The 64,349-nt window shown below is 52.1% G+C and overlaps 6 protein-coding genes across 6 annotated transcripts; 3 read left to right on the forward strand and 3 right to left on the reverse strand.

Moving 5' to 3' along the window:
- The first annotated feature begins 10,457 nt into the window (after positions 1–10,457).
- LOC136787632 (olfactory receptor 14J1-like) lies at positions 10,458–15,190 on the forward strand. The gene is made up of 3 exons (XM_066984944.1): positions 10,458–10,547; positions 12,734–13,356; positions 15,007–15,190. Exons 1-3 carry the CDS (start codon positions 10,458–10,460, stop codon positions 15,188–15,190), a joined length of 897 nt encoding a protein of 298 aa, XP_066841045.1.
- Positions 15,191–22,995: 7,805 nt separating this feature from the next.
- LOC136787633 (olfactory receptor 14C36-like) lies at positions 22,996–23,928 on the reverse strand. The gene has a single exon (XM_066984945.1). The coding sequence runs from the start codon at positions 23,926–23,928 to the stop codon at positions 22,996–22,998; it is 933 nt and encodes a 310-aa protein (XP_066841046.1).
- A 7,073-nt stretch (positions 23,929–31,001) lies between these two features.
- LOC136787634 (olfactory receptor 14C36-like) lies at positions 31,002–32,055 on the forward strand. The gene has a single exon (XM_066984946.1). It carries the CDS (start codon positions 31,093–31,095, stop codon positions 32,053–32,055), a length of 963 nt encoding a protein of 320 aa, XP_066841047.1. The 5' UTR covers positions 31,002–31,092.
- Positions 32,056–39,326: 7,271 nt separating this feature from the next.
- Positions 39,327–40,001, reverse strand: LOC136787635 (olfactory receptor 14J1-like). Its single transcript, XM_066984947.1, has one exon. It carries the CDS (start codon positions 39,999–40,001, stop codon positions 39,327–39,329), a length of 675 nt encoding a protein of 224 aa, XP_066841048.1.
- A 9,189-nt stretch (positions 40,002–49,190) lies between these two features.
- Positions 49,191–49,895, forward strand: LOC136787636 (olfactory receptor 14C36-like). Its single transcript, XM_066984948.1, has one exon. It carries the CDS (start codon positions 49,191–49,193, stop codon positions 49,893–49,895), a length of 705 nt encoding a protein of 234 aa, XP_066841049.1.
- Positions 49,896–56,040: 6,145 nt separating this feature from the next.
- Positions 56,041–56,625, reverse strand: LOC136787637 (olfactory receptor 14J1-like). The gene has a single exon (XM_066984949.1). It carries the CDS (start codon positions 56,623–56,625, stop codon positions 56,041–56,043), a length of 585 nt encoding a protein of 194 aa, XP_066841050.1.
- Between the last annotated feature and the right edge of the window lie 7,724 nt (positions 56,626–64,349).

Genomic DNA, 64,349 nt, shown 5'->3' on the forward strand with positions numbered 1-64,349 from the left:
AGAAGGGTCGGGGACAGAAGGCTGCCAGGTTCCACCTCTTCTGTGCGTCCTTCTCATTCATGTTGTCAGTTTGTCTCGAGCTGTGTCCTGAATGTTATGGGGCTGTGCAGGTCAAAGTTAGAAGGGCCAAAGCGCTGGTAGAGCTCAATCTGTCTATTACTGTCAAAGACAATAAAAACCGTTTATATAAACACTTTAATAAAGGAGGATTAAGAAGACTCATCATCCTTTAATGGATGTGGGGGAAACCTGGTGACAAGAGATGAGGTAAAGGCTGAGGCACTTAATCTCTTCTTTGCCTCAGGCTTTGGCAGCAAGACCAGTTGTTCCCGTGGACTTTTCTTCTTCCTCATGGCCCGTGCTAATTTTCCTAAGTGAATTCTGTGGCACTTTTTTCTCTCCTGCTCTTTCCTACTACCAAAGAAAGCTCCATCAGGGTGGAAACCACTCCTGAAGGAGGCATCCCAACCCATCAGGCTCCTTGCGGCCTGTCAGCCAAGCACACAGAAGTCACCTCAGCAGCATCTCCCAAGGCCTGGGCCTGCTGCTGGCCTTGCAGCTTCTTGGCTAGACACAGCCAAGCCTTGGGCCTCCTGCTGTCCAGTCCTGGCCTCAAGCAGAAGGGACAGGACAAGCCCTCTGCGGGCCTTCTTTCTGTCTGGGTCCTCCTGGGGATGGAGGCAGAGGGGATCCCACAGGCAGCATGCCAAGCAGGGGCCTTCTGCTGGCCTAGCAGGGCCACTGGCAGATGTCAGCCCCAAAGTGCACATCCCAGGGAGAAGCCAAGGCTGACCTGCCACCTCCAGACACAAGGGACCTCACAGTCCCTTTGCGTGACACGTTCCTGCTGCTGCCCTATCAGCTGCAGAGACAGAAGTGACCTCCCAGTCACTGCCCCAGTCCCATTCCTCCTGCTGGGGCAGGAGATCTTGAGGCAGAGCTGAGCTCAGCAGAGCATTCCCACCCATCTCCTCCTTGTGGCCCACAAGTGGATCAGATCCATCGTCCCTCTGAATGCCATGTGACTGCACAGCGACCTCGCAGTTCCTGCCGTGCCCCAAGGGGCCAAGCACCCAAAGTTAAGCTTTAGGAGAGGGTCTGAAGGTGAGGAAGTTAATGCACAGGAACGAGGGCTTTGGTCAGTGTTTACGTTTGGGATTAGGGACCAGGGCTCACCTTTCTGGGTTAGAGTTTAAGCAAAGGTTTTGTGGGCAGGTTTGATGTTCTGCTTGGGGTGTCATGTCTGTGGTTAGGGGATGGGCAGGCTTTGTGGTTTAGGGTTTTGTTTAGGTTTTTGTTTGTTGTTTAACCCTAGAAGTCTAGGGTTAAATAGAGCAATTACAAGCTAGTGTTAAGGACAGCGATCAAGGTAAGCAAGAGAATAAATGTAAGGGAAAGAGGCTATGGGCTGAGTTTTGGCTTCAGTGTATACTTTGAGGTCAGGCATAAGAGTAGTGGATTTGTGTCAGGGTGTGGGGTAGCAGTTCGATTTATGAATTAAGGTTACTGCTTGAAACTGGGGAAGGGCCTCATATGACTGTTTTAAGTCACTGTTACAGCAGCATCAGCATAACCTGAACCCTCTTACCTCTAGAAATTCCTTAATTTCTTCTGGCCAAGCCCCTATTCCCTCACCCAAATCTCACATCTCTCCTGTCCATGCTTCTGCTGACCTCCCCATATCAGTTGTCTTCTAAGGGGCAGCTATCTGATGGCACTCGTGATCGCACAGTTCATGATCTCTGTCTCACCTCTGTTGGCTCCTCCATTCCTGAGACAGAAGTGGCGTTGTAGTCAGGAGGGCAAAGGCACAAAGGTCTGTAGGAGCACCCTGCACAAGGTGCCCAGCAGCTCTGCACCACCACCACAGTGAGCTTCCTGCTTACGTGTTTTGGTTCGGGAATGGCTTCTGTGGATCCAGGGTGATGTTTCCCAGGCCATCGTGCAGGCCTCAGATTCCCCCCATGGCATCTGGGAGGCAGTGGCCACCTCTGTGTAGAAAGCTGCAAGCAGCCCTGAGGGATGACTTCAGGCAAAAGTTGGACTCTCTGACATGACAACCAGAGGAGCTGCTCTGCAGAGCAAGGGGTCGTGCAGAGGGAGGGCTGTGCTGGGCAGTCGGGGAGGCAGACCCACCTCATGGTGTTTAGCATGCTGGGCTAAAATCTGCTGGGCAACAACTAAGCCATCAGTGTGTGATCATCATTCTTCTCATGTTAAATCCAAAACACAGCATCATACCAGCTACTAGGAGGAAAATTAACTCAATCCTAGCCAACTCCACGACACCCACAGACTAAGGGCATGATATCTCTGTGTGTATATCAAAAGAGAAAAGGTGGTGGTGATTAATTAGAAAGTACTGGAGCTGAGCACGATGCAGATGGTGTGGAATATGGGGTGGATATTGTCCTCGTTTTGGCTGGGATAGACTCAATTTTCTTCCTATTAGCTGGTATAGTGCAGTGTTTTGTACATAGGACACAGCTCCAGACAAAATAAGAGCATGCATGAGAAGGAAGAAGAGAAAAAGTGGAATCTGGCAGCCTTCTATCCCGTACCCTTCTGTGATTCTGTGCTGTAATTCCATTCAACCAGTTACTGCGGTATTGTCCAAACTGTCCTGCAAATTCCTGCTGCTGTTACCTTGTGAGAGATGGCATGATCAGGGTGAGCCATCTGCCTGCAGATATTAACAGCTGACAGAATGCAGCATCTGTCCAGGGGAACCTTGAGAAATGGCAGGATTTTGCCTACAGAAACCTCTTGACCTTTACAAGGAGAAGAGCCCAGTGCTGCACCAGAGGAAGAGGAACCCCACACATCAGGGCAGACTGGGACCCTGCTGAGTGAGCAGTGCCCAGGAGGAGGAGGGCCTGGGCACCACGAGGGATGCCATACGAGCAGTGGTGCTGCTCACCACGAACCAGGCCAGCTTCCTACAGAGCTGCCTTACGAGGAGCATGGCCACCAAGAAGATGTGGGTTATCAGACTCAGCTCAGATCCTCTGAGATACCACATGGACAAGGGTCTAGAGCCAGCAGGAAAAGACGTGCAGTTTTGAGAGTGCCTAGGTTAGCCTGTTGTGGAGAGGAGCAAGGGTTGTAGCAAGGCTGAGAGTCCCAACAGGACCCAGGGCTTTGTGTCCATGGCTCTGGCTGTTGTCTCTGCCACTGAGGCCTACGAGGAGACAGCTTATCGGTAAAGCACCAGGGCCTCATTGCCTCCTCGCCGCCACCCATGAACCAGGCAGGGCTCGTACCATTCTCCTGCACTTGGCCATGCACATCCCCATCTCCTCCTGCCCCACGAAGAGCCCTGAGCAGTGTGTGAAGGGAAAGGATCTCCCTCCCCAGGGGTCAAGGGTTAAGGCCTGATCGTTGTACTTGGTGAAACACACCCAGCTTTTCTACATATCAGTCTGCCTGGACATTGTCTTTTCTCTATTTGTCCTCCCTGCCTCCAATGCTCTGCTCTAACGAGCTCCAAGGGAGGCTGTGTCAGTGCTGGCCCTCAGGGGGACACTGCAGGAAACTTGCCTCTGACTTGGACTTGTTGAGAGATGTCTTCAATTGTCTCTCAGTGCCTGAGGTTCGTGGGCTCCTCACCAAAGCCCCCGAGGGGGGATTCCAATGCCTTGGGCTGGGCGTGTGGTGCTGAGCTGGGCCGGGCTCGTGGGACAGAGAGAGCTCGTGGCAAGAGGGCCCTGGTGCAGAGAGACAGCTGTGCCCAGGAGCAGCTCCTGTGCACAGCGCAGCAGGGCTGGGGGCTCTGACCGCAGGTGGCACGGGGACAGGAGAGAAGGAGAGAGGGCTTGGAGGCAGTTGGCAGTGGGAGGATGCTGAGAGCTGCCTGCAGGAGAAATCTGCACAGCCCTCGACAAGGGAAGTCTCTGGCTGCAGGGCAATGCAGCTGCAGTTGCCAGAGGGGTATTCTCCAGCTGGAACATCCAATGCCTGACAGCATCTCTCGGGATAGCTGTCTCTCTGTTTCTCCAGCAAAGTGTAGAGGATGCTGTAGAGAACGGCATTGACAAGAGGAAATTTCCAGAGGAACACTGAGGCTTGGTTTATATGAAGGGAAAGGTATTTTTTGGATTCTGTGCATTTAGATTTTTGTTGTCAAGGGGAATCTGAGTGAATCTGAGCACACAGCTTGTGGGATGGGTCTGTGAGCATGAACAGGGAGGAGACGTGGGGACACAGAACCAGCTCCCAGCAGGGACAAGGGCAGGCAGAAGGGACATGGTCAGGCGGTGAGTGGGAGCTGCTGCCAGAAATGCTGTGTGGGGGAGGGCTCAGGCACCTCCCTGCCAGCCCCTGCAGGGCAGGCGCCTTCCCTGGGACACCCCCTGCTCTCCTCTGCCACCAGCACAGCCTCTGCCCTCAAGCCCCCGCTGTCCCCAGCAGGAGCTGCCTCCTCTGCAGGCAGAGCTGCAGCACAGGAGGGTGTGCTGAGTGTCCGTCTGTCCCTCCCTGGCCTTGCCTCCCCTGGCAGCAGCACGCTGCCATTCCTCCTGGCTTCTCCACCTGGCCGTGCTGCTGCTGCTCTTGTTCCCAGGCTGCCTGGGGATGGGGGTTTCACGTGCCCATGGAGTGAGCCCTCGGGGTGCTTGGGGGAAGGGGAGTACGGGGACAGGGTGAGGGGTCTGGAGATGGGCACTTGGAGCCTGGCTTCTTCTTCCCTCAACAGTTTCCAGGTTCTTCTCAGGACAACCTCTGAAGGCGATTGTCCTGTATCTCATGAGATGCCAGCACAGCTGAGACCAGCACTGATGGACAGACTGGCTGTCGTCTCTGTGGGACGCTCTGCACTAAAGGGACAGTCTCTTTGCCTTTGAGGATCCACAAGTTTTACTTGGAGTGCATCAGAATGCCCAGGATTTATGCCTTAGAAACACTCCTCAGGTGTGGTGGGGCAGCTAAAACCAAAAACAGAAAACAAATAATTAAATAACTAAATCTCCACACCTCTGCTCTGCAGTTGGGTGAACTAGGAGCAAAACTGGGGAAATCTCTTTGATATGAGCAGTAAAGTGAATCTGAGACTACCCCATGTTGCTACCCTGTTCCTACCATGTTACTACCATGTTACTACCATGCTACTACCTCTGGCTGTAGTGCAGGACTGATTCTTGCATTGCCCACAGATGAGTCCCCTGTTCCCAGAGACACTCTCAGGCAGAGTCAATGAGAGAGACCTTCAAAATATCTGCCTGGAAATGGGCAATTCTGGGTGATTTTAAGTGAGAAAATGGAAAGAGTTTTCCTCTGATATGCCTGTGGTACATTATCACTGCCTTTGTCCTCCTTGTACAGGACCTCATGACCAGAATTAGCAGATGTCCAACAGCAGCTCCATCAGTGAGTTCCTCCTGCTGTCATTCGCAGACACGCGGGAGCTGCAGCTCCTGCACTTCGCGCTCTTCCTGGGCATCTACCTGGCTGCCCTCCTGGGCAACGGCCTCATCCTCACCGCCGTAGCCTGCGACCACCGCCTCCACACCCCCATGTACTTCTTCCTCCTCAACCTCGCCCTCCTCGACCTGGGCTGCATCTCCACCACTCTGCCCAAAGCCATGGCCAATGCCCTCTGGGACACCAGGGCCATCTCCTATCAAGGGTGTGCTGCACAGGTCTTTTTCTTTGTCTTCTTCATATCAGCAGAATATTATACTCTTACTATCATGTCCTACGACCGCTACGTTGGCATCTGCAAGCCCCTGCACTACGGGAGCCTCGTGGGCAGCAGAGCTTGTGCCCAGATGGCAGCAGCTGCCTGGGGCAGTGGCTTTCTCCATGCTGTCCTGCACACGGCCACTACATTTTCCCTGCCCCTCTGCCAAGGCAATGCTGTGGACCAGTTCTTCTATGAGATCCCCCAGATCCTAAAGCTCTCCTGCTCAGATGCCTACCTCAGGGAAGTTGGGCTTACTGCAATCACCTTCGGTTTAGGTGTCAGTTGTTTTTTTTTTTTGTTGTGCTGTCCTATGTGCAGATCTTCAGGGCAGTGCTGAGGATCCCCTCTGAGCAGGGCCGGCACAAAGCCTTTTCCACATGCCTCCCTCACCTGGCCGTGGTCTCTATGACTGTCAGCACTGTCCTGTTTGCCTACCTGAAGCCTTCCTCCATCGTCTCTTCCCCACCCAGGGACCTGGTGCTGTCTTTTCTGTACTCAGTGGTGCCTCCAGCAGTGAACCCCCTCATCTACAGCATGAGGAACCAGGAGATCAAAGATGCAGTGAGGAAAATTTCAAATTTCAAATACATGCTTCTTCATCATCAAGAATGACTTCATTGTTGAGATTATTATCATATAATTTTTGTCATTATACTTATTATCAAAATGTAATATTAGAAATAATCCTAACAGGACTACCTGGTTATTTGGGAAATTAGAGAATGATTTCCTTAAGTATATTTTTATTAATATTTCAGCAAAATTTTATATTGATAGAAATAATGTTATTCTTATCCTTCTGCATAACAAGTTTTAAAAATATTTTTAACCAGTCATAGAATCGCGGAATCACAGAATGGCCTGGGCTGGAAAGGACCTCAAAGATCATCTAGTTCCAACCCCCCTAACATGGGCAGTGACACCTCCCAGAAGATCATGGTTGCTCAGGACTTCATCTAACTTGGTCTTGAAGACCTGCAGGGATGGGGCATCCAATACCTCTGTGGAAAACCTGTTCCAGTGCCTCACTGTCCTGAGTGAAAGCTTTCCTGGTAACCTCTAATAGGAATTTCCCCTTTCTTTTAATTTAAAACCATTTCCCCTTGTCCTATCATTATCTACCTGAGTAAAGAGTCCTTCCCATCCCTTTTATAAGGCCCCTTTAAGGACTGAAAGTCTGCAATGACATCACCCCAGAGCCTTCTCTTCTCCAGGCTGAACAGCCCCAGCTCTCTCAGCCTTTCTTCATAGGAGAGGTGCTCCAGCCCCTTGATCATCTTTGTGGCCTCCCTTTGGACCCACTCTAACAGCCCACATCCTTCTTGTGCTGGGGGCTCCAGACCTGGATGCAGGACTCCAAGTGGGGCCTCACAAGGGCAGAGCAGAGGGGGACAATCACCTGCCTCATCCTGCTGCCCACCCCTCTCTTGATGCAGCCCAGGATGCACTTGGCCTTCTGGGCTACAAGCGCTCACTGCTGGCTCATGTTGAGCAATTCATCCAGCAGAACCCCCAAGTCCTTCTCTGCAGGGTTACTCTCAATGAGTTCTTCTCCCAGCCTATCCCCATGTCTGGGATTTCCCCGGCCCACGTGCAGCACCTTGTACTTGGACTTGTTGAACCTCCTTAAGTTAACATGGGCCCAAATTTCAAGCTTGTCCAGGACCCTTTGGATGGCATCCCTTCCTCTGTTGCATCAACTACACCACTCGGCTTGGTGTCATCTGCACACTTGCTGAGGGTGCACTCTACCCCACTGTCCCTGTCATTGATAAAGATATTAAACAGCACTGGTCCCAGGATAGACCCTGAGGGACACCACTCATCACCAGCCTCCACTTGGACATAGAGCCGTTGACCATCGCTCTCTGGGTGTGACCTTCAAGCCCACTCCTTATCCACTCAATGGTCCACACATCAAATGCGTATCCCTCCAATGTGGAGACGAGGATGTCATATGGGACCGTGTCAAAGGTCTTACAGAAGTCCAAGTAGATGACATCGGTCGGTCTTCCCTTGTCATGTGATGTGGTCACTCCATTGTAGAAAGCCACCAGATTGGTCTGGCACGATTTACCCTTTGGTGAAGCCATGCTGGCTGTCTCTGATCACCTCTTTGTCTTGCATGTGCCTGACATTGATTCCAGGAGGATCTTTTCCATGATCTTGCCAGGCACAGAAGTGAGGCTCACCGTTCTGTAGCTCCTTGGGTCCTCCTTTCTACCCTTAATCAAAAGGGGAGTGATGTTTCCCTTTTCCCAGTCACTAGGGACTTCACCCGACTACCAGGACTCTTCAAATATGATGGAGAGAGGGTTGGCAACTACATCAGCCAGTTCCTTCAGGACCTGGGGTGCAAGTCATCAAGCCTCATAGACTTGTACTTGTTGAGTTTCATCAGGTGTTCCCAAACCTGCTCTTCACTTACAGCGGGTGGGACTTTGACCCCCAGCCTCCATCTCTGGGTTCAGGGAAATGAAATACTTGGGAAGCCTGACTGGCAGGGAAGACTGAGGAGAAGAAGTTGCTGAGTCCCTCAGCCTTCTCCATGACTGTCATTACCAGTTCACCCTTCTCAACCATCAGAGGGGGTACACTCTCCTTGGCCTTTGTTTTCTGAACAAAGCATCTATAGAATCTCTCCCTGTTATTCTTTGCTTCACTTGATAAGCTCAGTTCCATCCATGCCTTGGTTTTCCTTATCCCATCCCTGCACATCCGAAACAAAACCACGCATGAAGGCCTGGAAAATGGAACCCTGGATCCATAGAAGCCATTCTGAAAACAAAACTTGTAGGTAGGAAGCACAGTTTTGTGGAGGTGCAGAGCTGATGGGCACATTGTGCAGGATGCTCCTAAAGACCTTTGTGCCCTTTTCCCTCCTGACTACAACGCCACATCCTTCTCAAGAATAGAGTAGCCAAAAGAGGTGAGACAGATACTCTGGGATCAAGAATGTCATCAGAATAACATATGACGACGTCAGGAGCAGCCTGGACAAGAGAGATGTGAGATTTTGGGGTGGGAAGAAGAGCTTGGACAGCAGAAACTGAGGATTTCGTAGAGCTAAGAGGGTTCATGTAATGTATATGCTGCGGTAACACTGACTTAAAACAGTCATGTATGGCCCTTACCTTACTTGAACCAGGAATTTTAATCTCTAAACCTAAATGCTACTACAACACTCTGACAGGAATCCATTTTCTCTCTTGCTAACCCTAATGCCTTCCCTTAACACTAAGATTAAAATGTTCTATTTAACCCTAGACATCTTGGCAGACCTAAAACACCCCTAAACCACAGATCTTGCCCATACCTTAACCACAGACCTGACACCACAAGCAGAACACCAAACACTCCCATTAAAACTTTGCTTCATCTCTAACACAGAAAGTGAAAAACAGGTACCGAGGGGGCTAGAGAGAAGTCAGCTCTGCCTCAGGATCTCCTGCCCCAGCAGGAGGAATGGGACTGGGGCAGTGACTGGGAGGTCACTTCTGTCTCTGCAGCTGATAGGGCAGCAGCAGGAACGTGTCACGCAAAGGGACTGTGAGGTGCCTTGTGTCTGGAGGTGGCAGGTCAGCCTTGGCTTCTCCCTGGGATGTGCACTTTGGGGCTGACATCTGCCAGTGGCCCTGCTAGGCCAGCAGAAGGCCCCTGCTTGGCATGCTGCCTGTGGGATCCCCTCTGCCTCCATGCCCAGGAGGACGCAGACAGAAAGAAGGCCCGCAGAGGGCTTGTCCTGTCCCTTCTGCTTGAGGCCACGACTGGACAGCAGGAGGCACAAGGCTTGGCTGTGTCTAGCCAAGAAGCTGCAAGGCCAGCAGCAGGCCCAGGCCTTGGGAGATGCTGCTGAGGTGACTTCTGTGTGCTTGGCTGACAGGCCGCAAGGAGCCTGATGGGTTGAGATGCCTGCTTCAGGAGTGGTTTCCACCCTGATGGAGCTTTCTTTGGTCGTAGGAAAGAGCAGGAGAGCTCTTTCTGTGCCACAAAGTGCACCTTGGAAGAGTGGCACTGGCCATGAGGAGGCCAGGGGATGTCCAGGGGAACAACTGGTCTTGCTGCTAAAGCCTGAGGCAAAGAAGACATTAAGTGCCTCAGCCTTTACCTCTTCTCTTGTCACCAGGTTTACCCCCACATCCATTAAAGGATGATGAGTCTTCTTAATCGTCCTTTATTAAAGTGTTTATATAAACGGTTTTTATTGTCTTTGACAGTAATAGACAGATTGAGCTCTACCAGCGCTTTGGCCCTTCAAACTTTGACCTGCACAGTCCCATAACATTCCGGACACAGCTCCAGACAAACTGACAGCATGCATGAGAAGGAAGCACAGAGGAGGTGGAACCTGGCAGCCTTCCATCCCCTGCCCTTCTGTGACTCTGTGCTGCAATTCCATTCAGCTGGTTACTCCTGTATTATCCAAACCTTCCTGCAGCTCCTCATGCCTCTGTCTTGTCAGAGAAAGCACAATCACATGAAGGTTGAGCTGTCTGCCTGCAGATGTTAACAGATGACAGAATGCAGCATCCATGTGGGAGAACCTTGAGAAACTGCAGGATGTTGCCTACGGAAACATCGTGGCATTTACAAGGAGAAGAGCCCAGTCCTGCACCAGAAGAACAATAACCCCACACATCAGGGCAGACTGGGACCCTGCTGAGTGAGCAGTGCCCAGGAGGAGGAGGGCCTGGGAACCACGAGGGATGCCATACGAGCAGTGGTGCTGCTCACCAGGAACCAGGCCTGCTCCCTACAGAGCTGCCTTACGAGGACCATGGCCACCAAGAAGATCGGAGTTATCAGACTCAGCTCAGATCCTGTGAGATACCACACGGACAAGGGTCTACAGCCAGCAAGAAAACAGGTACAGGTCTGGAAGTCACTAGGACAGCCTAGTGTGGAGAGCAGCAAGGGCTGTGACAAGGCTGAGAGTCCCAACAGGACCCAGGGCTTTGTGTCCATGGCTCTGGCTGTTGTCTCTGCCACTGAGGCCTAGGAGGAGACAGCTTATCGGTAAAGCACCAGGGCCTCATTGCCTCCTCGCCCCCACCCATGAACCAGGCAGGGCTCGTACCATTCTCCTGCACTTGCCCATGCACATCCCCATCTCCTCCTGCCCCAGAAAGAGCCCTGAGCAAGGTGTGACAGGAACAGGTCTCTCTTCCAGGGTTCCAGGGGTCAAGGCCTGACTCTTGTGCTTGATGAAATTCATCCAGTTTCCAAAAGGGACATCAGGGTCACCTTCACATTGCCTTTGTCTCCTTGTCCTCACTGCCTCCAATGCTCTGCTCTAACGAGCTCCAAGGGAGGTTGTGTCAGTGCTGGCCCTCAGGGGGACACTGCAGGAAACTTGCCTCTGACTTGGACTTGTTGAGAGATGTCTTCAATTGTCTCTCAGTGCCTGAGGTTCGTGGGCTCCTCAGCAAAGCCCCCCGAGGGGGATTCCAATGCCTTGGGCTGGGCGTCTGGTGCTGAGCTGGGCCGGGCTCGTGGGACAGAGAGAGCTCGTGGCAAGAGGGCCGTGGTGCAGAGAGACAGCTGTGCCCAGGAGCAGCTCCTGTGCACAGCGCAGCAGGGCTGGGGGCTCTGACCGCAGCTGGCATGGGGAGAGGAGAGAAGGAGAGAGGGCTTGGAGGCAGTTGGCAGTGGGAGGATGCTGAGAGCTGCCTGCAGGAGAAATCTGCACAGCCCTTGACAAGGTACGTCTCTGGCTGCAGGGCCATGCAGCTGCACGTCCTGGAAGGGTCTCCTACTGGGTCTTGTTTCTGGGAGGGCAGTGGGCAATGCAGTAGGCTTTGGGGGTCCTGCTGGATGGCACTGCGAGGTGAGGAAGTCTGGCAGAAGCCCCTTGGAGTGTCATAACCCAGCTGCCCATGGTCAACCAAGATTGGAGTGGCCAATCCTCCTCCAGATACTGCAGGGGATGCAGATGGGATAGTGGAACAGGCCGGCCTGCAGATATTCATGTCTGTCTGTGGGGTGTTCTTCTGGTCGGCAGGCTGGTCTCCAGCAGGATGCAGCTCTCTCATGGCATCCTTGTGTTATTCAGGTGCCCCAAGGAGAAGACACCTCCGTGCTAAGGCCATGTCCGTCCTGTTGGATGGCTGTCTGTGGGCACCTGGAGTGAGGCCTCTGCAGCCCTGGTGAAGAGGGAAAAGCTGAGATCCTGCTCACGGAAGACCAGGTGAGGATCCTGTCCAGCTGCACTTGGTCCGGGGCTTCTCTGCTCTCAGCTTTCGGTAGTTTCTTCTCAGGGGAAAACCGAATAGATGGTTCTTCCTAAACATTACAGGCGTAGCTACCAGAAAATGAAGGAAATATATGTCCCTTGTTCTACACAATCGTTGGATACTTTCCTTGAAGCAACACTGCAAATCTTCTGGTCTGACCAGTGGACTGAACTTGAGTTTCCCCCATGTTCCTGCCTCCCTCCTGCTGCACAGCAGGAAGGACTCCTCTGGAGCCCACAGCAGCCCCTGCTCCCAGTGCCACTCTCAGCCAGCACCAGCCGCAGCTCAAGCAGGAGAGCTGCAGAAAGATTCTCCTGCATAGAGAGAGGCTTGGGCTGGGGGTGCTCTGAGGCTTGCAGTAGGTTTTCCTCAGAGAAGTCTGTTTTAACTTTTTTCTGCCTTATCCTCTTCAACAGACAGCTGTGTCCAAAGTCAGGAAATGCCCAACAGCAGCTCTGTGAGCGAGTTCCTCCTGCTGGCATTCGCAGACACGCGCGAGCTGCAGCTCCTGCACTTCGGGCTCTTCCTGGGCATCTACCTGGCTGCCCTCCTGGGCAATGGCCTCATCCTCACCGCCGTAGCCTGCGACCACCGCCTCCACACCCCCATGGACTTCTTCCTCCTCAACCTCGCCCTCCTCGACCTGGGCTGCATCTCCACCACTCTGCCCAAAGCCATGGCCAATGCCCTCTGGGACACCAGGGCCATCTCCTATCAGGGGTGTGATGCTCAGGTCTTTTTCTTTGCCTTTTTGATTGGAGCAGAATTTTATGTTCTCACAGTCATGTCCTACGACCGCTACGTTGGCATCTGCAAGCCCCTGCACTACGGGAGCGTCGTGGGCAGCAGAGCTTGTGCCCAGATGGCAGCAGCTGCCTGGGGCAGTGGCTTTCTCCATGCTGTCCTGCACACGGCCACTACATTTTCCCTGCCCCTCTGCCAAGGCAATGCTGTGGACCAGTTCTTCTGTGAAATCCCCCAGATCCTCAAGCTCTCCTGCTCAGGTTCAGACTACCTAAAGGAAGTTGTACTTCTGGTTGTTAGTGCATGTTTAGCATTTGGCTGTTTTGTTTTCATTGTGGTGTCCTATGTGCAGATCCTCAGAGCCGTGCTGAGGATGCCCTCTGAGCAGGGCCTGCACAAAGACATTTCCACGTGCCTCCCTCACCTGGCCGTGGTCTCCCTGTTTGTCAGCACTGCCATGTTTGCCTACCTGAAGCCCCCCTCCATCTCCTCCCCATCCTTGGACCTGGTGGTGGCACTTTTATATGTGGTAGTACCTCCAGCAGTGAACCCCCTCATCTACAGCATGAGGAACCAGGAGCTGAAAGCCACAGTGAAGAAACTGACTCTAGTTGTATTATTTATTTTGACACGGTTTCCCGTAGGATCCTACTGGACAAAATGTCCACCATACAGCTCAATAAAAACATCATACGATGGGTGAGCAATTGGCTAACGGGCAGGGCCCAAAGGGTTATGGTAATTGGAGCTGCGTCAGGCTGGCGGGCGGTCACCAGTGGGGTCCCTCAAGGCTCCATTTTAGGGCCGGTACTTTTCAATATTTTTATAAAAGATCTGGATGTAGGAATAGAAGGTATTTTGAGCAAGTTTGCTGATGACACCAAACTTGGAGGAGTTGTGGACTCGAATGAGGGTGGAAAGGCCTTGCAGAGGGATCTGGATAGGTTGGAGAGCTGGGCGATCACCAACCGCATGAAGTTCAATAAGAGCAAGTGCCGGGTCCTGCACCTGGGACGGGGAAACCCTGGCTGCACATACAGACTGGGCGATGAGACGCTGGAGAGCAGCCTAGAAGAGAGGGATCTGGGGGTCGTGGTAGACAGCAAGTTGAATATGAGCCAGCAGTGTGCCCTGGCGGCCAGGAGGGCCAACCGTGTCCTGGGGTGCATCAAGCACGGCATCGCTAGTAGGTCAAGAGAAGTGATTGTCCCGCTCTACTCTGCGCTGGTGCGGCCTCACCTCGAGTACTGTGTGCAGTTCTGGGCACCACAGTATAAAAAGGACATGAAACTGTTGGAGAGTGTACAGAGGAGGGCTACGAAGATGGTGAAAGGCCTGGAGGGGAAGGCGTACGAGGAACGGCTGAGGTCACTGGGCCTGTTCAGCCTGGAGAAGAGGAGGCTGAGGGGAGACCTCATCACAGTCTACAACTTCCTCGTAAGGGGGTGTCGAGAGGCAGGAGACCTTTTCTCCATTAACACCAGTGACAGGACCCGCGGGAACGGGATTAAGCTGAGGCAGGGGAAATTTAGGCTTGACATCAGGAGGGGGTTCTTCACAGAGAGGGTGGTTGCACACTGGAACAGGCTTCCCAGGGAAGTGGTCACTGCACCGAGCCTGTCTGAATTTAAGAAGAGATTGGACTGTGCACTTAGTCACATGGTCTGAACTTTTGGGTAGACCTGTGCGGTATCAAGAGTTGGACTTGATGATCCTTAAGGGTCCCTTCCAACTCAGGATATTCTATGATTCTATGATTCTATGATTCTATGATTCTATTTACTTAGTAAGGAACTGTCTATCTCTCCTTTCTAGTTTAACTCAAGTTAATCTCAGGCAAGTTGTGACCCTTAGGTGTAGCATTTGTCCTGGTTTCAGTTAGGACAGAGTTAATTTTCCTCCTAGTAGCTGGTAGGGTGCTATATTTTGGATTAGGATGAGAACAGCACTGATAACATGCTGATGTTTTAATTGTTGCAGAGCAGTGTTTACACCAGGCCAAGGACTTTTCAGCTTCTCGCTCTGTCCTGCCAGCGAGCAGGCTGGGGGTGCAGCAGGAGCTGGGAGGGGACAGACCCAGGACAGCTGCCCCAAACTGGCCAAAGGGGTATTCCATACCATCTGACGTCATGTTGAACAATTTATATGGGGGTACTGGCCACGATAGGGTGGCCGGCTGCTTGGGGATAGGCTGGGCATCGGTCAGCGGGTGGTGAGCAATTGCATTGTGCATCACTTGTTTGTACACATTATTATTATTACTATTATTATTATAATTAATATGCATAGTCAGCACAAAGCCTTTTCCACGTGCCTCCCTCACCTGGCCGTGGTCTCCCTCTTTGTCAGCACTGCCATGTTTGCCTACCTAAAGCCCCCCTCCATCTCTTCCCCAACCCCGGACTTGGTGGTGGCAGTTCTGTACTCGGTGGTGCCTCCAGCACTGAACCCCCTCATCTACAGCATGAGGAACAAGGACCTCAAGGAGGCCATGAAGAAACTCTTTGGATACATGCTTTTTTTGAACCATTAATTTTCACTTGAGTTCCAGGTTTATTTCAGAAATAGGAAAATATTTTTTATTATTTGTCTTTATGAATATTTTCTCCAAGTTGTGGTTTTCATTTAAATAAAGTTATTCTTAACATTCTGCCTGTTATTTTTTCTAACTTACTTTGACCCAATAGTCTCATGTAAAACTGGGCTTCACATGTAGATAAATACAGTAAAGAAGCCAGGAGAAATTCATTGTTATCAGCTGCCGTCTCTTCCCATCTCCTGTGCAGCTGGGGGAGCAGCCCCAGCACGCAGGAGGGGCTCAGGGCCCAGAGCCCAGCTGCCACAGGGAGGAGCAGCCCCGCTGGCCCTCGCGGCTGCCCCTCACTGCCCGCTGGGCTCTGCCTCTCTGCTGCCTTCGGGTCGGGGCTGCTGCTTCCCTGGAGCCATGGCCATGGCCAGCAGCAGGACGTGGCCTTTCCACTGCTGCTCTCTTCTGGCTTCCTCACAGTTTTCTTGTGCTCTTGTATCTGTGTTAGTCTTGAGGTCTCATGTACCTTGGTGACAGTCCTGCTGTCTCTGCAGTGACATCCCTGTGGCTGTAGGCAACAGCAGGCACTGTGCAGCCCTCGGTCACAGCTGGCCTCCCTGCTAGCACCACAGTAACACGAGAGGCTGCTCAGGGCAAACCCAGAAGCCTGGGCACCTCTTCCAAATGTGCTATCAGGAATAGAGCCAAGGGGTTGCTCCCTGCTCTTCTGTTTTCTGGGCTTCTTCATGGAGCAAAGGACACAGGCTGAAAGTCCCAGGGTGGTCTGTGAAGGAACAAAGTGATGGACCAAGAGCTCAATTTGTGGTGGCACTTCCCCAAGCAGACAACAACTGGTCTTGGACTTATCAGCACGGGACTGTGCCTCCTGCAGTGGGTCTGATGGCCGATGCCAGCCTGGAGAGGAATCTGGAGCTGGCAGGAGATGTCAGGGGATCTCCAGGGACAAGGAGCTCAGTGGGTTGTGAATAGAAAACTTCATAAAATGAGTGACCATCCAAAGAACAGTCTGGTAAAGGAAAAGTCAAATCTGAGGGGACCATGTGCTAAGGGGGATGCACAAACCTCCTCCAGTGAGATGCCACTACTGCAGGGGAAGAGGGGAAAGTTGGAGAGCCACGTGGGACCTGCGGGCAAGAGTAGTGTGTGCAAAGCATTTGGGGATATTTGCAGGGGCAGCGTGAGCCTGGGAGACAGCAGTGAATGGAGCCTGCAGAGCGTGAGCCTGTCCCAGGTGGACTGACCAGAGCTCAAGTGCTCAATCTGGTGTGAGCAGGCAGAGGAGAGCTCTGCAGCCCCAGGGCACGCAGCAGCCCCAGCAAAGGAGTCTGGCGAGTGATTCCTTGCAGCCCTGGGGCAACAGCAGTGACCCCATGAGCTGGGTCTGCCTCCCAGCCTGCCCAGCACGGCCCTGCAGAGTGCCCCCGTGCCCTGGGCACCACAGCCCCCTCGCTCTGCAGAGCAGCACCGCCAGCTGGGGCTGGGGCTGGGGCTGGGAGGGCGCTTCCCCTGAGTGTCTTCCAGGCCAGCTTCAGGCACATGGCTTCGGAACGTGAGCGTGTTCTTTGCTGTGTGCAAGGAGCTGAGAGACCGCCAACAGGCACGGGGCTGGAACATTGCCTGCAAGGTCCCTCTTGCCCTAGCACCTCCCAGGACCGGCACGGAACTGGCTCCCGTGCATCAGAAGGTCTGGGAGCCCAGCAGCAGTGCCACGGGCTTGAAGGGTCACAACCAGATCACTTCTACGTGGGCAGGTCCTGGGCCAAAAAGGGGGTGTTTTGTAGGTGTGGTATGAGGAGCTCAGAGGTGCCTCAGAAATTCCTAATCTGTTTCAAAGTCAATGTCTCTAAAGCGGATTGTGAGTTGAGCTCTTTCTGAAGCAGCTGACAGGTCATCCCTTGAGTCCTGGCTGGGATCTGTGCCTTTAGGCTCACATCTGCCAGGGTCCATGATAGGCCAGCAGAAGGCACCTGCTTTGCACACAGTTTGTGAGATCCTCTCTTCCTAAGTATTGGGTAGGCCCCGTAGAGGAAGAGGTCTTGGACAGGGGTCGTCAAGTCAGAGGTGTCAGCTTTTGCCTAAAGTCATCCTTCAGGACTGCTTTCAGGTCTCTACAAAGAAGTGGCCACTGCCTCCAAGATGCCAGGGGCAAACTGAAGCATGCATGAGGGCCTGGGAGAAGTTACCCTGGATCCATAGGAGCCATTCTAGATCCAAAAGCTGGAGGCAGGAAGCACAATTTTAGGGTGGTGCAGAGCTGCTGGGCACATTGTGCAGGGTGCTCCTACAGCCTTTGTGTCCTTCTCCGTGCTGGCTTAGGAGCTGCTTCTTTCTCAGGAGCAGAGTAGCCAACCGAGGTGACACACATACTCTGAGTTCATGAAAGCCATCAGAAAGCTGCCCCTGAGAATATGACTGATATGGGGAAGTGAGGAGAAGGCTGGCCAGGAGAGATGTGAGATTTGGAGGAGGGAAGAGGAGCTTGGCCAGCAGAAGCTAATGATTTTGGAGAGGTAAGAATGCTCAGGTAATGTCGATCCAACCATAAAACTGACTTAAAGCAGTCATGTGAGACCCTTGCCCTATTTTAACCAGTAACATTAATACCTAAATCTAAATGCCACTGCACACCCTGACAGGAATCCACTGCTCTAAATTTTGACCACAATATCCCTTGAGGACAAAATAAGTCCATAATACCTTTTCCCTTACCTTTACTGTCTTGCTCACCCTGATCCCTGCCTTTAACACAAGCATTAAAACGCTCTATTTAACCCAAGCCTTCTTGCAGACCTGAACAAAATGCTAAAGCAAAGAGCTTGCACATACCCTAACCACAGACCTGACACCCCAAGCACAACACCAAACCCTCCCACTCAATATTTGCTTAAGCTCTCACCCAGAAATGTTCGCCGTAGTGCCTAATGCCATACATAAACAACTAACATCCAAACCCTGTCCTCCTGTGCATTGTTTAATCTCTAACCCAGAAATATGAGACCTAGTCCCTAATTCCATTCAAAAAAATCTAACACATAAAGCCCCTGTACCTGTGCATTAACCTCCTCACCTTCAGCCCCTCTCCAAACCCTTAACTTAAGGTGCTTGGCCCCTTGGGGCAGGGCAGGAACTGTGAGACTTCTCTGCAGCCACATGGCATTCAGAGATGGATGTGAGGGGCCATGGATCTGATCAGCTTGTGGGCCACAAGGAGGAGATGGGTGGGAATGCTCTGATGAGCTCAGCTCTGCCTCAGGATGTCCTGCCCCAGCAGGAGGAATGTGACCGTGGCAGTGACTGGGAGGTCACTTCTGTCTCTGCAGCTGATAGGGCAGCAGCAGGAACGTGTCACGCAAAGGGACTGTGAGGTCCCTTGTGTCTGGAGGTGGCAGGTCAGCCTTGGCTTCTCCCTGGGATGTGCACTTTGGGGCTGACATCTGCCAGTGGCCCTGCTAGGCCAGCAGAAGGCCCCTGCTTGGCATGCTGCCTGTGGGATCCCCTCTGCCTCCATCCCCAGGAGGACCCAGACAGAAAGAAGGCCCGCAGAGGGCTTGTCCTGTCCCTTCTGCTTGAGGCCAGGACTGGACAGCAGGAGGCCCAAGGCTTGGCTGTGTCTAGCCAAGAAGCTGCAAGGCCAGCAGCAGGCCCAGGCCTTGGGAGATGCTGCTGAGGTGACTTCTGTGTGCTTGGCTGACAGGCCGCAAGGAGCCTGATGGGTTGGGATGCCTCCTTCAGGAGTGGTTTCCACCCTGATGGAGCTTTCTTTGGTAGTACGAAAGAGCAAGAGAGAAAAAAGTGCCACAAGGTGCAGCTTGGAAGGGTGGCACTGGCCACAAGGAGGAGGAAATATCCCGCAAAGGGTCTTGCTGTGGTGCCAGAGGTCACTGAAAGAGTATCTGTGATCACACCATTGCTTAGTATTTTATAGAACAGCTGATGAGGGTTGAAGAGACATGGGTGAGATGATGGAAATGCCGGGATGAGAGCAAGGCGGTGGACAGAGATGGCTGTCTGCAGACTTCAAGGAAATAGGGCAAAGTGTGGGACAGCATAGGAAAGCCTGCAGAGGAGAAGGCAGAGGGTGCTGGCAGGAATGGGAGGCCCCAATACCCCTGACCTTTTTGTCCCTTTGGCTAGAGCTTCTGAGGAGACGAGATAGAGTCATTGCAATGGGGCCTCACTGCTTCCTTGATACCCTGTGCAGGGGTGGGGAGGTGTCCTAATGAAGTTCTTCTCGTGGCATCACACTGCCCACCACATCATACAGACCCCAAGAAGAGCCCTGAGCCAGACGAGGGGGTGCAGGATCTCCCCTCCCAGGGGCTGTGGTCAGGCCTTGGCCCTTCTGCTTCAACAAAACCAACCAAGACTTTTCTCAGCACAGCGCTTTGCCTGTCTGCAATCATGGCCTGCAATTATGTGCCCTAACAAGTCCCTGGGGAGGCTTTGTTAGGAACAGCCCTCAGTGGGGCCCATTAATACTCCAAGTCACTTCAACTTATCCTTCTGACTTTATTTTCTCAAGCAGTTGCATCATTCTCCTCTCAGTACCTGAGTTTCATTGACTCAGCACCAAAATACACCATGGAACTCATTAAAACAGAGAAAGTCCTAAGCAGCCATATCTCTCCCACAGTTTTCTTCAAGTCTTCAAGACTTGTGTAGCTAATTGGAGAGCTTTCATGGTGTAGTTAAGGAGGAAGATTTCAAAGAGCATCTAATAGAAATCTTTCCTCATTTTAAAGGCTGAATTTTGTTGTATTTCAGTTTAGAGCATCATTGTCCTATAGATACTGGTCTAGGGTTTCTCCTTTGGAGCCCTGCCTAGGGTAGGAAAAGCAGGGTTTTTCCTATGTAAAAAGAATGAATAGGAAACAATGCTGCAATTTTCAAACCAAAAAGAAACAAAGTTCAAGTTCCTCATTTTGTTGCCTCCAGTGATGTTTACCTTCCCAAAAGGATGACTGTACATGATATATTTTACACTGAGTAATAGGAAATTTAAAATAATTGTGTTAATATTAATCCACATCATACTAATCCAATGAGAAACGATGAGTTTCTTGCTAAGGAAACCATTAGACAGACTGCTGAGAGATGGGCGAGCTGGAACTCACTGAAACTCCAAGCAGCAACTGGGTTGGTGAGAGCGGTCTGAATGATCCAAGAGTAAGGGGAGGGCAAAGCAGGAGAACCATGGGAAGTGCATAGGTGCAGACAGGCAGCTGGAAAGGGGACATTCAGCAGGGTCTGTGTAATCAAGTCAGGTTTTGTACCTGTAAAATGAGGGAGCACATCATGATAGACAAAGCAATGACAATGCAAGTACAGGTGAACACCAGTATTTCTTCTCCAGTGCTGAATATAGATCATGGAAATTAGCATTTCTTCATGATAGAAATTCCACTTCATGTGAGACTTTTTATGGAAGGGATTGAATCATTTGAGCTGATGAGTAGTTGTTTTATTAGTTAAGTACTAAAAAAATTACTGGGCATTGAGGCAGAGCTTTGCTGTGTGACCATAAGCATAACCAGGGAAAACCTCCTGATGCCCCGTTGTGTTTTTGGCACTTCCCTGGACCAGCAGATGTCAGAAAAGACCTGCAGGAGACCGGAGCCCTTAGGGAAAATCAGGTGGAGCCAGGTGGAGTTCCCAGGGCACCTCCACTGCCAGCAGTGGTCTTTGTCCCTGTAACTGCAGCCCAGCCCAGCACAGGAAAGCCCTTCAAAGACAACACCCTAGTTCAGTGGGTTCCTGGGATTGACCTAGATTTGAAATGGCCTTTGGAAACCTGAGATACTTTCCATTATTCGTACTAGACACCTAAACATCCATTTACCTTCCTGGGTCATCTTTAGCAAACTCAGGCTGAAAAACTCAAGTATAGCGTGCTTCAAATGGCTGAGGCAGAACCCATCAGCTTGCCCCACTCTGGGGAATCATCCCCTTCCAACTAGGGATATGAAAGTGAAAAATGTGAAAGGACCTTTCAGGTCAATGCGCAGAGTAAGGGAAAGTCACGCATATTGTGCTGGAGTAGCAGAAGGCAAAAAACATTGCACTGTGCCTCAGAGTAATCAAGGAGACCTAATCCAGTTCATCTGTGAGATAAAGCAGAGTGAAGGACATTGAGTTGTGTCCTAACATGAAGAAGGATGTACATCACTGGTGAAGGAGCTGTCTTTTTGTGCCATCACCAATGCAAATTACACAAGAACTACATCAAATAAAGGTAAGCTGTCCCACCCTGGCCCTGTCACACCACGGGGCAGCAGAGGGACCTTTTTCACTTTCAGCCTCTTCTTCAGAGAGGCTTTGCCCTCTCCCTGAGCACCACGGGGCAGAGCCTGGCCCTGGATGCTCCGTGAGCGCCGTGCAGGTCCTGGCAGGCTGCGGTGAGGGGACGAATGCCCTGGGCCCCCTTCCTGCTCTGCCCAGACCAGCAAGGGCCCCGAGCAGCCTCGTGTCCCCTGCCCCTGCAGCTCTGGGCTCCCTTCCCCAGCCCTGGCTCTGCAGCACCAAGCCCTGCTGGGAGCCCTCCCCTGCATGCTGCCACCGCTCCCTGACGCTGCTGGTGCCCTCTGCCGGGCACTGCCCAGCCCAGCCCAGCCCCTGCCCACCTCTCCCCACCTCCCGGACCTCTCCCCAGCCCGGCAGCCCAGGCTGGGCTGGCCCCAGGCCAGTGCCCACCGCAGGCTGCTGCAGGGCTCTGGGCACGGCCAGCACAGCCCCAGCCCCTCGCAAGGCACCGCAGCTGCTGGCACAAAGGCGGCTCTGGGCCTCCCCAGCAGCCCCCGCGCTGGGGCCAGCCACGGCTCAGGAGATGGAGGGCCGTGAAGCTGCAGGAGCCCTGCTCTCCTGCCTGGGACATCCCCAGCACAGAGTGCCTGTGCCCCGCAGGGCCAGCCCCGCTGCCCAGGCCAGCACAAGAGGCCTGGCCCAGGCACAGAGCACCTCCAGATTCCTCTCCAGGATGCCATTTGCCATCAGACGCAGCACCACTTGCACACTGCCAGGCCAATGAAAAGCCAGTACTTTTTGCTGGGCCATAGGCAAGCAAGAAGGCAGCTCCCAGTGCAGCCCTTGGTCCTTCACTGATCACTCTGGGGTTCTGATCCATTGTGAGGCCCAGAAAAGCAAGAGGTCTGTTTAGGAAGCAGCTCCTTGGGTGTATTCCTGAAACCAGGTTTGCAAGAGGCGTGCACAGATATTGAAGAGATGCCAATGTAGGGATAACAGGACTGTCACCAACATACATGAGATCTCAGGGCTTACCCAAATACAAGAAGCACAATGTGGAAGGAAAAGAGAGCAGCAGTGAAAAGGCCACGTCCTGCTGCTGGCCATGGCCATGGCTCCAGGGAAGCAGCAGCCCCGACCCGAAGGCAGCATGGAGGCAGAGCCCAGCGGGCAGTGACGGGCAGCCGCGAGGGCCAGCGGGGCTGCTCCTCCCTGTGGCAGCTGGGCTCTGGGCCCTGAGCCCCTCCTGCGTGCTGGGGCTGCTCCCCCAGCTCCACAAAAGATGCGAAGGGATGGAAGCTGAGACCAATGAATTTCTGCTCAACTCTTTTTTGTCTTTATCTAAACGGGAAGCCCACTTCCATAAGTACATGAGATACTTGGTTCAAAAATAAAATAGAATGATACACACATAAGATAGTAAGTAGATCATTACTGAATGAATATCACAAGGTTCAGAAAATAGTATAAAAGTAAAGTAAGGCTGTTCTAACACTTATTCAGAAAACAAGAGAAAAAAAATGTGTTCTGTTATGACTTTGCGCCCATTATTAACGATGAAGAAGCACGTATCCAAAGAGTTTCCTCAATGCATCCTTGAGCTCCTTGTTTCTCATGCTGTAGATGAGGGGGTTCATGGCAGCAGGAACCACAGAGTACAGAACTGCCACAACCAGGTCCAGGGCTGGAGAGGAGATGGAGGGGGGCTTCAGGTAGGCAAACATGCCAGTACTGATAAATAGGGAGACTACGGCCAGGTGAGGGAGGCACGTGGAAAAGGCTTTGTGCCGGCCCTGCTCAGAGGGAATCTTCAGCACGGCCCTCAAGATCTGCACATAGGACACCACAATGAAAACAAAGCAACCAAATGCTAAACAGACACTAACTACAAGAAGCCCAACCTCCCTGAGGCAGGCATCTGAGCAGGAGAGCTTGAGGATTTGAGGAAGCTCACAGAAGAATTGATCAAGCTCATTACCTTGGCAGAGGGGCAGGGAAAATGTAGTGGCCGTGTGCAGGACAGCATTGAGAAAGCCACTGCCCCAGGCAGCTGCTGCCATCTGGGCACAAGCTCTGCTGCCCACGAGGCTCCCGTAGTGCAGGGGTTTGCAGATGGCAACGTAGCGGTCGTAGGACATGATGGTGAGAACATAAAATTCTGCTGCAGTCAAGAAGACAAACAGAAAGACCTGTGCAGCACATCCTTGATAGGAGATGGCCCTGGTGTCCCAGAGGGCATTGGCCATGGCTTTGGGGAGAGTGGTGGAGATGCAGCCCAGGTCGAGGAGGGCGAGGTTGAGGAGGAAGAAGTACATGGGGGTGTGGAGGCGGTGGTCGCAGGCTACGGCGGTGAGGATGAGGCCGTTGCCCAGGAGGGCAGCCAGGTAGATGCCCAGGAAGAGCCCGAAGTGCAGGAGCTGCAGCTCGCGCGTGTCTGCGAATGCCAGCAGGAGGAACTCGCTCACGGAGCTGCTGTTGGGCATTTCCTGCCCTTCAGCAAGGGCACTGCAAAGAAGAAAAAATACAGACTGTTAGGGGAATTTTCCCTGAGGAATACTCTTTTCTTTTCTCATTAAAGCCTTCACATCATCTTTCTTTCAGGGTTACCTTTGTGTCTCTCCCTGCTTGTAGCCCTGCTTTGTGCTTTCTGAGTGTCCTGTACTTAGCAGCCACCTCTGCCCATCAGCCCCCAACGCGCCACCTCTGCTCCACTGCGGTGGTAAATGTTGTTGCTGTGGCGGAAACCTCAGCCAGAGGTCACGTCCAGGAGGGATGCTCTGTCCATCCCCTGCTGCGCAGCTGCTGGCCGCTTGCAGCACTCAGGTGTGGGATGGCTGCACTCAGAGGTTGTGCCAAAAAATTACATCTTCTTGTCTGCAGGTCCTAAAGAACAGCACAGAAAAACCCTGGTGCAGTCTCTAAGTAGGGGATAAGGGAGAATATCCCCTCTAAGGGAGGGGATATTCTGAGGTTCATCAATAACCTGCTTAGGTCTCAGTTCAACGCAGTGGAAGCTCAGTCACCTGTGCAAATCCAACCACTCAACACAGAGCCTGCCCCAGAATCAGAGCAGGAAAAACAGGCACAGACTTCAGAAAGTGCCTTCTTTTTCCAGGCAGCCCCTGCCCTCCCCTTCCTCTGCCCAAGGTTGCCCTGCAGCAATTTCTCCTCTGCACCGCACAAGCCATGAGAGACATCCTGGCAGCTCCTGGCCAGGCAGAGATGTCCCGGACCCAGGAGCCCCTTCCAGGAACCTCCCCTGCACTGTCCTGCAGCCAGAGACTTACCATGGGCAGGGCTGTGAAGGTTTCTCCTGCACTGAGCTCTCCTCTGCCCGCACCCTGAAGGCTGCCTGGAATCCCTTTCTGCCTGGGTGCCTGCGGTCAGAGCCCCCAGCCCTGCTGCGCCGTGCACAGGAGCTGCTCCTGGGCACAGCTGTCTCTCTGCACCAGGGCCCTCTTGCCACGAGCTCTCTCTGTCCCACGAGCCCGGCCCAGCTCAGCACCACACGCCCAGCCCAAGGCATTGGAATCCCCCCTCGGGGGGCTTTGCTGACGAGCCCACGAACCTCAGGCACTGAGAGACAATTGAAGACATCTCTCCAGAAGTCCAAGTCAGAGGCAAGTTTCCTGCAGTGTCCCCCTGAGGGCCAGCCCTGACACAGCCTCCCTTGGAGCTCGTTAGAGCAGAGCATTGGAGGCAGTGAGGACAAGGAGACAAAGACAATGTCAAGGTGACCCTGATGTCACTTTTCCAAACTGGATGTGTTTCACCAAGCACAAGGGCCAGGCCTTGACCCCCAGCCCCTGGAAAGGGAGATCCTTTCCCTTCACACACTGCTCAGGGCTCTTCCTGGGGCAGGAGGAGATGGGGATGTGCATGGCCAAGTGCAGGAGAATGGTACGAGCCCTGCCTGGTTCATGGGTGGGGGCGAGGAGGCAATGAGGCCCTGGTGCTTTACCGATAAGCTGTCTCCCCGTAGGCCTCAGTGGCAGAGACAACAGCCAGAGCCATGGACACAAAGCCCTGGGTCCTGTTGGGACTTTCAGCTTTGTCAGAGGCCTCTGTCCTCTCCACACCAGGCTATCTGAGGGACTCCCAGACCTGCACCTCTTTCTCTGGTGGCTACAGACTTTTGTCCGTGTGGTGTCACACCGGATCTGAGCTGAGTCTGATAACTCAGATCTTCTTGGTGGCCATGCTCCTCGTAAGGCAGCTCTGTAGGAAGCTGGCCTGGTTCCTGGGGAGCAGCACCACTGCTCGTATGGCATCCCTCGTGGTGCCCAGGCCCTCCTCCTCCTGGGCACTGCTCACTCAGCAGGGTCCCAGTCTGCCCTGATGTGTGGGGTTCCTCTTCCTCTGGTGCAGGACTGGGCTCTTCTCCTAGTAGTAATGATCAAGATGTTCCTTTATGCAAAATCCTGCAGTTTCTCAAGGTTCCCCCACGCTGATGCTCCATTTTGTCAGCTTTTAATGTCTGCAGGCAGACATTAAGACAGTCACTTCCTGTGGCTGCGCTGTCTATGACAAGACAGCAGCATCAGGAGTTGCAGGAAAGCTTGGAAGGCTGTCAGGTTCCACTTCTTCTGTGCTTTCTTCTCACGCATGCTGGCAGTTTGTCTGCAGCTGTGTCCTAAATGTTATGAGGCTGTGCAGGTAAAAGTTAGAAGGGTCAAAACCCATCTGGAGCTCAATCCGTCTATTACTGTCAATAACAATAAAAACTGTTTATATCAATACTTTAACAAAGGAGAATTAAGGAGAATCATCATCCTTTATTGGATGTGGGGGAAACCCATTGACAAGAGATGAGCTGAAGGCAAAGGCACTTAATGCCTTCATTGCCTCAGGCTCTAACAGCAAGACCAGTTGTTCCCCTGGACATTTCTTCCTCTTCATGGCCAGTACCAACCTTCCAAGGTGCACCTTGTGACAGTTTTTCTCTCCTGCTCTTTCCTACTACCAAAGAAAGCTCCATCAGGGTGGAAACCGCTCCTGAAGCAGGCATCCCAACCCATCAGGCTCCTTGCGGCCTGTCAGCCAAGCAGACAGAAGTCACCTCAGCAGCATCTCCCAAGGCCTGGGCCTGCTGCTGGCCTTGCAGCTTCTTGGCTAGACACAGCCAAGCCTTGGGCCTCCTGCTGTCCAGTCCTGGACTCAAGCAGAAGGGACAGGACAACCCCTGTGCGGGCCTTCTTTGTGTCTGGGTCCTCCTGGGGATGGAGGCAGAGGGGATACCACAGGCAGCATGCCAAGCAGGGGCCTTCTGCTGGCCTAGCAGGGCCACTGGCAGATGTCAGCCCCAAAGTGCACATCCCAGGGAGAAGCCAAGGGTGACCTGCCACCTCCAGACACAAGGCACCTCACAGTCCCTTTGCGTGACACGTTCCTGCTGCTGCCCTATCAGCTGCAGAGACAGAAGTGACCTCCCAGTCACTGCCCCAGTCCCATTCCTCCTGCTGGGGCAGGAGATCCTGAGGCACAGCTGACCTCTCTCTAGCCCCCTCGGTACCTGTTTTTCACTTTCTGGGTTAGAGATTAAGCAAAGTTTTAGTGGGAATGTTTGGTGTTCTTCTTGTGGTGTCAGGTCTGTGGTTAAGTTACGGATAAGCTGTGTGGTTTACGGGTGTTTTAGGTCTGCCAAGATGTCTAGGGTTAAATAGAAGATTTTAATGTTAGTGTTAAGGGAAAGGATCAGGGTGAACAAGAGAGAAAATGGATTCCTTTCAGAGTGTTGTAGTAGTATTTAGGTTTAGGGATTAAAATTCCTGGTTCAAGTAAGGTAAGGGCCATACTTGACTGTTTTAAGTCAGTGTTACCTCAGCATCTACAACATTACATGAACCCTCTTACCTCTATGAAATCATTAATTTCTGCTGGCCAAGCTCTTCTTCCCACCCTGAAATCTCACATCTCTCTTGTCCAGGCTGCTCCTGACCTCCCCATATCTTATTGGGATCAGCTTTCTGATGACTCTTGATCCCAGAGTATCTGTCTCACCTCTGTTGGCTACTCTGTTCTTGAGAAGGATGTGGCATTGTTGTCAGGAGGGAAAAGGGCACAAAGGTCTTTAGGAGCATCCTCCACAATGTGCCCATCAGCTCTGCACCTCCACAAAACTGCGATTCATTCAAATAGATCCGTGTCCTTCTTATGCCAGGGGCCCCACAGCTAAACACAATACCTGACGTGTGGCCTCACCAGGACTGAGTAGAGAGGGACAATCACTTCCCTACTGCTGCTTACCACACCATTCCTGGTACAAGCCCGGATGCTGTTGGCCTGCTTGGCCACCTGAGCACCCTGCTGGCTCCTATTCAGCCGACTATCCACCAATACCCCCAAGTCCCTTTCCGATGGGCAGCATTCCACCCGCCACTCCCCAGCATGGAAGGGGGTTGTCGTGCCCCAAGTGCAGGACCCAGCACTTGGCCTTGTTGAACTTCATAGATTTGGCCTTGGCCCATGAGTCCAGCCTATCTAGGACCCTCTGCAGAGCCCACCTACCATCGAGCAGACCAACACTCGCTTCTAACTTGGTGTTGTCTGCAAACTTACTGAGGGTGCACTTAATCCCCTTGTCCAGATCACTGATGAAAATATTCAAGGGAACTGGCCCCAGAACTGAGCCCTGGGGGTCACCACTAGAGAACGGCCTCCAACTCCATTTAGCTCCATGTCCCACAACTCTTTGGGCCCAGCCACACAGACCCTTTTTAATCCAAGGAAGCTTATAAGTGTCCAAGCCTCGAGCAGCCATTTTCTCTGGGAGAACGCTGTAGGAAACAGTTTCAGAATCCTTACTGAGGTCTAGATAAACCACATCCACGGCCATTACATCATCCACTGAGTGCATCACTTTGTCATAGAAGGAGTTTAGATTTGTCAAGTAGGACCTGACTTTGATAAAGCCCTCCTGACTGCGCCTGATCACCTGGTTGTCTTCTAAGTGTTGCATGATGGTACTCAAGATAATCTGCTCCATGAACGTCCCCATCACTGGTCAGACTGACAGGCCTGTAGTTCCCCACATCCTCCTTCCAGCCATTTGGTAGGTGGGCATCATATTTCCTTGTCACCAGTTGACTGGGAACACCCCTGATAGCCAGGACTGCTGACAAATGATGGAAAGGGGCTTGGTGAGCACTTCTGCCAGCTCCCTCAGTACCAAGAGGGGGATCCCATCTAGCTCCATAGACTCGTGAACATCCCCCATGAGGGATGCCATACGAGCAGTGGTGCTGCTCCCCAGGAAGCAGGCCAGCTTCCTACAGAGCTGTCTTACGAGGAGCATGGCCACCAAGAAGATGTGGGTTATCAGACTCAGCTCAGATCCAGTGTGACACCACACGGACATGGGTCTAGAGCCAGCAGGAAAAGAGGTATAGGTGTGGCAATCCCTAGGACAGCCTGGTGTGGAGAGGATCAAGGACTGTAGCAAGGCTGAGAGTCCCAACAGGACCCAGGGCTTTGTGTCCATGGCTCTGGCTGTTGTCTCTGCCACTGAGGCCTAGGAGGAGACAGCTTATCGTGAAAGCACCAGGGCCTCATTGCCTCCTCGCCCCCACCCATGAACCAGGCAGGGCTCGTACCATTCTCCTGCACTTGGCCATGCACATCCCCATCTCCTCCTGCCCCAGGAAGAGCCCTGAGCAAGGTGTGAAGGGAAAGGATCTCCCTTCCAGAGTGCCAAGATTCAAGACTTGACCCTTGTGCTTTGGTGAAACACATCCAGTTTTCCTACACATCAGGGTCACCTTCACAGTGCCTTTGTCTCCTTGTCCTCACTGCCTCCAATGCTCTGCTCTAACGAGCTCCAAGGGAGGCTGTGTCAGTGCTGGCCCTCAGGGGGACACTGCAGGAAACTTGCCTCTGACTTGGACTTCTGGAGAGATGTCTTCAATTGTCTCTCAGTGCCTGAGGTTCGTGGGCTCCTCACCAAAGCCCCCGGAGAGGGGATTCCAATGCCTTGGGCTGGGCGTCTGGTGCTGAGCTGGGCCGGGCTCGTGGGACAGAGAGAGCTCGTGGCAAGAGGGCCTTGGTGCAGGGAGACAGCTCTGCCCAGGAGCAGCTCCTGTGCACAGCGCAGCAGGGCTGGGGGCTCTGACCGCAGCTGGCACGGGGACAGGAGAGAAGGAGAGAGGGCTTGGAGGCAGTGAGGAGCGCAGCAACAGAGGGCAGCGTGTGGCAGGACAGATCTGCAGGCTCTTGGCACTGTGAGTCTCTGGCAGCAGGGCCATGGAGGTGAGGTTGCCAGAGGGGTCTTCTACAGCTGGCACATCCGATGCCTGATAGCGTCTCTCTGGATAGCTGTCTCTCTGTTTCTCCAGCAACGTGTAGAAGATGCTGTAGAGAATGGCATTTATTAGAGGAAATTTCCAGAGGAATACTGAGGCTTGGTTTATGTGAAGGGAAAGGCTTATTTGGATTCTTTGCTTTCAGATTCCTGCAGTGGAGGGGAATCTGAATGAATCTGAGTACACAGCTTGTGGGATGGGTCTGTGAGCATGGACAGGGAGGAGATGTGGGGACACAGAAGCGGCTCCCAGCAGGGACATAGGAAGGCAACAGGCACATGGGCAGGTGGTGAGAGGGAGCTGCTGCCAGAAATGCTGTGCGAGGGAGGGCTCAGGCACCTCCCTGCCAGCCCCTGCAGGGCAGGCACCTTCCCTGGGACACCCCCTGCTCTCCTCTGCCACCAGCACAGCCTCTGCCCTCAAGCCCCCGCTGTCCCCAGCAGGAGCTGCCTCCTCTGCAGGCAGAGCTGCAGCACAGGAGGGTGTGCTGAGTGTCCGTCTGTCCCTCCCTGGCCTTGCCTCCCCTGGCAGCAGCACGCTGCCATTCCTCCTGGCTTCTCCACCTGGCCGTGCTGCTGCTGCTCTTGTTCCCAGGCTGCCTGGGGATGGGGGTTTCACGTGCCCATGGAGTGAGCCCTCAGGGTGCCTGGGGGAAGGGGAGTACGGGGACAGGGTGAGGGGTCTGGAGATGAGCACTTGGAGCCTGGATTCTTCTGCTCTCAGCAGCATCCATTCTTTTTCAGGTGCACTTCTGTGTGCAACTGTCTTGTAGATCAAAGAAGTGCCAGCAGAGGGCAGCTGATAGCAGGACTGATGGACTTAGGGTCTAAACACTCTAAAGGACTCTGGGCTGTAAGGGTACAGTCCCTTTGTCTCTGAGGATCTACAGGGTCTTACTTGGAGTGCAGGAGAGATGCCAGGACTTCTGACTTAAAAGCAGCCTTCAGGTGTCTTGGGGCAGCTAGAATAAAAAATACAAAAAAATATATAAAAATAAAAATCCCAACAGCACTCCTGAGCAGTTGGTTTGAATGTGAGCCAAACTGGGGCAAAAGTCTTCGATATTAGGAGTAAAGTAAAGCTGAGATGACACCAAATTCCTCTTTATGTCTGGCTGTAGCACAGGACTGACTCTTCCATTGCCCACAGCAAAGTCTCCTGCTCCCAGGGACACCCTAAGGTAGGACCAAGTAGAACTCAGGAAAGGGACCTGCCATATGCCTGCCTGGATGTGGAATCATTTGGGGAGATTTAAATGAGAAATGGTGGGAGTTTTCCTCTGCTAAGTAGGTTGTACGTTATTAATGTCTTTCTATTCTTTGAGCAGAACCCGATGCGACTTAACAGCAGATGTCCAACAGCAGCTCCATCACCGAGTTCTTCCTGCTGGCATTCGCAGACACGCGCGAGCTGCAGCTCCTGCACTTCGGGCTCTTCCTGGGCATCTACCTGGCTGCCCTCCTGGGCAACGGCCTCATCCTCACCGCCGTAGCCTGCGACCACCGCCTCCACACCCCCATGGACTTCTTCCTCCTCAACCTCGCCCTCCTCGACCTGGGCTGCATCTCCACCACTCTCCCCAAAGCCATGGCCAATGCCCTCTGGGACACCAGGGCCATCTCCTATCAAGGGTGTGCTGCACAGGTCTTCTTTTTTGTCTTCTTCATTGGAGCAGAGTATTCCCTTCTCACCATCATGGCTTACGACCGCTACGTTGCCATCTGCAAGCCCCTGCACTACGGGAGCCTCGTGGGCAGCAGAGCTTGTGCCCAGATGGCAGCAGCTGCCTGGGGCAGTGGCTTTCTCAATGCTGTCCTGCACACGGCCACTACATTTTCCCTGCCCCTCTGCCAAGGCAATGCTGTGGACCAGTTCTTCTGTGAAATCCCCCAGATCCTCAAACTCTCCTGCTCAGATGCCTACCTCAGAGAAGATGGGGCACTTGTGTTTAGTGTTTCTTTAGTATTTGTTTGTTTTGTTTTCATTGTGCTGTCCTATGTGCAGATCTTCAGGGCAGTGCTGAGGATGCCCTCTGAGCAGGGCTGGCACAAAACCTTTTCCACGTGCCTCCCTCACCTGGCCATGGTCTCCCTGTTTGTCAGCACTGCCATGGTTGCCTACCTGAAGCCCCCCTCCATCTCTTCCCCATCCCTGGACCTGGTGGTGGCAGTTCTGTACTCCGTGGTGCCTCCAGCAGTGAACCCCCTCATCTACAGCATGAGGAACAAGGAGCTCAATCATGTGCTCTGGAAATTAATGACTAGATGTGTTTCGGAAGCAATAAATTTCCATTCTACCTCTGCAGATGACTAATAATGTCAATGACTACAAGAACAACTAATATTATAGATATGATTATTTTTGTGTGTTTGTATATTTATGAGTGTTTTCGTTACAGAACTTTCTTTGTTTTAATACGGCTAAAGTTGCCCATTAAAATGGTATGATTCATCTGATTTCTTTTACAGTATGTACCTGTCGAGTATAGCTCAGAGATGCTGTATATCAGGAGCCAGGCCCTCTGTGAATTTAAATAAAAGAAAGGAGCCTGCACTGCCTTCCTTGTGTGACCTCCTTCCTGTGAGAGCTGCTCGGGCTCTGCAGGGGCAGTGCCATGTGCAGGGCTGCAGAGGAAAAGAGTCCCATCCCAGCAGCACGGGCAGGGAGCACCAGCGCTTGGGGCATGCCGAGCTGCTCTCTTGCCACTGCCCCCCTCTGGTGCTGAGCCCTGCTGGTGGGGTCAGGCCCGGCTGCTCCTGTAGCTTGGTGCCAGTGCTGCTGTGGGGCTGTGCTGGGACTGCAGGCAGGGACAGGCAGTGGGCACGGCAGTGGCACAGCCGGCCTGCGCTGCAGCACTTCCCTCCTAAGGGGGGATCTCCTCCAAGGTGGACTCACCACAGCTCAAGGGCTCAATCTGCTGTGAGCAGGCAGAGGAGAGTTCTGCAGCCCCAGGGCACGCAGCAGCCCCAGCCAAGGAGTCTGGCGAGTGATTTCACTGCAAGGTCCCTCCTGCCCTAGCACCTCCCAGAACTGGCACGGCACTGGCTCCTGTGTGTCAGAGAGGCTGGGAGCCCAGGAGCTGTGCCATGGGCTGGAAGGAGCACAACCAGATCACTTCTACCTGGGCAGATTCTGGGCCAAAAAGGGGGTGTTTTGTAGGTGTGGTATTACGAGATCAGTGTTGCCTCAGAAGCTCCAAGTCCAGGAGGAAGCTAATGGCTGTTAAGTGGCCTGTGAGGTGACTTTTTTCTGAAGAAGCTGACAGGTCATCCCTTGACTCCTGGCTGGCATCTGTGCCTTTAGGCTCACATCTGCTGGTCTCCATGATAGGACACTCTTGTTTAGTGTTTATTTCTCATTAGTTTGTTTTCTTTTCATTGTGTTGTCCTATGTGCAGATCTTCAGGGCCTTGCTGAGGATGCCCTCTGAGCAGGGCCGGCACAAAGCCTTTTCCACGTGCCTCCCTCACCTGGCTGTGGTCTCCCTGTCTGTCAGCACTGCCACAGTTGCTCACCTAAATCCTCCCTCTATTTCTTCCCCATCCCTGGACCTTATCATGTCATTTCTTTATTCGATGTTGCCTCCAGCACTGAACCCCCTCGCCTACAGCATGCGGAACAAAGAGCTCAGGCATGCTGTGTGGAAACTGATGACTGGATGTGTTCCAAAGGCAAGAAGTTTCCAGTCTCCTTCTGCATATGACTCATAATGTCATTAGTTACAGGAAAAACTATTTTTTTTTTGTATCTTTATTACAGGCTTTTCATATCTTTAATTATGATATTGTTGCCCATTAAAATGATATGGTGCATCTCAAGGCCAGCAGCAGGCCCAGGCCTTGGAAGATGCTGGTGAGTGTCTATGATGAGACTCTAACTTTGTGTTTCAAGGAACAGCTGGTGAGGGTTGATGAGACACACGTGAAATGATGGAAATGCTGGGATGAGAGTAAGGTGGTGGAAAGAGAAGGGTGTCTGCAGACTTCAAGGAAATAGGGCAAAGTGTGGGACAGCATAGGGAAGCCTGCAGAGGAGAAGGCAGAGGGTGCTGGCAGGAATGGAAGGCCCCAACAGCCCTGATATTTTTGTCCCCTTGGCTAGAGCTTCTGAGGAGACGAGATATAGTCATTGCAATGGGGCCTCACTGCTTCCTTGATACCCTGTGCAGGGGTGGGGAGGTGCCATAATGAAGTTCTTCTCATGGCATCACACTGCCCACCACATCATACAGACCCCAAGAAGAACCCTGAGCCAGACGGGGGGGTGCAGGATCTCCCCTCCCAGTGGCTGGGGTCAGGCCTTGGCCCTTCTGCTTCACCAAAACCAACCAAGACTTTTCTCAGCACAGCGCTTTGCCTGTCTGCAATCATGGCCTCCAATTATGTGCCCTAACAAGTCCCTGGGGAGGCTTTGTTAGGAACAGCCCTCAGTGGGGCCCATTAATACTCCAAGTCACTTCAACTTTTCCTTCTGACTTTACTTTCTCAAGCGGTTACATCATTCACCTCTCAGTACCTGAGCTTCTTAGACTGAGCACCAAAATACACCATGGAACTCATTAAAACAGAGAAAGTCCTAAGCAGCCATATCTCTGCCACAGTTTTCTTCAAGTCTTCAAGACTTGTGTAGCTAATTGGAGAGCTTTCATGGTGTAGTTAAGGAGGAAGATATCAAGAAACACCTGAAAAAATACACTTTTCTCATCTTAAAGGATTCGTTTAGTTGAATTTCAGTTTGGAGCATTATTCTCTAACTGATATTGATCCAGGATCCTGCATAGGGAGGAAAAGCAGACTCTTGAGGTCTGACACTGCATGGAGAACCTTGCTCCTCACCACCCCAGCCCTGACATTTCTCTCTTTGGCACTTGCATCACTTCTCCTTCCACCAGACTTTGGCACAGAGGTCTGCAGCTGGGTGTTAGAGCTCCTTTGCACCAGCTCCCTCCTGCTTGCCTTAGAGACCTGGATGCACACAGGCGCAGAAGGGTTTCTCCTTATTTCAAACCAAACAACAGGAAAACATGCAGCAATCTTCCAAAAGCAAAGCAAGCTCCTCATCCTGTATGCCTCCTGTGAGGTTTATGTTCCCAAAAGGATGACTGGACAAGAAGTCTTTTATACTGATAGACCGGAAATTATAACTGTTAAGATTTGAATTAATCCATATGATATTAATTCAATGATAAATGATGAAGAGCTTTCTAAGGACACAGTTAGACAGACTGCAGATAGATGGGCAAGCTTCAACTCCCTGAAACTCAAAGCAGCAACTGGGTTGGTGAGGGCGGTCTGAGTGATCCAGGAGGAAGGGGAGGGCAAGCCAGGAGAACCATGGGAAGTGCATAGGTCCAGACAGGCAGCTGGAAAGGGGACATTCAACATGGGCTGTTTAATCAAGACAGGTGGATGTACCTGGGAGATGAGGGAGCACATCATGATAGACAAAGCGATGACAATGCAAGTACAGGTGAACACCAGTTTTTCTTTTTCTGTGATGAATATAGGTCCTGAAAATGCCTATTTCTTCATGAGAGAAACTACACTGTGTGACATTTTACGGAAGAGATTGAATCAATTGAGGTAATGAGTAGTTGCTTTATGACTTAAGTCCTGAAGAAAATACTGGGTACTGAGGCAGAGCTTTGCTGTCTGACCATAAGCAACCAGTGCCAAGGTCTTCAGAGTAGTTTACTCACACTTGAAATATTTCCTTGAAATCCCATTTACTGGTTCTGCTTTCAATGAAATCATTAGGCCTGCAGAGGCTCTGGTGAAGTTAGAGTAATTCCCTGGAATGGAAGCTGTCTGAAAGGACCTGCAGGAGACCAGAGGCGGTCGGTGGATACCGTGGAGACAGGTGATGTTTCCCAGGGCACCTCCACTGCCAGCAGTAGTCTTTATCCTTGAAACTGCAGCCCAGCCCAGCACAGGAAACCCCTTCAAGGCAAATTCCTTCTTCAGCCATTTCTTGGGAGAGGCCTAAATTTGAAATGGCCATTGGGATCCCAAGAAACTCTCCCTCCTTCCTAGTAGGCACCTAAACATCCATTTACCGTCCTAGGTCATGTGTGGAAAAGTCAGCCTGAAAGACTCAAGAGCAGGACGCTTCAAATGGCTGAGGCAGAACCCATCAGCTTGCCCCACTTTGGGGAATCATCCCCTTCCAACTAGGGATATGAAAGTGAAAATGTGAAATGAACCGTCAGGTCAATGCGCAGATGAAGGGAAAGTCACACATATTGTGTTGGAGTAGCAGAAGGCAAAAAGCACTGCACTGTGCCTCAGAGTAACCAAGGAGACCTAATCCAGTTCATCTGTGAGATAAAGCAGAGTGAAGGACGTTGAGTTGTGTCCTAACATGAAGAAGGATGTACATCACTGGTGAAGGAGCTGTCTTTTTGTGCCATCACCAATGCAAATTACACAAGAACTACATCAAATAAAGGTAACCTGTCCCACCCTGGCCCTGTCACACCACGGGGCAGCAGAGGGATCTTTTTCAGTTTCAGCCTCTTCAGAGAGGCTTTGCCCTCTCCCTGAGCACCACGGGGCAGAGCCTGGCCCTGGACGCTGCGTGAGCACCGTGCAGGCCGTGGCAGGCTGCGGTGAGGGGACGAATGCCCTGGGCCCCCTTCCTGCTCTGCCCAGACCAGCAAGGGCCCCGAGCAGCCTCGTGTCCCCTGCCCCTGCAGCTCTGGGCTCCCTTCCCCAGCCCTGGCTCTGCAGCACCAAGCCCTGCTGGGAGCCCTCCCCTGCATGCTGCCACCGCTCCCTGACGCTGCTGGTGCCCTCTGCCGGGCACTGCCCAGCCCAGCCCAGCCCCTGCCCACCTCTCCCCACCTCCCGGACCTCTCCCCAGCCCAGATGCCCAGGCTGGGCTGGCCCCAGGCCAGTGCCCACCGCAGCCTGCTGCAGGGCTCTGGGCACGGCCAGCACAGCCCCAGCCCCTTGCAAGGCACCGCAGCTGCTGGCACAAAGGCGGCTCTGGGCCTCCCCAGCAGCCCCCGTGCTGCTGCCAGCCATGGCTCAGGAGATGGAGGGCATAGAGCTGGTGGTGCTGCTCTGCAGAGCCAGGGGTTTTGGTGTCCTTGGTCATCCAGGGATCTCCGCTCTGCCCATTCTGCTCAGGGTGGGCAGCAGACTGAACTCCGTGGGGATCTCTACTGCTTAGCCCCTTTCCATCTCCCCTTATGGCTCAGCAGCACAGGGCAGTGCTTTCGCAGGACCATGGGGTTTCTCTAATGGCATAAAGGGCAGGCGAGTGCTACACTAGGTCGCAATTTTGGGGTTTCAGAGAGGTTGTCCTTAACTACACTGGACTTTCATGTGCCTTTGCCAGCTGGCTCCTCTAAACCCTTCTGGAATTGCAGAGCCCTCTTTAACTCATGGGCTCCTCATTTTCACCTTTTCCTTTACCTTTCTCTACCAAATTAAACCACAGACGGTTCACTCAGGGGTCTGGCGAACAAGTCTTACGGGGAGCGGCTGAGGGAGCTGGGGTTGTTCAGCCTGGAGAAGAGGAGGCTCAGGGGCGACCTTATCGCTCTCTATAGGTACCTTAAAGGAGGCTGTAGCGAGGTAGGGGTTGGTCTATTCTCCCATGTGTCTGGTGATAGGAAGGGGGGATAGGCTAAAGTTGCACCAGGGGAGGTTTAGGTTGGATATTATAGAATCATAGAATCATAGAATATCCTGAGTTGGAAGGGACCCTTAAGGATCACCAAGTCCAGCTTCTGGCACCACACAGGTCTGCCCAAAAGTTTAGACCATGTGACTAAGTGCACAGTCCAATCGCTTCTTAAATTCAGATAGGCTTGGTGCAGTGACTACTTCACTGGGGAGCCTGTTCCAGTGGGCGACCACCCTTTCGGTGAAGAACCTCTTCCTTTTGTCCAGCCTAAACTTCCCCTGCCTCAGCTTGACACCATTCCCGCAGGTCCTGTCACTGGTGATAATGGAGAATAGGTCACCTGCCTCTCCACTCCCCCTCGTGAGGAAGTTGTAGACTGCGATGAGGTCTCCCCTCAGCCTCCTCTTCTCCAGGCTGAATAGGCCCAGTGACCTCAGCTGCTCCTCATATGTCTTCCCCTCCAGGCCTTTCACCATCTTCGTCACCCTCCTCTGGACACTCTCCAACAGTTTAATGTCCTTCTTGTACTGTGGTGCCCAGAACTGCACACAGTACTCGAAGTGAGGCCGCACCAGCGCAGAGCAGAGCAGGACAATCACCTCCCTCGACCGACTAGCAATGCCGTGTTTGATGCACCCCAGGATACGGCTGGCCCTCCTGGCTGCCAGGGCACACTGCTGGCTCATTCAACTTGCTGTCAACCACAACCACCAGATCCCTCTCTGCGGGGCTGCTCCCCAGTGTCTCATCGCTCAGTCTGTACGTATAGCCAGGGTTGCCCCATCCCAGGTGTAGGACCCAGCACTTGCCCTTGTTAAACTTCATGTGGTTGGTGATTGCTCAGCTCTCCAATCTGTCCAGGGAGAGATATTAGGAAGAACTTCTTTACCGAAAAGTTTGTTAGGCATTGGAATGGACTGCCCAGGGAAGTGGTTGAGTCACCATCCCTGGAGGTCTTTAAAAGACGTTTAGATGTTGTTCTTAGTGATATGGTTTAGTGAAGGACTTGTTAGTGTTACGTAAGAGGTTGGACTAGGTGATCTTGGAGGTCGCTTCCAACCTAGATGATTCTGTGATCCTGTGATTCTGTGATTCATTAGTTGAGGAACCGCTGCCAACCCAGACTCGCAAACTGTCCTTGGATATCAACTGACATATCCTGACAGTTCTGTACTCCACTCCAGAATGTTATTTGCCATCAACCCCAGCACCACTATGACAGTCCCATGCAGATATGTCAAAGGCCAGTTACTGTTTGCTGGGCTATGTGCAACCAAGAAGGGAGCTCCCAGTCCAGTCCTTGGTCCCACACTGGTCACTCTGGGACTCTGATTAATGGTGAAGCCCAGAAAAGCAAGAGACCTGTCAATGGAGCAGCCCCTTGGGTGTATTCCTGACACCAGGTTTGTGAAGAGGTGTGCAGAAATGTGACAGAGAGGTCTCTGTAGAGACAACAGGACTATCACTGAGGCCCTGCTGCTGGCCATGGCCATGGCTCCAGGAAGCAGCAGCCCCGACCCGAAGGCAGCAGAGAGGCAGAGCCCAGCGGGCAGTGAGGGGCAGCCCCGAGGGCCAGCGGGGCCGCTCCTCCCTGTGGCAGCTGGGCTCTGGGCCCTGAGCCCCTCCTGCATGCTGGGGCTGCTCCCCCAGCTGCACAGGAGATGGGAAGAGAGGGGACCTGAGACCACTGAATTTCTCATGGCTTCTTAATTGTCTTTATGTACACAAGATGCCCAGTTCTATAGATACATGAGAGGACTGGATCAACTTAAATAGAATAATCAAAGATGAGAGCATAAGAATAAAAATATTTAAATAAAAATAATATCATAACACTTGTGAGAAAACCATACTGAACACAAAGAACAACAAAATATTGTCATAATACTTTCTGAGTGTCCTTGTTGTCCTCTTAAGATAATTGGTCCCTTATCAGTGTTGGAGAAGCATGTATCAAAAGAGTTTCCTCAGGGCATCCTTGAGCTCCTGGTTCCTCACACTGTAGATAAGGGGGTTCACTGCTGGAGGCACCACCGAGTACAGAAATGACAACACCAGATCCAGGGATGGGAATGATTTGGAAGGGAGTTTCAGGTAGACAAACATAATGACACTGACAAACAGGGAGACCACGGCCAGGTGAGGGAGGCACGTGGAAAAGGCTTTGTGCCGGCCCTGCTCAGAGGGCATCCTCAGCACAGCCCTGAAGATCTGCACATAGGACACCACAATGAAAACAAAACACCCAAAGGCTAATGCGCCAATAACCACAAGAGGTCCAAATTCCCTGAGATAAGAAATGGAGCAGGAGAGCTTGAGGATCTGGGGGATTTCACAGAAGAACTGGTCCACAGCATTGCCTTGGCAGAGGGGCAGGGAAAATGTAGTGGCCGTGTGCAGGACAGCATTGAGAAAGCCACTGCCCCAGGCAGCTGCTGCCATCTGGGCACAAGCTCTGCTGCCCACGAGGTTCCCGTAGTGCAGGGGCTTGAAGATGGCAACGTAGCGGTCATAGGACATGACAGTGAGAAGGGAAAACTCTGCTCCAGCAGAGACAGTGAACAGAAAGACTTGAGCTGCACATCCCTGATAGGAGATGGCCCTGGTGTCCCAGAGGGCATTGGCCATGGCTTTGGGGAGGGTGGTGGAGATGCAGCCCAGGTCGAGGAGGGCGAGGTTGAGGAGGAAGAAGTACATGGGGGTGTGGAGGCAGTGGTTGCAGGCTACGGCGGTGAGGATGAGGCCGTTGCCCAGGAGGGCAGCCAGGTAGATGCCCAGGAAGAGCCCGAAGTGCAGGAGCTGCAGCTCCCGCGTGTCTGCGAATGCCAGCAGGAGGAACTCACTCAGACTCACAGAGCTGCTGTTCGGCATTTTCTGACTTTGGACACAGCTGCCTGTTGAAGACGATAAAGGGAGAACAAAGCTAGTACACACTTCTCTGAGGGAGATTTATTGCAAGCCTCACAGCAGCCACCATCCTGAGCCACTCTCTTTGCAGGAGAACCTTTTTGCAGGTCTCCTGCTTGAGCTGCGGCTGGTGCTGGCTGAGAGTGGCACTGGGAGCAGGGGCTGCTGTGGGCTCCAGAGGAGTCCTTCCTGCAGTGCAGCAGGAGGGAAGCAGGAACATGGGGGAAACTCAAGGTCAGTCCACTGGTCAGGTCAATGAAATTTGCAGTTCTGTTTCAAACAATGCATCCCAATGCAGAACATAGCTGCAGTTGACACTGCTGAACACTCCTGTTCCCAGCTGCCCTGTGTCACCCCTCTGTGAGCTGAAGGACCGTTCTGCTCAGGTGTTTCCCTGAGAAGAAACTGGAGACAGCTGAGAGCAGAGAAGCCCCAGTCCAAGTGCATTGGGATAGAATCCTCACCTTGTCTTGCATGAGCAGGATCTCAGCTCTTTCCTCCTATCCTGGGTTGCAGAGGCCTCACTCCGGCTGCCCACAGACAGCCATCCAGCAGCACGGACATGGCCTTAACACGGAGGTGTCTCCTCCTTAGGGCACCTGGATAACACAAGGATGCCACGAGAGAGCTGCATCCTGCTGGAGAGCAGCCTGCAGACCAGGAGGATGCCCCACAGACAGAGATGGATATCTTAAAGCTGGGATGTGCCACCATCCCAGCTGCACCCGTGCAGTGTCTGGAGGATGCTTGGCCACACCACTCTTGGCTGACCGGGGGCACCTGGCTTAGGGCACTCCGAGGGGCTTCTGCCAGACTTCCTCACCTCGCAGTGCCATCCAGCAGGACTCCCAAAGCCTACTGCATTGCCCACTGCCCTCCCAGCAACAAGACCCAGCAGGAGACCCTTCCAGGACGTGCAGCTGCATGGCCCTGCAGCCAGAGACGTACCTTGTCAAGGGCTGTGCAGATTTCTCCTGCAGGCAGCTCCCAGCATCCTCCCACTGCCAACTGCCTCCAAGCCCTCTCTCCTTCTCTCCTGTCCCCGTGCCAGCTGCGGTCAGAGCCCCCAGCCCTGCTGCGCTGTGCACAGGAGCTGCTCCTGGGCACAGCTGTCTCTCTGCACCAGGGCCCTCTTGCCACGAGCTCTCTCTGTCCCACGAGCCCGGCCCAGCTCAGCACCAGACGCCCAGCCCAAGGCATTGGAATCCCCCCTCGCGGGGCTTTGCTGAGGAGCCCACGAACCTCAGGCACTGAGAGACAACTGAAGCCATCTCTCAACAAGTCCAAGTCAGAGGCAAGTTTCCTGCAACGTCCCCCTGAGGGCCAGCACTGACACAGCCTCCCTTGGAGCTCGTTAGAGCAGAGCATTGGAGGCAATGAGGACAAGGAGACAAAGGCAGTGTGAAGGTGGCACTGGTGTGTAGGAAATCTGGATGTGTTTCACCAAGCAGAAGGGTCAGGCCTTGTCCCCTGGCACCCTGGAAGGGAGATCTGTTCATGTCACACCTTGCTCAGGGCTCTTCGTGGGGCAGGAGGAGATGGGGATGTGCATGGCCAAGTGCAGGAGAATGGTACGAGCCCTGCCTGGTTCATGGGTGGCGGCGAGGAGGCAATGAGGCCCTGGTGCTTTACCGATAAGCTGTCTCCACCTAGGCCTCAGTGGCAGAGACAACAGCCAGAGCCATGGACACAAAGCCCTGGGTCCTGTTGGGACTCTCAGCCTTGTCACAGCCCTTGTTGCTCTCCACACTAGGCTGTCCTAGGCACTCTCAAAGCTGCACATCTTTCCCTGATGGATGTAGGCATTTATCCCTGTGGTATCACAGCAGATCTGAGCTGAGTCTGATAACTCAGATTTTCTTGGTGGCCATGCTCCTCATAAGGCAGCTCTGTAGGAAGCTGGCCTGGTTCCTGGGGAGCAGCACCACTGCTCGTATGGCATCCCTCGTGGTGCCCAGGCCCTCCTCCTCCTGGGCACTGCTCACTCAGCAGGGTCCCAGTCTGCCCTGATGTGTGGGGTTCCTCTTCCTCCTGTGCGGGACTGGGCTCTTCTCCTTGTAAAGGTCAAGAGGTTTCTGTAGGCAAAATCCTGCCATTTCTCAAGGTTCCCCTGGACAGATGCTGCATTCTGTCAGCTGTTAATATCTGCAGGCAGATGGCTCACCCTGATCATGCCATCTCTCACAAGGTAACAGCAGCAGGAATTTGCAGGACAGTTTGGACAATACCGCAGTAACTGGTTGAATGGAATTACAGCACAGAATCACAGAAGGGTACGGGATAGAAGGCTGCCAGATTCCACTTTTTCTCTTCTTCCTTCTCATGCATGCTCTTATATTGTCTGGAGCTGTGTCCTATGTACAAAACACTGCACTATACCAGCTAATAGGAAGAAAATTGAGTCTATCCCAGCCAAAACGAGGACAATATCCACCCCATATTCCACACCATCTGCATCGTGCTCAGCTCCAGTACTTTCTAATTAATCACCACCACCTTTTCTCTTTTGATATACACACAGAGATATCATGCCCTTCGTCTGGGGGTGTCCTGCTGTTGGCTAGGATGGAGTTAATTTTCCTCCTAGTAGCTGGTACGATGCTGTGTTTTGCATTTAGCATGAGAAGAATGATGATCACACACTGATGGCTTAGTTATTGCCCAGCAGTGGAGGGCTGGGGGTGCCTGAGGAGCTGGGGGGGACAGAAGCAGGACAGCTGACCCCAAGTGGCCAAAGGGATGTTCCATACCGCAGCCGTCATGCTGAACCATCACTATGGGGTGGCTGGCCAGGGTAGGGGGTACCAATGCTGCGGGACAGGCAATCACCTTCATGGTCATCGTCATCATTGTTCGTATTATTTGTCTTCCCTTTATGGCCTATTAAACTGTCTTTATCTCAACCCATGACTTTTTTTTTTTAGTTTATTTTATTTTTTTCCCCCTGCTCATTCTCTCCTGCATCCGCTGGGGGTGTAGCAGGGTGTGTGTGTGAGGGAATGGCTGTGTGGTGCTGAGCTGCCTGCCGGGTTAAACCACGCTCTTTTTGGTGTCCGACATGGAGCACAAAGTTTGAGCCAATGACAGATCTCACCACAGCATGTTAAATAAAAAAAAAAAAAAAATAATAATAATAAAATAATAGGAAGCTATTACAATCATTAGATGATTTTAATAGTTGCTGATAAAAAAGTTTATTTATTATTATTTTTTTAACCTCAGGTCTGTTGTGCTCAATTTCAGAACTGTGTTGTATAGCACATGACTTCCTGTATGTCTCCCCTGTCATGCTGTTTATCTTTTCTGATGGCTGCTTCAGGTTTATTCTTTTGTTGTGTCGTGTAACACTGGCTTGTGATATGATAAAATTCCTGGTCATGAAACTAATCTGGTACTTGTACTCAGCATTGCCATTACCTCCATACCTTGGGAGCCATCTCTCAGAAACTATTAAGAATCACACTCTTGACCTTTTCTCCTCAGGAAACCAAGGCATGGGGGAGACAAGGGGAGGACACTTTTCCCCACTGCTTCACTCTCCCTTTCTCCTTCACCTCCCCCTTCTCCTCCAGGCTAATTACACTAGCTCTTCAAAGCTTTGAATATCCTTGGGATGGTCAAACCTGCATGTTCCTATTGTTACATCTCCTGGCTGTGTTTCAGCTTTTGTTTCTGTTTAAGCAACTACTTAATGCATGCCATCCAGAGATCTGTCCAGAGGCAGGAGAGTGAGGAGTGGCAGGGAGTGTGGGAGGATCTGGGCAGGCACCTAGAGCAGGGGACACCTCCAGTGCTTTGGAACTTCACCTCTGAGCAAGTGCAGAAGTGCAGAATCCTAAAAAAAATGTGAAAACTGTGTGTCATCACCCTGGTAATTGCAAATAGACACAAATCACTGCAGTGTGCTGGGCCTTGCCCCATGCTTAACAAGCCACAGTCAACACCTCCCCAACCCCTGTGACTTTTCCTGCAGGCACACGCCAGCCCCTGTGGCAGGCCCAGCAGCCACTCCAACCCTTGTGAAGGGCCCAGCAGCCACTCCAAAACCTGCAGCTGGCCCTGCAGGCGCTCCAGCTCCTGAGATGGGCGTAAATTTAAACCAACCCCTGTGACAGGCCCTAGAGCCGCTCCCAAAACTGCAATAGGCCCTGCAGCCACTCCAACTGCTCTGAAAGGCCCTGCAGCCAGAACAACTCCTGTGATGGGTCCTGCATCCGCTCCAGCCCCTGCGATGGGCTCCATGGCTGGGCCAGAGAACCAGCCTATGCCAGTATCGGTTGCCTCTTTATGAAAGAGAAAACAATGGGTGTGGAAGTCAGTTTTTCTTTAGAAAGGAAAGAAACTCCTACCAAGACAAGAAATAAGGAAGAAGATTAGGCAGGTTTCTCCAAAGCTGGACCATCTTGGAAACAGGAGGACGAAGAAGAAGAGATCATCTAAACATCAGAAACCACGTGATCCCTTTCCCAGGGTAAGCTATGAGATAAGGGAAAAGATTTCAGCCATCATCTTGATGAGCACATTGTCACCTGGCTGCCCCAGTGCTGGGAGAACAGGGCCAATAGCCTGGAATTAGAGGGCAGGGAAGCCAAGCAGCTGGGATCCCCCCCTAAGGAAGGGGTGAATGACAAAGCCATTGGAAAAGGGCACAAGGAATTTAATCCTGTCAGGCGTCAAGGAAAGGTCTCTCTTCAAGAAAGATCTTGTATGTCAACCAGGAAAGTGGATCAACATGGAGAGGGGTATCCGGTACCTGAGGGAATTAGCCGTGCTGAAGGTGATTGATAGTGACCTAGACAACAAACAGCTGTCCAAAGTTCCAGATGAAGTCGAGTGCCCATGACCCATGTGGCAGAAGTTTGTACAGAGCGCACCATCACCGTATGCCAGCTCATTGGCAGTTATGACCTGGAAAGGCCAAGAGGAACCCACATGGATGAATCGGATGTAGTTGGATGTAGCCAACTACAGCATTACAATGAAAGTCTCTCTTCTTCCCTATGGGCCTGCATCTCGTCTAGAGAGAAACTTTCTCACGAGATGCCAGAACTACAAGAGGATACATCTTCCTCCCCACCTGCACGATCCAATAGCTCGGCTATCAGGTGTAAGCATCCCTTTGCTCAAGAAAGTTGATATAGTGCGTGCATACTACGTGCCACCCTGTGGTTTTAACTGTGTGACCATGGAAAGGCCATGAGAAAACGGGATGCAAAAATCTACCCTACCTCCACCCTAGAGGCATGGATACATGAAGCGCAAGGAAAAGCATTCGCAAAAAAGTGGTTCTTCTGAGAAAATTGCTGCTCCAGCTTCTAGCAGCCAGTCCTCCAAACAGAGTAATGAATACTATGAGCAGGACTAGAGAGGCCCAGCCTCCACCCAGGGGGAGGAAGGGGACAATCGGGTGTATTGGACTCTGAGGAGTATTGGCCTGGCACATAAAACCCAAGAGTTAACTGTACTGGAGGCTGAAGTGAGCCTAACTGGGAAGGAGTGGCAAAAGAAACCCATTGGGACTGGCCTGGAGGCTCTGTGCAACCTTAACATAGACTACTTCAGGAGGGGGTACTTCAAAGATCCACAACGGTATTGGTGGGCTTTTGGCATGACTCCCTTGGAGATGGAGGACATCAAACAGTTGTCTACCTTGCCCACTCTCTCACAAGACCCTTCTGCTGTGCAGGTGCTGATGGCCAATGGGCAGCAGGTGCCAATCGCTACCACAACAGCGCACCTGAGGCAGTATTGCACTCACAGAGACTCCCTGATTCCCATGCATGAGCTGGTTCATTGACTGCAGAGCCAAGGGGTGATCAGCAACACTTGCTCACCCTTTAGTAGTCCCATATGGACAGTGCAAAATTCTAATGGTGAGTGGAAGAGAACGGTGGGCTTCTGTGGCCTGAATGAAGTCACACCACCGCTGAGTGCTGCTGTGCTGGGCATGCTAGAACTTCATTCAGTAGTCAAAGTAGTAGTCTGCAGTCAAAGGCAGCCAAGCGTTATGCCACAATTAATACTGCTAATGCATTTTTCTCCATCCCTTTGGCAGCAGTGTGAAGGCCACACTTTGCTTTCAGTTGGAGGGGCGTCCTGTCCACTTGGAATCGACTGCGCCAGGGGTAGAAACACAGCCCTACCATTTGCCATGGGCTGATCCAGACTGCCCTGGAACACAGGGAAGCTCCTGAACACCTCCTGTACATTGATGTTGTCATCACATGGGGCAACACATCTCAAGAAGTATTTGAGAAAGGGAAGAAAATACTCCTAATCCTTCTGAAATCTTGTATTGCCCTAAAACAAAGTAAGGTCAGGGGACCTGCAGAGGAGAACATAATGCAGGCTGGTCAGGTTCAGGGGGACCCCTGCTTGGGGAAAGGTTGGGCATCAGTCAGTGGGTGATGACCAATTGCATTGTGCATCACTTGCTTTATACATATAATAATAAAAAAATAAAAATTATTACTATTTATTAGTAGTATTGTTAAAGTTATTACTATCTCTTCAATTTCTGTCCATTTAAACTACCTTTATTTCAACCCATTATCTTTTGGAGGTGGTTGTCAACTAACATCTGTGTGGTGCTAAGGTGGCTGACGGGTTAAAGCACAATGTGTTTGACAACCACAGTCCAACAGCACAAATCACACTTGTAAAAATCAGTCTCTGACTTCTACAAAGAGGAGCAGTCGGCGATGACTTTGGTCTGCTTCAGACACCACAGCCCAGCAGAGACCCTGCTGCCTTCGGGAGCTGTCAGCCCTGAGGCCTTGGGGATACCTCGAGGGAGCCCAATGGCACAGAGCAAGCGATGCCATGGTCGGGTGCTGTGCTGCTGAGCTAGGCCGGGCTCGTGGGACAGAGAGAGCTCGTGGCAAGAGGGCCCTGGTGCAGGGAGACAGCTGTGCCCAGGAGCAGCTCCTGTGCACAGCGCAGCAGGGCTGGGGGCTCTGACCGCAGCTGGCACGGGGAAAGGAGAGAAGGAGAGAGGGCTTGGAGGCAGTGAGGAGCGCAGCAACAGAGGGCAGCGTGTGGCAGGACAGATCTGCAGGCTCTTGGCACCGTCAGTCTCTGGCTGCAGGCCCATGCAGGTGGGGTTGCCAGAGGGGTCTTCTACAGCTGGCACATCCGATGCCTGATAGCATCTGTCGGGATAGTTGTCTCTCTGTTTCTCCAGCAAGGAGTAGAAAATGCTTTAGAGAATGGCATTTATGATTGCAATTTTCAAAAGAAAGACCAAGTCAGGGGCTACCAGAAAGGCAGGACTTTGCCTGTAGCCTGTGCTTGAAGAATCCTGCAGTGGAGGGGAGGCAGGTTTCATGGTAATGAGTGGTCAGGATTTTGCAGGAGACTGAGACTCCTGGAGCATTGCAGTGAGGGACCAATATGTCATCAACGAACTTCATAAAGTCCCTTCCCACACCTCAGCCCACAGACTGCACCAACATCATCATTGTGGTCCTCTCAGGCTTTATCCTAGCTAATCTTTAGGAGCTACAAAAGCCCTGATACCCCCCCTGCCTTTGGAAGGTGTCTGCAGGCTTGAGGTGAGCACAGATCGTTTGCAATGAGCAGGAGCTGCCTCCTCTGCAGGCAGAGCTGCAGCACAGGAGGGTGTGCTGAGTGTCCGTCTGTCCCTCCCTGGCCTTGCCTCCCCTGGCAGCAGCACGCTGCCATTCCTCCTGGCTTCTCCACCTGGCCGTGCTGCTGCTGCTCTTGTTCCCAGGCTGCCTGGGGATGGGGGTTTCACCTGCCAATGGAGTGAGCCCTCGGGCTGCTTGGGGGAAGGGGAGTACGGGGACAGGGTGAGGGGTCTGGAGATGGGCACTTGGAGCCAGGATTCCTCTGCTCCCAGCAGTGTCCAGGTTCTGTAGGCACTGGAACAGCTACCCCAGGGAAGTGTTCACAGTGCTGAGGCTGACAGACTTCAACAAATATTTGGGCAACACCCTCAGGTGTATGGACTGATTTTTGGGTGTTCTTGTACAGATTAGGGTGGGATCTGATGATCCTTGTGGAACCCTTCCAAGTCAGGATATTCTACAGCTTCTAGAGGATTCTACAACTCTAGGAACATAGGAGGAGAATTGTCCTGGAGCTCAAAGACCTGCCAACACAGGGCATCTGAGACCAGGACTGGTGGACTGACTGCCTCTCCTCTCTGAAGGGCACTCTGCTCTAACAAGGCAGTATCTGTGACTCTGAGGACCTACAGGGTTTCACTTGGAGTGCAGCAGAATGCCCAGGATTTATGCCTTAGAAACACTTCTCAGGTGTGGTGGGGCAGCTGAATAAAGAGGACAAATCAAACAAACAAAGAAACAAATAAATAAATAAATCTCTCTTCGATGAACTAGGAGCAAAACTGGGGAAATCTCTTCTATATCAGGAGTGAAGTGAATCTGAGACTACGCCATGTTCCTACCATGTTGTTACCTTGAGCTGTAGTGCACGACTGAGTCTTCCATTGCCCACAGAAGAGTACTCTTCTTGCAGAGAAACTCAGAAGCAGTTGGAAGTCATTAAAGGGAACTTTAAAATAACTGCCCGCAATTGGACAATCCTCTTGATGTTTTTTAATGAGAAAATTAAATTTTCCTCAGGTAAATCTGTTGTACATTATTACTGTTCTTTCTCTTTGTGCAGGACCACATCCCAAAAAAGCAGATGTCCAACAGCAGCTCTGTGAGCGAGTTCCTCCTGCTGGCATTCGCAGACACACGGGAGCTGCAGCTCCTGCACTTCGGGCTCTTCCTGGGCATCTACCTGGCTGCCCTCCTGGGCAACGGCCTCATCCTCACTGCCGTAGCCTGCGACCACCGCCTCCACACCCCCATGTACTTCTTCCTCCTCAGCCTCGCCCTCCTTGACCTGGGCTGCATCTCCACCACTCTCCCCAAAGCCATGGCCAATGCCCTCTGGGACACCAGGGCCATCTCCTATCAAGGATGTGCTGTCCAAGTCCTCTTTTTAGTATTCTTGCTTGGAGCAGAGTATTCCCTTCTCACCATCATGGCCTACGACTGCTACGTTGCCATCTGCAAGCCCCTGCACTACGGGAGCCTCGTGGGCAGCAGAGCTTGTGCCCAGATGGCAGCAGCTGCCTGGGGCAGTGGCTTTCTCAATGCTGTCCTGCACATGGCCACTACATTTTCCCTGCCCCTCTGCCAAGGCAATGCTGTGGACCAGTTCTTCTGTGAGATCCTCCAGATCCTCAAGCTCTCCTGCTCAGATGCCTACCTCAGGGAAGTTGGGCTTAATGCAATCACCTTCGGTTTAGGTATTGGCTGTTTTGTTTTCATTGTGCTGTCCTATGTGCAGATCTTCAGGGCAGTGCTGAGGATGCCCTCTTCTCAGGGCTGGCACAAAGCCTTTTCCACGTGCCTCCCTCACCTGGCCGTGGTCTCCCTGTTTGTCAGCACTGTCCTGTTTGCCTACCTGAAGCCCCCCTCCATCTCCTCCCCATCCCTGGACCTGGTGTTGTCATTTCTGTACTCAGTGGTGCCTCCAGCAGTGAACCCCCTCATCTACAGCATCAGGAACAGGGAACTAAGGAATTCAGTGAAGACGGTTCTAGAATACACAATTCTTCAATATATTTACATATAATAATATGCATAAAATCAAAATTCTTATGTTTCCTCAAAAAAACATAAGACAATTTTTTGTTAATATTTGTCTGTGTTATTATATTCTGAAAATATTGTTTCTGATTTAAATAATATATTTTTTATTTTCCTATTTGTTAATCATTTTCCCAGAGATGCCAGTTTCCTGTATAGATATACCCAGTAAGGAAGTCATCAGAAGCTCATTGCACTGAGTTGCTGTCTCTTCCCATCTCCTTTGGAGCTGGGGGAGCAGCCCCAGCACGCAGGAGGGGCTCAGGGCCCAGAGCCCAGCTGCCACAGGGAGGAGCAGCCCCGCTGGCCCTCGCGGCTGCCCCTCACTGCCCGCTGGGCTCTGCCTCTCTGCTGCCTTCGGGTCGGGGCTGCTTCTTCCCTGGAGCCATGGCCATGGCCAGCAGCAGGACGTGGCCTTTTCACTGCTGCTCTCTTTTGCCTTCCAGTGTGTTCCTCCTGTGCTCTTGTATCTGTGTTAGTCCTGAGGTCTCATGTACCTTGGTGACAGTCCTGCTGTCTCTGCAGTGACATCCCTGTGGCTGTAGGCAGCAGCAGGCACTGTGCAGCCCTCGGTCACAGCTGGCCTCCCTGCTAGCACCACAGTAACACGAGAGGCTGCTCAGGGCAAACCCAGAAGCCTGGGCACCTCTTCCAAATGTGCTATCAGGAATAGAGCCAAGGGGTTGCTCCCTGCTCTTCTGTTTTCTGGGCTTCTTCATGAAGGACACAGGCTGAAAGTCCCAGGGTGGTCTGTGACGCACCAAGGGCTGGACCAAGAGCTCAATTTGTGGTGGCACTTCCCCAAGCAGACAACAACAGGTCTTGGACTCATCTGCATGGGACTGTGCCCCCTGCAGTGGGGCTGATGCCAGATTCCAGCCTGGAGAGGAATCTGGAGCTGGCATCAGATGTCAGGGGATCTCCAGGGACAATGTGCTCGGTGGGTAGTGATTAGGACCTCTTAAAATGAGTGACCATCCAAGGAAGAGTCTTTTAGGGGGAAAAGTGAATCTGAGGTGTCCAGGGGCTAAGGAGAGCTCTGCAACGCCAGGGGAGGATGTGAAGAGGCAGCAGGTGAAGGCCCATAAGACTGCAGAGTAATTGAGGAGACCTTATTTAAAGCCCTGAAGAAGACGCAATACTTCTTCATCTCTGCAGCCAGCCCCCGAGAAATTGCCTGCCCCCCGAGAAATTGCCCCCCTCTCTTGGAAAGATGACCCCTTTATTTATTGCTGAGCACCACGTTACTGAGTTGCACCTGGAAGGCAGGGCTAGGCAGTGGGGATGGCAGGAGGAAGACTTGTGTGAAGACTATGAAAAACATGGAAATTCAGGGCTTTAGCAGATCCTTAAAGTCCTGCCTGGGTCCCCAAATGGAAAGCGATGTATGTCTGTGGGTGGAGGAGGAGGAGGCGAGTTCCAGGACAGGGGCAGGGCTGAAGGGCCCTGCGCGAAGCTGGGCTGATGGAGAAGTGTCCACCTTGCGTGTGTGTCTCAGCCTGGGAGAAGGGGCCTGCCCGCGGTGCGGGATGGCTGGGCTGTGCTCAGCCATGCCCCAGGAGCTGACCTTGCTCTCTTCCTCCCCGCCACTCCCCACACGGGGCAGGCCCTCGGGAAACACCCCTGAGCCTGGAGATGCACCAACCTGCTGCGGCGAGGTGCCACTACTGCAGGGGAAGAGGGGAGGGTTGGAGAGACACGTGGGGCCTGTGGGCAAGAGTGGTGTGGCCTGGGGAAGTGAGGGCCTGGGAAAAGTTACCCTGGATCCATAGGAGCCATTCTGGAAAGAAAACTTGTAGGCAGGAACAGCGCATTTCTGGAGGTACAGAGCTGCTGGGCACATTGTGCAGGGTGCTCTGATGGACTTTTGTGTCCTTTTCCATCGTGTCTTCAGTGCCACTTTTCTCAGAAATAGAGTAGCCAGCAGAGGTGTGATGGATATGCTGAGATCATGAAAGCCATCATCAACATGCCCCTAAGAAGATGACTGTTAAGGGGAGGTCGGGAGAAACCCAGGACAGGAGAGATGTGAGATTTGGAGGACGGAACAGGGGCTTAGCCAGCAGAAATTAAGGATTTTGTAGAGGTAAGAAGGTTCAGGTTTTTGTTGATGCTGTTGTAACTGTGACTTAAAATAGTCACACGAAGCCCTTCACCGGCTTCAACCAGTAAACTTAATTCCTAAATTTAAATGCTACTCCACACCCTGACAGGAATCCACTACTCTTATGCCTGACCTCAAAGTATGCACTGAAGCCAAAACTCAGCCCATAGCCTCTTTCCCTTACCCTTACTTTCTTGCTTACCTTGATCCCTACCCTTAAAACAAGATTTAAATGCTCTATTTAAGCCTAGATTCTTGGAAGAACTAAACAAAATCCTAAATCACAAGGCTTCGCCATACCCTAACCACACACCTGACACACCAAGCACAACACCAAACCCTCCCACTAAATCTTTTTTTAAGCTCTAACCCAGAAATATGAGACCTAGTCCCTAATCCCATTCATGAAAATCTAACACATAAAGCCCTGTTCCTGTGCATTAACCTCCTCACCTTCAGCCCCTCTCCTAACCCTTAAGGTGCTTGGCCCCCTGGGGTAAGGCAGGAATTGTGAGACTTCTCTGCAGTCCCATGGCATTCAGAGATGGATGTGAGGGGCCATGGATCTGATCAGCTTGTGGGCCACAAGGAGGACATGCGTGGGAATGCTCTGCTGAGCTCAGCTCTACCTCAGGATCTCCTGCCCCAGCAGGAGGAATGTGACTGGGGCAGTGACTGGGAGGTCACTTCTGTCTCTGCAGCTGATAGGGCAGCAGCAGGAACGTGTCACGCAAAGGGACTGTGAGGTCCCTTGTGTCTGGAGTTGGCAGGTCAGCCTTGGCTTCTCCCTGGGATGTGCACTTTGGGGCTGACATCTGCCAGTGGCCCTGCTAGGCCAGCAGAAGGCCCCTGCTTGGCATGCTGCCTGTGGGATCCCCTCTGCCTCCATCCCCAGGAGGACCCAGACACAAAGAAGGCCCGCACAGGGGCTGTCCTGTCCCTTCTGCTTGAGTCTAGGACTGGACTCAGGAGGCACAGGGCTTGGCTGTGTCTAGCCAAGAAGCTGCAAGGCCAGCAGCAGGCCCAGGCCTTGGAAGATGCTGGTGAGGTGACTTCTGTGTGCTTGGCTGACAGGCCGCAAGGAGCCTGATGGGTTGGGATGCCTGCTTCAGGAGTGGTTTCCACCGTGATGGATCTTTCTTTGGTAGTAGGAAACTTTAACTTTTCCTTCAGACTTTACGTTCTCAAGCAATTGCATCATTCTCCTCTCAGTATCCATGTTTCACTGACTCAGCACCAAAGTACACCACAGAACTCATTAAAACAGAGAAAGTCCTAAGCAGCCATAACTCTCCCACAGTTTTCTTCATGTCTTCAAAACTTGTAGAGCTAATTGGAGAGCTCTCATGGTATAGTTAAGGAGGAAGATTTCAAAGAGCATCTAATAGAAATCTTTCCTCATTTTAAAGGCTGAATTTTGTTGCATTTCAGTTTGGAGCATCATTTTCCTATAGATATTGGTCTAGGGTTGCTCCTTTGGAGACCTGCTTAGGTAGGAAGAGGAAGGTTTTTCCTATTTAAAAAGAAACAGCATGAAATCATGCTGCAGTTTTAAAAAAAAAAAAAAAAGTTAAAGTTCCTTATTTTTTGGCCTCCAGTTATGTTTACCTTCCCAAAAGGATGACTGTTCAAGATGTATTTTACAGTGATTAATAAGAAATTTAAAATCATAGTGTTAATATTAATCCATATCATACTAATTCAATGAGAAATTCTCATGATTCTCAGATGAGTTTCTGGCTAACGAAACCATTAGACAGACTGCTGAGAGATGGGCGAGCTGGAACTCACTGAAACTCAAAGCAGCAACTGGGTTCGTGAGGGCGGTCTGAATGATCCAAGAGTAAGGGGAGGGCAAAGCAGGAGAACCATGGGAAGTGCATAGGTCCAGACAGGCAGCTGGAAAGGGGACATTCAGCAAGGTCTGTGTAATCAAGTCAGGTTTTGTGCCTGGAAGATGAGGGAGAACACCATTATAGACAAAGGAATGACAAAGCAAGTACAGGTGAACACCAGGATTTCTTCTCCTGTGATGAATATACATTCTGAAAATTCACTTTTCTTCATGATCTTCTTTGTGAGACATTTAATGGAAGGGGTTGAATCATTTGAGCTGATGAGTAGTTGCTTTATTAGTTAAGTACTAAAAAAATTACAGGGTATTGAGGCAGAGCTTTGCTGTCTGACCATAAGCATAACCAGGGAAAACCTCCTGTGGCCCAGTTGTGTTTGAGGCACTTCCCTGGACCGGCAGATGTCAGAAAAGACCTGCACGAGACTGGAGACCTTTGGGAAAATCCGGTGGAGCCAGGTGGAGTTCCTAGAGCACCTCCACTGCCAGCAGTGGTCTTGTCCCTGTAACTGCAGCCCAGCTCAGCACAGGAAACCCCTTCAAAGACAAATCCCTTCTTCTGTGGGTTCCTGGGACTGACCTAGATTTGAAATGGCCATTGGAAACCCATGATATTCTTACTCCTACTTAACCCATGATACCCCTTATTCCTACGAGACACTTGAACACCCGTTTACCTTCCTGGGTCATCTTTAGCAAATTCAGGCTGAGAAATTCAAATATAGCACGCTTCAAATGGCTGAACCAGAACCCATCAACCTGCCCCAGTTTGGGAAATCATCCCCTTCCAACTAGGGTTTTGAAAGTGAAAAATGTGAAATGACCCGTCAGGTCAATGCGCAGAGTAAGGGGAAGTCATAGGTATTGTGCTGGAGTGTCAGAAGGCAAAAAGCACTGCACTGTGCCTCAGAGTAATCAAGGAGACCTAATCCAGTTCATCTGTGAGATAAAGCAGAGTGAAGGACATTGAGTTGTGTCCCAACATGAAGAAGGATGTACATCACTGGTGAAGGAGCTGTCTTTTTGTGCCATCACCAATGCAAATTACACAAGAACTACATCAAATAAAGGTAAGCTGTCCCACCTTGGCCCTGTCACACCACGGGGCAGCGGAGGGACCTTTCTCACTTTCAGCCTCTTCTTCAGAGAGGCTTTGCCCTCTCCCTGCGCACCACGGGGCACAGCCTGGCCCTGGACGCTGTGTGAGCACCGTGCAGGTTGTTGCAGGCTGCGGTGAAGGGACGAATGCCCTGGGCCCCCTTCCTGCTCTGCCCAGGCCAGCAAGGGCCCCGAGCAGCCTCCTGTCCCCTGCCCCTGCAGCTCGGGGCTCCCTTCCCCAGCCCTGGCTCTGCAGCACCAAGCCCTGCTGGGAGCCCTCCCCTGCATGCTGCCACCGCTCCCTGACGCTGCTGGTGCCCTCTGCCGGGCACTGCCCAGCCCAGCCCAGCCCCTGCCCACCTCTCCCCACCCCCCGGACCTTGCCTGGTCACCCAGTCTTGGTCCTTTCCGCTTGTTCACTGAAGGCCTCTGAGACCTTTGTGCTGTGGCCTCGCTGTGTGTCCTGGCATTGCAGAGCTCCCATCAGCCCGTGCATCCTTTGGCTTGGCTTTACTGTGAAGACCCACTTGCTGCCCACCCAACACAAGGCACACGGCATCCCAGGAGAACCCTTAGGATATCCTGGTGGCTCCCAATACCTCCCTGATGCCGCCAGCCCTGTCACGTTTCAATCCCAGGAAGCTGCTTCTTGACCAGTCAGGGCCTCCAGGGGCACTGGGAATCCGCCAGTGACGACTCAGTCCAGCCCTGACTCCCTCACCCCCCACCCTGTGCCCTCCTGCCCCTGTGCCCAGGTGGCACCCAAGCACAAAAGTGAGGCCTTGAGCCTGGCATTCCCTGAGCGTCTTCTGCACTCCAGTTTGGGAAGAAGAGCCCTGAGCAATGAGCAACTTCACTTTTATTAACAAGATGCCACAACATAGGCCAGATGTCATTTAGGAATAAACACATTCAGAGAAAGCCTCTGGGTCACACAGAGGGTTGGTCATCTGGAAAAGAAGAATGAAAGCAAATATTTATCTGCAAACAGAATTTTAAAGAATACGTACCTAAAGATCGAGAATTGCCTGAGATTAACTTGAGTAAAACTAGCAAAGGGAGATAGCCAATTTATTGCTAAATAAATATTACCACTAGGACCAGTTTCTTCAGTGTGGCTTTCAGGTCCTGGTTCCTCATGCTGTAGATGAGGGGATTCACTGCTGGAGGTACTACTACATATAAAACTGCCAGCAGTAGGTCCAAGGATGGTGAGGAGATGGAGGGGGGCTTCAGGTAGGCAAACGTGGCAGTGCTGACCATCAGGGAGACCACAGACAGGTGAGGGAGGCAAGTGGAAAAGGCTTTGTGCCGGCCCTGCTCAGAGGGCATCCTCAGCACAGCCCTGAAGATCTGCACATAGGACAGCACAATGAAAACAAAACAACCAAAGACTAAAGAAACACTAAACACAAGTGCCCCAACTTCCTTGAGGTAGGCATCTGAGCAGGAGAGCTTGAGGATCTGGGGGATTTCACAGAAGAACTGGTCCACAACATTGCCTTGGCAGAGGGGCAGGGAAAATGTAGTGGCCGTGTGCAGGACAGCATTGAGAAAGCCACTGCCCCAGGCAGCTGCTGCCTTCTGGGCACAAGCTCTGCTGCCCACGAGGCTCCCGTAGTGCAGGGGCTTGCAGATGCCAACGTAGCGGTCGTAGGACATGACGGTGAGTACATAAAGTTCTGCTGATATAAAGAAGAGAAAGAAAAAGACCTGAGCAGCACATCCTTGATAGGAGGTGGCCCTGGTGTCCCAGAGGACATTGGCCATGGCTTTGGGGAGAGTGGTGGAGATGCAGCCCAGGTTGAGGAGGGCGAGGTTGAGGAGGAAGAAGTACATGGGGGTGTGGAGGCAGTGGTCGCAGGCTACGGCGGTGAGGATGAGGCCGTTGCCCAGGAGGGCAGCCAGGTAGATGCCCAGGAAGAGCCCGAAGTGCAGGAGCTGCAGCTCCCGCGTGTCTGCGAATGTCTGCAGGAGGAACTCACTGATGGAGCTGCTGTTGGACATCTGCTAACTCTGGTCATGAGGTCCTGTACAAGGAGGACAAAGGCAGTGATAATGTACCACAGGCATATCAGAGGAAAACTCTTTCCATTTTCTCACTTAAATTCACCAAAAATTGCCCTATTCCAGGCACATATTTTGAAGGTCTCTTTCATTGATTTTGCCTTAGAGTGTCTCTGGGAGCAGGGGACTCATCTGTGGGCAATGGAAGAATCAGTCCTGCACTGCAGCCAGAGGTAGTAGCATCGTAGTAACATGGTAGTAACATGTTAGGAACATGGTAGGAACATGGGGTAGTCTCAGATTCACTTTACTGCTGATATCAAAGAGACTTCCCCAGTTTTGCTCCTAGTTCACCCAACTGCAGAGCAGAGGTGTGGAGATTTAGTTATTTAATTATTTGTTTTGTATTTTTGGTTTTAGCTGCCCCACCACACCTGAGGAGTGATTCTAAGGCAAAAATCCTGGGCGTTCTGATGCACTCCAAGTAAAACCTTGTGGATCCTCAGAGGCAAAGAGACTGTTCCTTTAGTGCAGAGCGTCCCACACAAACACCCAGTCTGTCCATCAGTGCTGGTCTGAGCTGTGCTGGCAGCAGCAGCACATTTGAGCATTTGAGCTGCAGGACAATTGCCTTCAGAGGTTGACCTGAGAAGTACCAGGACACTGCTGAGGGCAGAAGAAGCCAGGCTCAAAGTGCCCATCTCCAGACCCCTCACCCTCTCCCATAATCCCCTTTCCCCAAGCACCCTGAGGGCTCACTCCATGGGCAGGTGAAACCCCCATCCCCAGGCAGCCTGGGAACAAGAGCAGCAGCAGCACGGCCAGGTGGAGAAGCCAGGAGGAATGGCAGCGTCTACTTCATATTGGAGAAACAGAGATATCCATCCTGTCAGATGCTATCCGCCATGAGCTGTGTTGGCTTCAGAAAAACTCTTTGGAAATCCCATTTACATGTTCCTGCTGCCAGAGACTCACAGTGCCAAGAGCCTGCAGATCTGTCCTGCCACACGCTGCCCTCTGTTGCTGCGCTCCTCACTGCCTCCAAGCCCTGTCTCCTACACTTCTTTCCCTGTGCCAGCTGCGGTCAGAGCCCCCAGCCCTGCTGCGCTGTGCACAGGAGCTGCTCCTGGGCAGAGCTGTCTCCCTGTAGCGCTGCCCGCTTCCACGAGCTCCCCTTGGGCCCAGGAGCCCGGCCCAGCTCAGCAGCACAGCACCCGACCATGGCATCGCTTGCTCTGTGCCATTGGGCTCCCTCGAGGTGTAACCAAGGCCTCAGGGCTGACAGCTCCCAAAGGCAGCAGGGTCTCTGCTGGGCTGTGGTGCTTGGAGCAGACTGACTTCATCACCAACTGCTCCTCATTGAAAGTGGGAAAGACTGGTTTTAGTAGTGTGATTTGTACTATTAAAGCTATTTTCTTCCCTTTCTCAAATACTTCTTGAGCTGTGTTGCCCCATGTGAGGGCGACATCAATGTACTGGAGATGTTCAGAAGCTTCCGCCTCTTCCAGGGCAGTCTGGATCAGCCCATGGCAAATGGTAGGGCTGTGTTTCTACCCCTGGCACAATCCATTCCAGGTGGACAGGACGCCCCTCCAACTGAAAGCAAAGTGTGGCCTTCACACTGCTGCCAAAGGGATGGAGAAAAATGCATTAGCAGTATTAATTGCGGCATAGCACTTGGCTGCCTTTGACTGCAGTTTGTACTGAATGAAGTTCTAGCATGCCCAGCACAGCAGCACTCAGCGGTGGTGTGACTTCATTCAGGCACAGAAGCCCACCGTTCTCTTCCACTCACCATTAGAATTTTGCACTGTCCGTATGGGACTACTAAAGGGTGAGCAAGTGTTGCTGATCACCCCTTGGCTCTGCAGTCAATGAACCAGCTCATGCATGGGAATCAGGGAGTCTCTGTGAGTGCAATACTGCCTCAGGTGCGCTGTTGTGGTAGCGATTGGCACCTGCTGCCCATTGGCCATCAGCACCTGCACAGCAGAAGGGTCTTGTGAGAGAGTGGGCAAGGTAGACAACTGTTTGATGTCCTCCATCTCCAAGGGAGTCATGCCAAAAGCCCACCAATACCGTTGTGGATCTTTGAAGTACCCCCTCCTGAAGTAGTCTATGTTAAGGTTGCACAGAGCCTCCAGGCCAGTCCCAATGGGTTTCTTTTGCCACTCCTTCCCAGTTAGGCTCACTTCAGCCTCCAGTACAGTTAACTCTTGGGTTTTATGTGCCAGGCCAATACTCCTCAGAGTCCAATACACCTGATTGTCCCCTTCCTCCCCCTGGATGGAGGCTGGGCCCCTCTAATCCTGCTCATAGTATTCATTACTCTGTTTGGAGGAATGTCTGCTAGAAACTGGAGCAGCAATTTTCTCAGAAGAACCACTTTTTTGCGAATGCTTTTCCTTGCGCTTCATGTATCCATGCCTCTAGGGTGGAGGTAGGGCAGATTTTTGCATCCTGTTTTCTCATGGCCTTTCCGTGGTCACACAGTAAAAACCACAGGGTGGCACATAGTATGCACGCACTATATCAACTTTCTTGAGCAGAGGGATGCTTACACCTGATAGCTGAGCTATTGGTTCGTGCAGGTGGGGAGGAAGATGTATCCTCTTGTAGTTCTGGCATCTCGTGAGAAAGTTTCTCTCAGGATGAGATGCAGGCCCATAGGGAAGAAGAGAGACTTTCTTTGTAATGCCAGAGTTGGCTAGTTGGCTAGCTGATTCATCCACGTGAGTTCATCTTGGTCTTTCCAGGTCATAACTGTCAATGTGTTGGCATATGCTGATGGTGTGCTCTGTATAAACTTCTGCCACATGGGTCGTGTGCACTTGACTTCATCTGGATCTTTGGATAGATGTTCATTTTCTAGGTTTCTACAAATGGCATTCAGCATGGCTAATTCCCTCAGGTACTGGATACCCCTCTGCATGTTGGTCCACTTTCCTGGTTGACATACAAGATCTTCCTTCAAGGGATACCTTTCCTTGACGCCTGACAGGATTAAGTTTCTTGTGCCCTTTTCCAATGGCTTTGTCAATCACCCCTTTCTTACATGGGGCACCCATCTGCTTGGCTTCCCTGACCTATAATTGCAGGCTATTGGCCCTGTTCTCCCAGCACTGGGGCAGCCAGGTGACAATGTGCTCATCAAGATGATGGCTGAAATCTTTTCCCTTATCTCATAGCTTACCCTGGGAAAGGGATCACGTGGTTTCTGATGTTTAGATGATCTCTTCTTCTTCGTCCTCCTGTTTCCAAGATGGTCCAGCTTTGGAGAAACCTGCCTAATCTTCTTCCTTATTTCTTGTCTTGGTAGGAGTTTCTTTCCTTTCTAAAGAAAAACTGACTTCCACACCCATTGTTTTCTCTTTCATAAAGAGGCAACCGATACTGGCATAGGCTGGTTCTCTGGCCCAGCCATGGAGCCCATCGCAGGGGCTGGAGCGGATGCAGGACCCATCACAGGAGTTGTTCTGGCTGCAGGGCCTTTCAGAGCAGTTGGAGTGGCTGCAGGGCCTATTGCAGTTTTGGGAGCGGCTCTAGGGCCTGTCACAGGGGTTGGTTTAAATTTACGCCCATCTCAGGAGCTGGAGCGCCTGCAGGGCCAGCTGCAGGTTTTGGAGTGGCTGCTGGGCCCTTCACAAGGGTTGGAGTGGCTGCTGGGCCTGCCACAGGGGCTGGCGTGTGCCTGCAGGAAAAGTCACAGGGGTTGGGGAGGTGTTGACTGTGGCTTGTTAAGCATGGGGCAGAGCCCAGCACACTGCAGTGATTTGTGTCTCTTTGCAATTACCAGGGTGATGACACACAGTTTTCACATTTTTCTTTAGGACTCTGCACTTGCTCAGAGGTGAAGTTCCAAAGCACTGGAGGTGTCCCCTGCTCTAGGTGCCTGCCCAGATCCTCCCACACTCCCTGCCACTCCTCACTCTCCTGCCTCTGGACAGATCTCTGGATGGCATGCATTAAGTAGTTGCTTAAACAGAAACAAAAGCTGAAACACAGCCAGGAGATGTAACAATAGGAACATGCAGGTTTGACCATCCCAAGGATATTCAAAGCTTTGAAGAGCTAGTGTAATTAGCCTGGAGGAGAAGGGGGAGGTGAAGGAGAAAGGGAGAGTGAAGCAGTGGGGAAAAGTGTCCTCCCCTTGTCTCCCCCATGCCTTGGTTTCCTGAGGAGAAAAGGTCAAGAGTGTAATTCTTAATAGTTTCTGAGAGATGGCTCCCAAGGTACGGAGGTAATGGCAATGCTGAGTACAAGTACCAGATTAGTTTCATGACCAGGAATTTTATCATATCATAAGCCAGTGTTACACGATACAACAAAAGAATAAACTTGAAGCAGCCATCAGAAAAGATAAACAGCATGACAGGGGAGACATACAGGAAGTCATGTGCTATACAGCACAGTTCTGAAATTGAGCACAACAGACCTGAGCTTAAAAAAAATAATAATAAATAAACTTTTTTATCAGCAACTATTAAAATCATCTAATGATTGTAATAGCTTCCTATTATTTTATTATTATTATTATTTTTTTTTTTTTTTTTTTTTTTAACATGCTGTGGTGAGATCTGTCATTGGCTCAAACTTTGTGCTCCATGTTGGGCACCAAAAAGAGCGTGGTTTAACCCGGCAGGCAGCTCAGCACCACACAGCCATTCCCTCACACACACACCCTGCTACACCCCGAGAGGATACAGGAGAGAATGAGGAGGGGGAAAAAAATAAATAAGAATAATCATGCGTTGAGATAAAGACAGTTTAATAGGCCATAAAGGGAAGACAAATAATACGAACAATGATGATGATGACCATGATGGTGATTGCCTATCCCGCAGCAGTGGTACCCCCTACCCTGGCCAGCCACCCCATAGTGATGGTTCAGCATGACGGCTGCGGTATGGAACATCCCTTTGGCCACTTGGGGTCAGCTGTCCTGCTTCTGTCCCCCCCAGCTCCTCAGGCACCCCCAGCCCTCCACTGCTGGGCAACAACTAAGCCATCATTGTGTGATCATCATTCTTCTCATGCTAAATGCAAAACACAGCATCATACCAGCTACTAGGAGGAAAATTAACTTGATTCCAGCCAAAAGCAGGACACCCACAGACGAAGGGCATGATATCTCTGTGTGTATATCAAAAGAGAAAAGGTGCTGGAGATTAATTAGAAAGTACTGGAGCTGAGCACGATGCAGATGGTGTGGAATATGGGGTGGATATTGTCCTTGTTTTGGCTGGGATAGACTTAATTTTCTTCCTGTTAGCTGGTATGGTGCAGTGTTTGTATATAGGACACAGTTCCAGACAAAATAACCGCATGCATGAGAAGGAAGAACAAAAAATGTGGAATTTGGCAGCCTTCTATCCTGTACCCCTATATGAGTTTGTGATGCAATTCCATTCAACTAGTTACTGCTGTATTGTCGAAACTGTCCTGCAAATTCCTGCTGCTGTTACCTTGTGAGAGACGGCATAATCGGGGTGAGCCATCTACCTACAGATATTAACAGCTGACAGAATGGAGCATCTGTCCAGAAGAATCTTGAGAAACTGCAGGATTTTGCCTACAGAAACATCTTGACCTTTACAAGGAGAAGAGCCCAGTCCTGCACCAGAGGAAGAGGAACCCCACACATCAGGGCAGACTGGGACCCTGCTGAGTGAGCAGTGCCCAGGAGGAGGAGGGCCTGGGCACCACGAGGGATGCCATACGAGCAGTGGTGCTGCTCCCCAGGAACCAGGCCAGCTTCCTACAGAGCTGCCTTACGAGGAGCATGGCCACCAAGAAGATGTGGGTTATCAGACTCAGCTCAGATCCAGTGTGACACCACACGGACAAGGGTCTGCAGCCAGCAAGAAAACAGGTACAGGTCTGGAAGTCCCTAGGACAGCCTAGTGTGGAGAGCAGCAAGGGCTGTGACAAGGCTGAGAGTCCCAACAGGACCCAGGGCTTTGTGTCCATGGCTCTGGCTGTTGTCTCTGCCACTGAGGCCTAGGAGGAGACAGCTTATCGGTAAAGCACCAGGGCCTCATTGCCTCCTCGCCCCCACCCATGAACCAGGCAGGGCTCGTACCATTCTCCTGCACTTGCCCATGCACATCCCCATCTCCTCCTGCCCCAGGAAGAGCCCTGAGCAGTGTGAGAAGGGAAAGGATCTGTCTTCGCAGGGGACAGGGGTCAAGGCCTGGCCCTTGTGCTTGGTCAAAAACTTCCAGTTTCCCTACACATCAGTGTGACCTTCACACTGCCTTTGTCTCTGTTGTGGTTTAACCCGGCTGGCAGCTAAACACCACACAGCCGTTCGCTCACCCTCCCCCCTCCCTCTCTGGGATGGGGGAGAGAAACGGGAAAGTGAAGCTGGTGAGTTGAGATAAAGACAGTTTATTAAGACAGGAAAATAATAATAACAATAATAATAATAATAGTGATAATGGTAATAGTATTAACAATAATAATGTGTAAGAAAACAAGTGATGCACAATGCAATTGCTCACCACCCGCTGACCGATGCCCAGCCTATCCCCGAGCAGCCGGCCCCCCACCCCGGCCAGCCACCCCTATATATTGTTTAGCATGACGTCAGATGGTATGGAATACCCCTTTGGCCAGTTTGGGTCAGCTGTCCTGGGTCTGTCCCCTCCCAGCTCCTGCTGCACCCCCAGCCTGCTCGCTGGCAGGACAGAGCGAGAAGCCGAAAAGTCCTTGGCCTGGTGTAAGCACTGCTCTGCAACAATTAAAACATCAGCATGTTATCAGCGCTCTTCTCATCCTAATCCAAAACATAGCACCCTACCAGCTACTATGAGCTACTTAACTCTGTCCTAACTGGAACCAGGACAGTCTCCTTGTCCTCACTGCCTCCAATGCTCTGCTCTAACGAGCTCCAAGGGAGGCTGTGTCAGTGCTGGCCCTCAGGGGGACACTGCAGGAAACTTGCCTCTTACTCGGACTTGTTGAGAGATGTCTTCAATTGTCTCTCAGTGCCTGAGGTTCGTGGGCTCCTCAGCAATGCCCCCCGAGGGGGGATTCCAATGCCTTGGGCTGGGCGTCTGGTGTTGAGCTGGGTCCGGGCTCCTGGGACAGAGAGAGCTCGTGGCAAGAGGGCCCTGGTTCAGAGAGACAGCTGTGCCCAGGAGCAGCTCCTGTGCACAGCGCAGCAGGGCTGGGGGCTCTGACCGCAGCTGGCACGGGGACAGGAGAGAAGGAGAGAGGGCTTGGAGGCAGTTGGCAGTGGGAGGATGCTGAGAGCTGCCTGCAGGAGAAATCTGCACATCCCTTGACAAGGTACGTCTCTGGCTGCAGGGCCATGCAGCTGCACGTCCTGGAAGGGTCTCCTGCTGGGTCTTGTTCCTGGGAGGGCAGTGGGCAAT

Source organism: Anser cygnoides, chromosome 30 (genome assembly GCF_040182565.1).
Source record: "Anser cygnoides isolate HZ-2024a breed goose chromosome 30, Taihu_goose_T2T_genome, whole genome shotgun sequence".
In the NCBI taxonomy this organism is placed as follows: Eukaryota; Metazoa; Chordata; class Aves; order Anseriformes; family Anatidae; genus Anser; species Anser cygnoides.

Bases quoted from the DNA above. Each gene is read 5' to 3' on its own strand.
- LOC136787637 (XM_066984949.1), bottom strand. From the start codon at position 56,625: ATGTCCTACGACCGCTACGTTGGCATCTGCAAGCCCCTGCACTACGGG.
- LOC136787634 (XM_066984946.1), top strand. From the start codon at position 31,093: ATGTCCAACAGCAGCTCCATCACCGAGTTCTTCCTGCTGGCATTCGCA.
- LOC136787633 (XM_066984945.1), bottom strand. From the start codon at position 23,928: ATGCCCAACAGCAGCTCCGTGAGCGAGTTCCTCCTGCTGGCATTCGCA.
- LOC136787635 (XM_066984947.1), bottom strand. From the start codon at position 40,001: ATGGCCAATGCCCTCTGGGACACCAGGGCCATCTCCTATCAGGGATGT.
- LOC136787636 (XM_066984948.1), top strand. From the start codon at position 49,191: ATGGCCAATGCCCTCTGGGACACCAGGGCCATCTCCTATCAAGGATGT.
- LOC136787632 (XM_066984944.1), top strand. From the start codon at position 10,458: ATGGCCACCAAGAAGATCGGAGTTATCAGACTCAGCTCAGATCCTGTG. The intron at 10,548-12,733 runs GTACAGGTCTGG...ATCTGCAAGCCC, and splicing joins TACAGCCAGCAAGAAAACAG to CTGCACTACGGGAGCGTCGT. The intron at 13,357-15,006 runs GTGAGCAATTGG...CCTCTTTGTCAG, and splicing joins ATAAAAACATCATACGATGG to CACTGCCATGTTTGCCTACC.